At 45.5% G+C, this 70,699-nt stretch overlaps 4 protein-coding genes across 6 annotated transcripts; 2 read left to right on the forward strand and 2 right to left on the reverse strand.

Moving 5' to 3' along the window:
• Positions 1-10,277: 10,277 nt before the first annotated feature.
• Trim72 (tripartite motif containing 72) lies at positions 10,278-18,103 on the reverse strand. The gene is made up of 6 exons (XM_008823793.3): positions 17,623-18,103; positions 15,131-15,226; positions 14,818-15,048; positions 14,355-14,377; positions 13,573-13,691; positions 10,278-13,083 (listed from the first exon to the last, which is right to left on the reverse strand). Exons 1-6 carry the CDS (start codon positions 18,010-18,012, stop codon positions 12,509-12,511), a joined length of 1,434 nt encoding a protein of 477 aa, XP_008822015.1. The 5' UTR covers positions 18,013-18,103; the 3' UTR covers positions 10,278-12,508.
• On the forward strand, positions 15,888-16,889 carry Pydc1 (pyrin domain containing 1). Its single transcript, XM_008823790.3, has 2 exons — positions 15,888-16,252; positions 16,479-16,889. Exon 1 carries the CDS (start codon positions 15,943-15,945, stop codon positions 16,210-16,212), a length of 270 nt encoding a protein of 89 aa, XP_008822012.1. The 5' UTR covers positions 15,888-15,942; the 3' UTR covers positions 16,213-16,252; positions 16,479-16,889.
• Positions 18,104-29,664: 11,561 nt separating the features above from the next.
• Positions 29,665-30,978, forward strand: Pycard (PYD and CARD domain containing). 2 transcript variants are annotated; one of them, XM_008823794.3, is made up of 3 exons: positions 29,665-30,013; positions 30,350-30,397; positions 30,622-30,978. In XM_008823794.3, the coding sequence occupies exons 1-3, from the start codon at positions 29,740-29,742 to the stop codon at positions 30,876-30,878; spliced, it is 579 nt and encodes a 192-aa protein (XP_008822016.1). In that variant the 5' UTR covers positions 29,665-29,739; the 3' UTR covers positions 30,879-30,978. The 2 variants fall into 2 exon arrangements, with proteins under 2 accessions (XP_008822016.1, XP_029414914.1); XM_029559054.1 differs by lacking the exon at positions 30,350-30,397.
• A 13,750-nt stretch (positions 30,979-44,728) lies between these two features.
• Fus (FUS RNA binding protein) lies at positions 44,729-58,363 on the reverse strand. Of its 2 annotated transcripts, none has more exons than XM_008823798.3 (15): positions 58,253-58,363; positions 56,388-56,412; positions 56,090-56,244; positions 54,529-54,670; positions 54,188-54,369; positions 53,718-53,931; positions 52,115-52,149; positions 50,615-50,647; positions 49,129-49,232; positions 48,143-48,272; positions 46,431-46,532; positions 46,178-46,301; positions 45,462-45,562; positions 45,199-45,343; positions 44,729-44,939 (listed from the first exon to the last, which is right to left on the reverse strand). In XM_008823798.3, exons 1-15 carry the CDS (start codon positions 58,263-58,265, stop codon positions 44,900-44,902), a joined length of 1,545 nt encoding a protein of 514 aa, XP_008822020.1. In that variant the 5' UTR covers positions 58,266-58,363; the 3' UTR covers positions 44,729-44,899. The 2 variants fall into 2 exon arrangements, with proteins under 2 accessions (XP_008822020.1, XP_008822018.1); XM_008823796.3 differs by having other exon boundaries at positions 54,529-54,673.
• Between the last annotated feature and the right edge of the window lie 12,336 nt (positions 58,364-70,699).

Raw genomic sequence — 70,699 nt, forward strand, 5'->3', positions numbered from 1 at the left:
AGGATTTGGAGCAACAGAGCTGGAACTGACCTGGAAGCCACCTCCCCTGAAGGCTAGCTCTCATAGCTTTGGAGAGCACTACAAAAGCTGGTAAGGGAGAACATCAATCAATGGTCCAATCCTAGCTTCAAGGTCTAAAAATCACAACAATGACCAGCACAGCAAATAACACTATGCAGTAGTGACACTTTTATCTTGGGGGTAATCAACAACTACCTAATTGTAGTTAAAGCCCACTCAATGGAGGAAACTCATGTCTGATACTATAAACCTAGTCAAATACACATAGCTGGAGAGGTCATAGATCTTTGAGAAAACCCCAAGGCTCTCATATCCCTAGACAAATGTAATTTCTTACTATGTGCAAAATATGGATCCTTAAATTTACAGTAAGTAAATTATAAGTATCCCAGTCACCACCCATCGAAGTAGCTTATTTTTCAACAGACAGCGATTATTACAGAGTCACACCACTGGTTACACATAGAGATTCTCTCTGAATTGCCCAAGCCTAACTGGCACATCTAGGTGGCAATGTCTATACCTAAGTGTCACGCCATCTCCAATGAAGCCCACGTGAGATCCACCGTGGGTTGAGGCTGGAACTTCAAGGAAGGTTGCCTCTTGGAATTGGTTGTGCTGAGAAACATTCAGTGTACTTGGCATGCTTTTACTTGCTATTATCTTTCTGTCACTGTATCTTGGGCTTTCTGGGGGCCCGGAAAGCACCTGGTGTCCTTGGCACCGCTATCACCGCCTTTATTGAAATCCTTTAATCATCGTAGTTCAGATGCACCACTATTAACGAAAGATATTTTAATGAAAGCTATTTTAGACATAGTGAGAAGTAGTTAAATAGAATTAATGCTGGAAAGTCCAGGGAATAATGGATTTCTAGAAGAAAAATATAGATGGGTAAATATAAATAGAAGGTTTCTTGTTATTCATTACAATTCATGGATAAATTGGTAAAATCAAGACCACCTTGGTGTCTTTTTACAAAAATCAATAAGACCATTAAAGGGCAAATATAGACTGTATTTGAAAATTGGTAGGGTAAAAGTATGGTTTCATAGGTCCCTAACATGGGATGGCCCTTCTTGGGACCTATGGAGTTAAAAAATAACTTAGAAGCCCTATGGCCCACCACAAATAAGCAAGGAATATTATCAAATAGTTAAAAAAGTAATATCAGGCACAGCTGGTGTTGAAAGTGCTTGGTGGGTTAAGGTCATTCTGACCTGGAACTACAAAGCCGAGCAGAATCCTAAGTGTGTGAGAAAGGCTGGCAGCAAAAACCACAGTAAAGCAGGAATTTACTGTCTAGTACCAGGTTGATAAGATAGGGAAATGTGTTGGCAAAATTGTTTTACTTTCACCTCTGGAATTGTAAATCTTAGCATGACTGTTCTGCGGTTTTTGTAATCTTTGCTGTATATATCTCAAACCTTGCAACTGCAAAGATTGCCCTCAAGCTCCTTTGTGTCTGTTTGTCACTCGCCGACTCCTTGTCCACCCTCTCGACGACCCTGTTCCTGTCGGACTGAACTGCCCCGGTCTGGACTGGTCCATCACACCTAAGAGTCACAGAACATAGAACAAGGGATGAAGAGAACACTACTGCATCTTTCAATTCCCATCAATGAAGCTCCCTCATGCAACAGTGGGCCAGGAACACAAAAGGCCACAAATGGCCAAAGTGCAGAGAATAAGAGTCAGCAGAGTGTGGGTCCTTGAACAGAACTCCTGTATTGAGGTCCACCCACCCAGGGCTCGGGAACCATTGTGGAAGAGGGAGTGGAAAGATTTTAAGAGCCAGGGAGAAGGTACATGACCATACAGAAATGGTCTTACAGACTCCTGAATCTCTTCTCATACAAACCTACAGCAGTGGTATCAGCATGCACAAGACCAAACTTAGGTAGATAAAAACCCAGCACAGAACTGTGGAAAGGAACTGTAGGCCCCAATCCTTTTTTTTTTTTTTTTTTTTTTTTTTTTTTTTTTTGACACGGTCTCCCTGTAGCCCCAGCTGACCTGGAACTCACTATGTAGACCAGGTTGGCCTCATCCCTGCCTCTGCCTCCCAAGTGCTGGGACTACAGGCGTGTGCCATCTGATTACTGCTGAGTGAAGAAGAGCTGACACTAGGCCTTAATACAAATGACAGAATGTATGAACTCCAGTGGGGGGGCTATGGGAGGGTGCCAAAGGGGAAGGGGGAAGGGGTGTAAAGATGATTTTATGTATGAAATACACAAAAATTCAATTAAAAAAATTTTAAGGCAGGCTTGCTGGCACATGTCTACATAGTGAGTTCCAGGTCAGCTAGGGATATAGGAAGACCCTGTCTCAAAAAGTCAAAAAAAATATTTTTTTAAGAAAATGAGCAAGTAAGATGAATGAGCAATTTTTAGAAGATATAGCTTATCACTAAATACATACAATAAGAAATTTGATGTCATGGATACGTCAGTCATTCTGATTTGATCACTTCACATTGTACACATGTACGGAGACACTATGCTGTACTCCGTTAATATGTATAACCCTTATATGCTAATTAAAAATGAAAATACCTGCTTAGAGTTTGCAATAGTGCTCAATAGCAGGGCACTTGCTTTGCATGAGTAAGGCCCTGGTTCCTGTTGTGTGACACTATTCCTGGGGACATGTGAACAAACAACTACTCACTCCAGACAGGGAACCAACAACAGACCAAAGGATACCACCAAAGGCCAACTTGGTAAGCCAATGAGTTTTACTGGGGTTACTTACATGAGTACTGTGAGGAGTAACAGGAGCAGAAAGGCACCCGTATCAACGTGATGCAGCTCACAAAAGCTGGAAACCTGGAGCGCACTGCACAACCTGCAGGCCACCTGACAGGTTAGACAGTCTTTTCTGGGTAGCTCAGCTGGTCTGAGCCTCTTCTAGGTAGCTAGACTGATCTGAGAGTCTCTCACTAAGTTCTTAGAGCTGATATATGCTTAGGGAGGGAGGGGAGGAGCCTAGTGAATCTGGTCAGTTTCAGGGACTTCCTGAAGCTATTGAGTTGTCTACTTCCTGAGCTTTAGGACATTCCCTGTGAATGGAATGTTTCACCTCCCCTAGAATACCTTTTGCACCTCCCCTTAGAACATCCTGTGTCTTAACAAGCCTCCCTCCAAGATAGAAGATTGTATCTCACAGGACATTGCTGCATAATACTTCCATGCCCAGTACCAAAAAGAAAAATAATAATATATGCAATGGCACAGGAGTAGTAATATTAAGTAATTATTTCCTATGATGTTGGCAGAAAGAAAAAGAATTTGAGTTTGATAATTGTAATTTCTGGAGAAGACTTGGGAGAACCACATGGTACCTCCCCAGCACCAAAAAAAAAAAAAAAAAAAAAAAAATAGGCACAATGCTAAGGACAAAATGTGATTGGTCAAAGCCCTTGCTGTGTGATCTTTTCTGAGGAGATGTTAGACAAACATCATCTCACCAACAGATCAATGAAACAATTCCATTTAAGTCTAGCTGGGCAAACAAATGAGTTGAATCAGGGTTACTTACTGGAGCATGGCAACTTGCAAACAGCTACTAAAGAAAATGTCATATCTTGGGATAGGCATGGCCCTATGAGTTCTTCCCCCAACCCGTTAATTGACTATAAGTCCTTGGAAAGAGGCAGCATGAGATCCTCCTCCCCTCTTCCATGATGGAAAAAGTTAATAGGTCCAATCTTGTTCAAGTCTCCTTCCAGTAATCAGCTGCTGACAGTTGAAGAGGACAATGGTCTAGTCATGCCTGGAGGACAGTGTGTCACAACAGGATGCCCTGCATTCTGAAGATGGCAGCAGACACAGCTTTTAAGACTTCCTAGTGAGAGGGCAGGGCTAGTGCTGCAAGTTTTCATTGTCATCACCCCAGTGAAAGAGTTGTGACATTTCCCCTCCTGCCACCACAAAGGGCTCCCAACCGCAAACAAAGTGAGGAAATTACTCAAAATAAAACCCATGTGGAGACCATAGTTTCCTTTTCTGAGCCAAGGAGAACAGGATAGGGACCGTGGGGCCATCACAACTAGGTAGCCAGAGGATGTCTGCTAAGGACCCAACTCCTCTATTTCTGTGTTACTTGGCTTTAGTGTTAGGAGAAAGAATTTATTTGGCTCATGGTTTCAGAGAGCTCAGTTCATGGTCGCCTGGCCTCTTGTACTGGACAGAACATCATGGCAGAGAGCGTGTGGCAGACCAAGTTCTTTATGGCAGACAGGAAACAGAAACTGAAGAAGGGGAAAGGCCCCCACAGGCCCATGGTACTTGCGTATTTGTTCATGATAGTCTCTCTAGCCCAGGCTGGTCTTGACTTCAGTATGCAGCCAAGGATGAGCTTTGAACTTGCCTCTACCTTCCAATTTCTTGAATAAGAGGTATGTTCTACTGCACCTGGTTTATGGGATCAAACCCAAGGCCTTGTGCATGCTAGGCAAGCTCTCTATCAACTGAGGTCCATCTCCAGCCAAAGCTGCTGCTGCTGCTGCTGCTGCTGTCATTGTTAAGACAGGAATTCAACTAGCCCAGGCTGGCCTTAAACTCCCTTTGTAGCTGAGGATAACCTTAAACTTCTGATCCTTGAACCTCTATCTCCCAGGTGCTGGAATTACAGGTGTGCATATCTAGTTTTACAGTGCTGAAAATCAAGCTCAGGGGTTTGTGCATGCAAAGCAGGTATTCTACCAAGAGAGCTAGGCTCATGTGTCAAATGCTGGTGGTGTTTTGGCAGGCTCCAGGTATGAAACTTTTACAATATGGGGCCTAGCTGGCAGAAATAGGGAAGTGAAGGCAACTAAAAGGACACATGAAGGTCACACGCAACCCCAGTTCTTCGTTCTCTCAGCTTCTTGATCCACCTGTACGTGAACAGCCTCCACCACACACTCTCACTTCCATGATTTGAGCTGCTCTACAAGGCCTTGTCCATCATGAGGAACTGAGACCCTCTGAAATTGTTACCAAAGAAATCTTGGATGGTAGGCTGACAAGATGGCTTGGCAGGTAAGTGTAGTTGCAGCAAAACCTGACTTCAATTTTTGGAGAATAAAAGGAAAGATAGAAAAATAGGAGACAAGAAACCAGAGCCAGACCTGCAACAGGCAAGGAATAGATCTTCCTTTATTCAAGGAAGATACAGCGAGAGGTAGAGGCTGTCTGCAGGAACCAGGCATCTACAACTAGACAAAGAAACCAGGGGGTTTTTATACCAGGGTTGCCGGACACAACTGCACTTAGTGGGGAGTCGAGTTAGTGCCCAGACAGGTGGGTGAGTTATTTATAGCACTGAAGGAGACAGGTGGGCTCCATAAACAGTCTCTCTCTCATTTGTGGAAGATATCAACATGAACATGCTGCTGAACATGGGTGACATGCCCAATATCTTCCCAGCTAATGAGAAGGCTGAGCTCGTGGAAAAGACGCAAACAGCAGCCAGGACAGGGTACAAGAAGATCGAAGTCACCCCGTTTTCCACGTACAACTTCTTTATTGAGAGTAAGAAAGAATCTTCACATTGTGCTTGGTGAGAAGAAGCAAACTCTTCCCTTTCCCTCTGGAAGTTTTAGGGTCTTCTCAGTATCCTAAGCCCAGCCTCCTCCAGAGGTCCCAACATTGCTCCAATCAAAGCATCCACCAAGGCTCACTCTGGACTTTCTCTGACATCTTCTCTCACTCTTCTCTTCAACAACTAGAATCTCTCTACTTCTCCAAATTGAAAAAGAGCACATCTTGCTATATTACCCTGCACAGAACACATGGTGTTTTCTGTGACTGATATCCCCAATCTGTCCATAAACCTGTTAATAGTTCTCTCTGACTTACCCGATCTCCCTCCCACTGCCCCCATGCTCGCTAAGCCACTGCTGTCTCACTCAGATCTCAGCTCTGCACCACCCCAACTGCTCAGTCTCTGCTCTTGTTTACTCCACACTTTGCAGATCCATTAATCCAGGGTTCTTTTCATGTATTACAAATATGATCATATAGACATACATATTAAATAATTAAATTGTTGCTGGGTGTGGTGGTGCACATGTTTAGTCCCAGCACTCAGGAGGCAGAGGCGGGCGGATCTCTATGAGTTCCAGGCCAGCCTGGTCTACATAGTGAGTTTCAGGCCAGCTGGGTCTACAGGGAAACTGTCTCAAAAAGACAAGAAAATAAAAAAATAAAAATAAATAAAGCCCGGCATGGTGGTGCACGCCTTTAATCCCAGCACTCGGGAGGCAGAAGCAGGCGGATATCTGTGAGTTTAAGGCCAGCCTGGTCTACATAGTGAGTTCCAGGATAGCTGATAGCTGAGGGAGACCCTGTCTCAATAAATAATAAATAAATAAATAATAAAATAAATAAAATCATTAAATTGTTTTCCATTAGGATAAGGACCACAGGAACAAAATTTCTAGCCCGTGTCTTACAAGACCACCTACTACGCTATCCCCTTTTAAAAAGCAAGGCCAGGACCTAGAGAGATAGCTCAGCGGTTAAGAGCACTGGCTGTTCTTCAAAAGGACCCAGGTTCAGTTCCTAGCAGCCACATGGCAGCTAACAAACATCTGTAACTCCGATTCCAAGGGATCTGACACCCTCTTCTGACCTCCATGGGCATTACATGATACAGGTGCACTTAGAAACATGCAGGCAATACACTCATACACATAAAATAAAAGTAATTTTTTTTTAAAGCAAGGCCATATCTTTTACATCTAGAGAATACTGGGACCCCAGCATAAGGGCCACAGAACCTGGCGGAGCTTTAGTTGTTGTGAGACCCAGTGTTGTGAAGATGAATGAGGTATTTTACAAAAGTATGACACATAGAAAGCTCTCAGTACACTTTTGCTTTCAAATTTAAACATGTTTTTGGCAGGTATGGATTTGCTGTGCTATGCCAGGACAATAGAAGACACAGAAAATGTCTCAGCAGTCAGTTACTCTGGGGTCTCAGCTTTCCTAGGAGGGAGAAGTTGTCAGTCTATGTTACCATAACGAAATACCTGGCTTGGTAATGTATAAAGACCTAGGTTTACTTAGCTCAGAGTTCGGGAAGTCCAAGAACATGATACCAACATCTGCTTGGCTTCTGAAAAGGGACACAAGATGTTCCACACACAGGAGAAAAGTGGGAGGTGAAGCTGTTACCAATCAACCTGGGATTCTTTTGCTCAATTTGAGGCTGAAATCTAGAAGAGGCAAATACTAAACGAAGCTATCCTGGGCTTCTGCTGGCACATACGGGAGACAGTGGCAGGACAGAGCTCCTGGTCTGGTTTGCTCCACTAGGAGGAGGAGTACTTATCATCACCACCACAGGGGAAGTTGCAGCCTCACATCCTGTGCAGAAAGCTTTGGAAGAAGTGGGTGGCACAAATAGAGCCATCCTAGGATATACATCCTACAAAATCCTGCTTGCTTCTTATTAAAGAATGCAGCATGGTTGGTAAATCAGGCCATTCCTATCCTGTCTCCAAGCAGGTTGTGTGCTAAAACCAGCAAGATGGCTGGGGAAATGGCTCAGAGGCTAAGGTGCTTGCCACGCAATGGGAACCAATTTCAGATCTCCAGAATGCACATAAATGCTGAGTGGGCATGGCAATCTGCCGTAATCCCTGCACTCGGGAAGCAGAGAGAGGGATCCCAGAGCGAGCTGGCTAAATAAACTAGCCAAATCGGCAACCTCCAGTTCTGGGTTCAGCAAGAGCCCATCTCAGTTCATAAATCAGAGGGCAATCAAAGATGACATCTGACATCAACATCTGGTCTCTGCACAAATGCACACTCATGCATCCACACACAGCCACACATGCACCCTCACATACAAACATACATGCACAAAAGAAGCAAGAGAAAGCCAAGGAAGCAAACTCACTTTATTAGAGATACTTTCTCAATAACTAATAACTTTTTAAAAATAAAGTTGTTACATCTTAGTGTGTGTGTGCGTGTACGTGCATGTGTGTGTGCACACAAACACAAAAGCACATATTTATGCTTATGGAGTTCAGAAAATACTTTTCCAAAGTCAGTTCTTTCCTTCTACCATATGTGTCCCAGGGATTGAACTCAGATTGACAACCTTCACAAGTGCCTGTACCTGCTGAGCCATCTTACTGGCCCAGTAGTTAACCACTCATAATCATCCCACTCTGGAACCCAGAGATTATATAAGTATATGAATACATTTATGACCTATGAAACATATTATGACAATAAACATTTTACACTATTTGAATATCTTACTCCCACAGTGATTTGCTATGCAATAGTTTTCAAGCATTACTCCTTGCATCATTATTATGGATCAGTTATTTTATTTTTAATTACTTACATAAATATTTGTCAAGGCAGTAAAATGAAAAATAATTGCAAGCTTAAAAATGTAAAAACTGTGAGCTGGGCATGGTGGTACATGCCTGTAGTCCCAGCACTTGGGAAGTAGAGGCAGGCGGATCTCCATGAGTTCAAGGCCAGCCTGGTCTACATAGTGAGTTCCAGGACAGCTGGGGCTACAGGGAGACCCTGCTTCAAAAAGACAAAAAAAAAGTGAAAACTGGGGCTGAAGAGATGGCTCAATGGTTAGGATCCTTGCAGAGGATCCAGGTTTGATTCCCAGCACCTACAGGGCAGCTAACAACCATCTATAACTCCAGTTCCAGGGTAATCTGACACACTCTTCTGACCTCCATGGGCACTATATGACATGGGTGCACTTACATACATACAGGCAATACATTCATGCATACAAAATAATAAAAATATATTGAAAAAATGTAAAATCTGCTGTGCATGGTACCATGTGCCTTTAATCCCAGCACTCAGGAGGCAGAGGCAGGAGGAGCTCTGTGAGATGGAGGCCAGCCTGGTCTACATAACAAGTTCCAGGCCAGCGGGGGCAATAGGGAGACTTTGTCTCAAAAAGACCAAAAAAATGTAAAAATTGCTTATAGATTCTGAAAGGTAATAGAAAAAGTAAGGTCGTACCTACTGTTGCCTTTTGTTCATGATGTTTTTATTACAAGTATCTTCCTTTTGAACCATTTCAATAAAGCACATAAAAAGAAAAAAATGCTCATCCAGTCTGGAGGGAAGTAATTAATACCTTCTTAGAGGCGACTGTTAGGCTTCCCTACCTCCCATCATTACAGTGGAGCTGAGCCTCAACCTGAGAGTTCTGGCGGTGGGAACAAATCCCACTCTCACAGCATAGCAGGCCTGAGAGAAGAGATGCTGGTCCTTCAGAACACGGTGCTGCAGGACCCACTTCTCCATTCACATTTCACCTTCCTACTCCTGGATAGACTTTCAGTTCAAGTAGCCACCACCCCACAGGGATACCTCAATGAGACATTTCCTGCCAACTCAGCTCCCACCATGACTGACACGGATAACTTCCCTTAGTGCACATAGTTCAAGCTGCAGCAACTTTGTGCAGAAAAAAGCCCGTGACAGCCTATTTTCTCTCACACAGACATCTGTCCTAATAATGTCTATGCATGATTAATCTTAGCAACTGATCCCACAAGCGCCCATTTCCTAAGAAACTTTGGGCCCTTGCACACACACACCCATGGCTTAAGTACAGACAGTTCAGCATCACAGCTGTACATTACAAAAAGAGTGAAAAGCAACAGACTTTCTAGGGGCTCATGCAGTGAAGAAAGGGGAAGAAACTTTCAAAAGAGTGTTGGAAGATGAGTGAGGGGAACAGCCTTCCAAAGACTTCCATGATGCAGTAGGGAGTAGGGGATTCCACGGCTTCAGTAAGGCCAGTGTGTGCATGTATACAGGGTGGTGGCACAGGGGAGCCTGAAGAATGGCATAACACCTCAGAAGCTGAGCCAAAGTCAGGCTTTTCCAAGTAGACAAGGAGTTGTTGAAAGTTCTGGGTGACTACAGGTTTGTCCTTGCCTACACCCCAAAGCTGGAAATTAAACATACATGTTTTTAGGGACAAATTGATCTGTCAAGATGGAAAGGGGCCAGCAAGAAGGTTCAGCTGGTGAAGGCACTTGCCGCCAAGGGTGACAACCTGAGTTCAATACCCAAGATCTACATAGTGGAAGGAGAAGGACCAGCTCCTGCAAACTGTCTTCTGACCTGCACATGCATGTCATGGAACAAATGTGTACACACACATACACACATACACACACACACACACACACACATATGTATATATATATATATGAGTGTGTGTGTGTAATTAAAAAACACAGGACACAAAGTTGGGTGGGTAGGGAAAGGGGTGGGCCTGGGAGGAGCTGGGGAGGAGGGTGAAATATGATCAAAATACAGTGTATGAAATCATCAAAGTATTTTTTCAAAGGGGGAGAACGGAAAGGGCAATTGCCTGATAATTGTCTTTTCACATAGATTTAATGAGGAAGGAGATGACTCTCATTTGTCCCAGGCTGCAGCCAAAGATGACCTTGAATTTTTTAACCTTCCTGCCTCCATCTCCCAATGCTGAGATTACAGACATGGGCTGCCATGCCTGCTTTATGGGTGCTTGGAAAGGGATCAGACACAGGCTAGGCAAGCACTCTACCAACTGACTACATCCGTACCCTTAAAACAGTTTTTCTTAATGATACTAAGCTTTACAACCAAACAACCTTTTTGCTTTATTGTTTTCTTTGCTGCCATGAAAGGGCTTCTGAAATTGAACTTCCCTTATTCCTGAAGCCAGAGTCTAGCAATCAAGCTTGTCCCTCCCTCCCCAGCCAGATCTTTAGGCCTTTCTTCCCCTACCAACAACCTTCTTTTTGCCGAGTCCACACCAGCCTTCAAGAAAATCCTACATGGGCACCAGGTATCAGACAACCCTAGGGCCTTTCACACAGCAGCAGGCCCAGGAAGAGGAGCATAATAAAACCCCTGTAAGCCTCTCCCTGCAGAGACCTGGGGCCTCAGCGGTCACGCCAGAGTCCAAGAAATGAGCCTTTGATTTCAAATCAAAGAAAGTAGGCTGGAGAGAAGCTTTAGTGGTTAAGAGTATGTACTGTTCTTGCAGAGGACCCAAGTTTGATTCCCAGTACCCACTTCAGGCAGCTCACAAATCCAGCTCCAGGGGATCCAGTGCCTCTGACTTCCACGGGTGCCTGCACTCATGTGTACACAGACATTTAACTAAAAAAGACTGTAAAGGACAATTCTGGAAGCCCTAGGGAAAGCTTCCCGGTCTCTGACACCAGCAGGGCCTGCAAGGCATTAGTGCCGAGCTCTTTCTCTTGGTGAGAAACAGGTGATTTCCTCAGTGTTCAAAGCAGTAAACATATTCCAGAGGCAAAGAGAAATAAACAGAGTCGGTTTTCTCACTCTGCATAAGCTCTGGCAGATTTTAAATGATAGTTGAACTGAGGGAACATACTCTGGCTACGTTTCCACCAGCTCTGATAGCTGACTAAACAAGCAGGTGTGCTCTCAGTAAGATCCCACACCAAGTACTGGTGTGACCAGGAGCATCAGGCCACCAAGAAACTGGTTACAAGAGACCATCTTTACATATGTAATCCCAGCACTCTGGAGACTGAGGGAGCAGATCAAAATGATGGCACATGCCCTTAATCCTAGCACTTGGGGGAGCAAAGGCGGATGGCTCTCTGTAAGATTGAGGTCAGCCTGCTCTACATAGGGAGTTCCAGACCAGCTGGGGCTACAAGGAGGCCCTGTCTCAAACAAAACAGAACAAAAAAAGAATTTGAAGCCAATCTAGACCACAAGTGAGTTCCCGGCTAGCCTCGGCTACACAGCAAGGCCATGTCTGCAAGGAGAGACAGAGATAAAGGTAACTGAGAAAGAGAGAAGAAAAGAAAGAAACCATCTTTGACCTCTCCCTCTCTACTACCTCGGAAACAGCAAAGTTTTATCAAGCAGTGTTCTGTGCATATTTGTTTGCTTGAGACAACTTTGCTATCTATGTAGCCAAGCTGGCCTCCAACCAGCCATCCTCCTGCCTCAGCCTCCTGAGTGCCAGGATTTACAGGCATCCACCACCACTCAGCCAGGCTTGTTCTGTGCTTTAAAACGGCCGTTTGAAGCAAGCATTTAACTGAAAAGCCTTCAGTTGTGAGGAGTCTGCAGCTTTAAGAAGGGGTCCTAAGGAAGAGTGGGCTGCATCGCTGAAGGGACTATATTGCTCCACAGACATCCCAAGATCCTCACCCAACGTGACCCCTTTCCTCAGCCTCTCTCAACCTCCGCTTCTTCCTGGAACTCTTAGGCCCAAACGGATTTCCTCACTGAGCCGCCTAGATCTCCCTTCCTTATGGATCCTTTTGACGCCACCAGTCTCCAGCAGTCCCCTCTCCATCCCAGCCTGCATACCTAAAACCCTTGGATAGTCTCCAGTACCCACCCCTGAGCCTGGTCTTCAGCCCTAGCAACCCGACCCCCTCCAGGCCTGACAAAGGCGACCTAAGGCCCACCGCCTTCTCCAGGCCCCATCCCCATCCCTGCGCGGCTCAGGCGTCCTCACTGTCAGGCCCCACCAGCAGCAGTGGCTGGACATTCTTGCCCTTGTCGTGCCAGCACACGTCGAAGAAGGGGTACACCGGCCCGGGCAGGCGCTCGTGGAAAGCAAAGAGCAGCACAAGCGCGTCAGCGTCACTGGCGTCATAGAAAGAGAGGACGCCGTCACAGAAGCTGAGGTAGAGGCCCACGCGCGATGGCCGCCTCTCCGGGGTGCGCAATGCACGCGGCTCCTTGGCCTCCACGTGCGCCTCCAGGATCTTGCCCTCTCGCAGGCCGAGCAGCCACAGGCCCTGGGAGGGGACCGCGTGCAGCCGGCCACGGCGGGGCGCGTCGGCCGCCATCACGCCCAGGGCCCAGCGCGGCTTGTCGCCCACCTCCACTTCCCAGTAGTGCTCGCCTTCCGCGAGCAGCTGCTGTGCCACCACTGCCACCGCTTTGTCGAACTGGCGTATGTCCTCTCCCGCGGGTGGTGCCTTCTGCTCTGAGCACTCCACGCGGCGGCCCGAAGGAGACACCACCAGGCTTGGGTGCGCAGAGCTGGGGTCAAAAGTCAGTTCCTCCAGTGCTGCCAGAGACACAATAGTGAAACCTCCTCTCAACCAACTTAAGGACCACCCTTGTCTCCTCTCACCCTCCCTACATGTGTGAAAGGTGGACCCCCTCTCTGCTTTCTGGCCAAAGACCACTTCTCTCCAAGCTCCCAGCCACAAGCCCCCAGTCTGACCCAGGCTGGACCCTGGGGTTCCGGGAACTCTGCAGACCAGCCTCCAGTTAGCAGGAATCTTCTCTATGGCCAAGGCTCACACAACAGCCACAGCAGCACTCCTGAGGCCAGCAGAGTTCTTTGCGCATCATTCACCACTATAAACTCCATGCCAGAGGTCTTCCTCCAAGCCCAAGTTAGAGGGCTACAAGGAGGAAAGAAGTAAAAGGTGCCTCAAAAAAAAAAAAAAAATGTGCCTTCTATGGCTTTCTGGGTTGGGGTTGGCACACCTCTGTGTCTTGAACGTCCCACCAAGTCCACAGTTAAACCCAGGGCCACCCCTCTCAGTACCTGGCATCAGTGCCCGGAACATCTTCCTCCACACCTGGAATTTGAAGTCATCTGAAATGACAGGCAGCTGGATGTCCAGACGGGCCGGTGGTGGTGACTCTGACAGGATCTTCTGCAGCCTGGGGGTGGAGAGGTAATGGGGAGAGGGGGGCAAAGGAACTACCCCAAGAATAAGAGGACACCGGTTGTTGGGGTTCTGAGACCTCCCCACATCACACCCCTGCCTTAAACTCTTTCATTGGAGTTTTCATTTGGGAATAAGGGAAATTTCTAGAAATGAATGGAGGTGATGGTTATATGATGTGAATGTATTTAATGCAACTGAATAGAAAATGTACATTTTAAATTTTTTAAGCCAGGTATGATGCTGCATGCCAATAATCCCAACATCTGAGAGGCTAAGGACAGACAGATCAGTAGTTCCATCCCTAAGGCCAGCCTGGGGTCTTCCACCCGTCTATGCTTACAGTGCTATCCCCCTGGTCCTATCCATTCCTCTAGGATCCATCTCCAATGTCTCCTCCTCTGCAAAGCTTCCTCTGGCTGTCCCTTTCCCTCCCCAGCAGTCTTGAAATGATACCTGTGACCTGCCCACATCTGCCTTATAGCACCCATCTGTGAGGTTTCCAGGGGTAAGGACCAGCTCTGGTCCATTTCTGTGTTCAACACAAAGTACACAGAGATGGTTGCAAGCGGACTGGGGTGAAATGCATGTTGTGAGCAGAGGGACAGCCAGCTAGTGTGCCTGAAAGACTCAGCAAAAGAAAGTCAGCAGATCTCACCTGCTGGTCACCAGGCAGTATTTCTGGAGAAAGAGAAAACAAAAATGGAGATAAGCAGAGGGATAAAGCAGGGCGAATTCTGGGGAGTTCTGGGAATGAGGAGGACAGCCAAGCATGATGCGCATAGGGCCAGTAAGATCAGAAAGCCAGGGCTCAAGGCCTCCATAGGACATTTACTTTCCCATGAGTAGGAAAACGTGCCCCTCTTCACCCCAGAAATTCATATTCACCTGCTAGAAAACTATCCTAATAAATACAGAAGCCTGTAATGTCTGTGACATGACTGGTACCACTAGACACCCTACTTTAAACACTATTTTGAACAACGTTCAGAGGCCCAACCCAGATATGAAACCTTGGCTCGTCCCTTCACCTCTGTGGGCTTCAGGGTACCCATATGAAAACAGGATGAGGTCTCTGGAGCCTGAGCCATGGCCAAGAGGCAGTGAAGGGAAGCACTCACCATCAGGAACTCTGTCTGTGGCTTATCGGCCACCTCCTCCAGCACCTTTTCCATCTGCCGCAGTTGCTCCAGGTAAGAGTTCAGGCTTGCCAGCTCCCGCCTCAAGGCAACCCCAGCCTCACCCCGAACTCGTTCTGCTTCACGATCCAGAGAGCTTTCTAGTGCAGCCAGGAACACCCGCATCTTCCCTAACTGCTCCCCAACAGCTCCCCGGAAGTGACGCACTGTCTCCTGGAATGATGAGAAGATTCTTGCCTGGGGATCCTCAGCCTGGACCGAGAGTCCCAAGGCTCTGCCTCCCTCACCCCCTCACCTCCACCTCTACCAGCTGATGCTCCAGCACAGCCACACTCTTCTCCTTGCGCATACAAGCCTCCTGCAGCTGCAGCTTCTGTTGTGGGAGCTGTGTCTAAGGGAAAGAGTACAAGAAATTATAGGGATGCCACCCCCAAACCATAAACACCCCTAATCCTGCCATCTATAGTTTCCGCTCAATGCCAGCTCCTTTGCCAGCCTTCTTCTTAGTCCCAAATCCATTGCATATCTCCAGGCCTTGGCCATACTTTTCCTAAAGTCTAAGTGCCTTTGGTTTTCTTGGTCTATTTCCTTAACTCTTCAAGGCCTTACTTTCCCTAACCTCACCCCTCAGCAGTCAGCCCCAGCACAGGTCTTTGCAAGGACCACAAACACAAATGCAGTTTCGTGCCCCCCACCCCATACAAGTATAGCACTTGACATTCAGCAGGCTCCCAGTAATGAGTGAAGAATGCATGAAAAGAGAAATGAAGCTGGGTGCAGTAGTACATGTCTGTAACCCCAGCACTCAAAGGGCTGAGGCAGGGGGATCACAGGTTTGAGGCCAGCCTAATCCGTATAACAGCTTTCAGGCCAGCCTGGACTACATAAACTAAACATCAATCATAGTCAACCTCGTCTGACTGCTGGTATTTGCTGAGGAATACTCAACCAGGGGAAGCCACAAGACTGCACCATCGGCTCCTGGCTGACAGATCAGTCTCCTCCCAAGAAACCCTCTCTTGAGGTGTCCCCGCCCTCTGTGGGCCAGGCTGAGCCTGTCTCTCGAAACGCCCGCAGTCCCAGGTTCAGAGGTCGCAGGGCTGAGCCATGGCAAACAAGCGCGACGCCATCCTGGAGGCACTGGAGAACCTCACTAAAGAGGAGTTCAAGAAGTTCAAGCTGAAGCTGGGCCTGGTGCCGCTCCGCCAGGGCTTTCGGCGCATCCCTCGGGGGACCCTTGAGCTGGTGGATGCCATTGACCTCACCGACAGGCTGGTTGCGTTCTACTGCGAGGACTACGGCGCCGAACTCACAGCAACGGTCCTGCAGGACATGGGCATGCAGGAGCTGGCCGCACAGCTTCGGGCGGTTGCGTGAGCCCCCAACCCGGGGAATCCATTCAAGCACTCCGAGTCTGGTATGTGGGTGACTGACCCAACCTCTCTAACTTGTCAAAGTCGCAGGCATCAAACAGGCCCCAGACCTTCCGTCCTCCCCCTCCTCCTTCAGGCTTGTTTCTAGGGTCTCCCTCTTCAGACCCGAGGCTCAGGGCTGGGCTGATGCGGATCACTGCAGACTGGACCTCCGCATCTGCCCCTTGGAAGTTTCGCTTTCATTTCTCAAGTTCTGTTCTCTCTTCACAGATTACTATGATGAGCAAGGCTTGGCGTTCTGGGGTCCTCTGCAGAGGGGAGCCTGGGTTGAGCGGCTCCGGGCAGGAGGCCGCTGCCCTATGCTGGGGGACCACAGCCAGAATTGGGCTGGACTAAGCAATACAGGAGCAAGAGACACGACTGTGAGACTGGACCCTAGGAAAGTCCGGGAGGCTGGACTATCGACCGGACTGTGATCTACCCTCTCCAGAGAGCGACTGGTGAGAGCAGCAAAGCGGTGAAAGTAGATCTGCGCGGGCGGTCGCAGGAGACCCAAGCTGCAGCTTCCCGCTCCCGGGAGAACCGCCCCTAGCCTCCTCCTCCCTCCCTCCCTCCCTCGTCTCTGCACCTGTTGTTTGCTTTTCCATAGCCCAATAAATAATAACTGACGTTCCTGCACTACTTGGACACTTGTCTGCCGGTGCCTGCGTGCGTGTGAGTTCTCGCCTGCACACCACATAACTGATGTGTGCCTGCGTGTCCATTCGCCTGTGACTGGGTGTTTTTCCTGGCGCGGGTGAGGACCGTAAACCTCCGGGGTCACACAACTTCCAACTCCAACTAGAAACCAGCCTGGACTACAGTCTCGGGCTGCTGTGAGCCTAGGCCAGGCGTGCCCGCCTCCTGCAGCTGCATCTTCCCTTTGCGTTAGGGATCCTGTTCCTAACCTCAGCGGATTAGTGGGCGGCAGCCAGGCAGCTGTGCTCAGAGGGACAGCGGGGTCCCCGGACCCTGGACACGCCTCTGCCTTCTAGTTTCAAGGGATCCCCACCATGCATATTTTCTGGTCCAGCAGACCCGCCCGGTTCGTCCACTCCCAGTCCGCCCGGTACAGACCCTGCTCAGATCCGGCTCGGGTACTCCCATAGTGGCCGCGGGTCAAAGAGCACCGCACAGCGCTGCTCCCCACCTGCGCCGGCGCAGTTCCTCCCGGCTGTACTCAGCCGGGCACTGCGGGCGGCTCCGAGGGCTCGGTCGCTGGCTGCCTAGCCCCGCCCACTCTCCTTAGCATCCCCAGGCACCTTCTATCCTCCGAAGCTTATAATCCAAATCAACGCAGCCACATATCTTCCCGTGGGCCAGACCCCGCTGTTGAACAACCCCATCCCACCCCGACCCCTGCTGGGCCCCACACCTTGAGGCGCGCGTGGGCCTCCGCGGCCGGCAGCAGCCTGTGGCCGCGGTGCGAACCCAGCGAGGCACACACGCCGCACACAAGTGTGCGGTCCTGCTCGCAGTAGATGCTCAGTGGATCTAGGTGTTCCTCGCAGTGGCCTTGGGGCACTTGCGCCAGACTCTCCACGAGGCGTGCCAGCTGCAGGTTAGTGCTGAGCGCCTGCGGCCGCGTGGGTGCCTGACAGCAGGGACAGGGCACCGTGCCATCCCCCGCAGGCTCGCCGGCCACGCGGCCCAGGCAGGCACGGCAGAAACTGTGGCCACACTCAGCGGTCACTGGCGCGTCGAACAGCAGCAGGCACAGAGGGCAGGATAGCTCCTGGTGCAGAAGGCGCGGTGCAGCCGACATCGCGAGCCTGGGAGAAGAAGTCGCTCAGAGACCCAAAAGCTCCAGCTCAATCCCAAACTGAGTTATCAGCCCTTAGCTGGAGCCCCAGCCTATCCCATACTGAAAGAAACGACCTCCCATCCCATTCTGAAACTCTAGTTATGGCCGAGTGGTAAAGGGAATTTAGTATCGTCAAAGGCAGTCTATATTGCCATTCTCAATCCTGATCAACAACAGGTCAGATCTCAAATACCAGCCCCAGTTCTAAACACAAGTGCAGGTTCCAAACAGTCTTGCCCTCTGTCTTTGCTCCTGCTTTAGCCCAGGCCTTAGCCTCAACTCCTATCTTCAATTATCTAAAAGACCCTCTTCCAACTGTCCTCTCACCATGCCCAGCCCTTTCTTCCCCCATATGTCCAGGCCCACAGGACTCACAGGTTTGGTAGGAGATCTTAGGGCAAAAAAGAACCACAGAAGGACCAGCCAGAGACAGGCCTAACAGCACGGTGAGCAAAGACGTGTCCAAATACAAGCAAGAAACAGTCTCAGTGCAAGGGCAGGCGGTCAGGATCATCTGGCAGGGGATAGAAACTCCAGCGATGGACAACACACAGTGAACAGAGAACTGACCCGCCCAGATGAGTTCTATGTCCCAAGAACTATATTTAGCTTCCCTACCCATTCCCTCCTATCACTTCTGGAAACTGTTCTAAAATAGAGGACTGTACAGTCAGCAGACAAGCATCTGGTGTCCAGGCCACCTGTCCTGGCCTGTCTACTGTCCTCTCCTCTGGTCAGGAGGGAACCAGCATAGAGTCAGTGGAGAAACAGGATCTCCTACACCACAGGGAGGACCAACAATGGAGAAGGGGTTTCCCCCTTTTTCCTTATTCCCACTTCCAAACTCTCTGGATTTCTTCATCCTTGTCTACAGTTAGTTAACCCATTCATTTCCCAAGTTTGCTGCTCTTCAAATCACAGACAGTACTGTGCCCACCTGTGGGAAGGTAGGAACTTCTCAAACCCTGAAAAGTTTTCTTCTTCCAGAGTTGAGAGGAGCATGTTTTCTCCATAGTTCCCAGCACAAGCCCTGAAACAAAATGTCCCCTTTAAAATTTTTGCTCAGAGAGGAGCTGGAGAGATGGTCCAGTGGTTAAGTGCTGACTGCACTTGCAGAGGACCTGCATTTGTTTCCCAGCACCCACATGGTGGCTAACAATGTTCTTCACTCCAGTTCCAGGGGATTCAACACCCTCTTCTGGCCTCCATGGGCAGTGCACATACATGGTACACTTACATACATGCAGGCCAAACACCCATACACATAAAATTTTTTAAATTATTAAAATTTAACAAAAAATGCTCAGAGAATGAATGAATAAATTAACAGAGTCCAGAGTCTGCAGCCCACAGCTCAAACTTGCCCTGGCCACCCCAGGCCTTCCTATATGCTTATCTTTCAAGCATCAATATAAATTTCATCCAGAATAAAGATCAAAGTCCTTGTAGCCTACAATTTTTAACTAACCTGACCCCATCCATTGCTCTGACCTGATTCTCACCCCTCTTCCTCCTTGCTCGAGGACTTTGCACTTGCCACCCCTCCACCTGGAGTGCTCGTTCAACCCCAGGTATTGCATGGTGTTTTCCGTTTCTGTCTCTGATTAGTATTTAATATCAAGCTTTCAGTGAGGCCTTTTCAAACTCTGTTTTTTCTTTTTTTAATTTCAGGGTTTCATTGTGTTGCACTATAGGAACAAGGTGGTTATAACAATATTCTCTCAGTCTGCCTTAAAAATCTGAGGTACTTGCAGGGTTATTTTTTCTTTAATTGATTTAGTTGTTCTCGTTGTTTTGACATAGTCTCGCTGTGTATCCAGGCTTAAATCTGTGCTCCTTGGAACTGGAGAGATGGTGCAGTGGTTAAGAGTGCTGGCTGCTCTTGCAGAGGCCCCTGGTTTGATTCCCAGCACCCACATGGCGGCTAACAACCATCTGTAAAGCCAGTTCCAAGAGATCCAGCGCCCTCTTCTGACCTCTGCAGGCACTGCCTGACACAGGTGCACTTACACACATGCAGGTAATACATTCATACACAAAAATTTTTTTAAAGAGCTGGGTATGGTGATGCACATCTTTAATCCCAGTGCTTGGGAGGCAGAGGCACATAGATCTCTGTGAGATCAAGGCCAGCCTGGTCTACATAGCAAGTTCCAGGACAGCTGTGGCTACAGGGAGACCCCTGTCTCAAAAACAAACAAACAAATTAATTAAAGTAAGAAGCTAGGGTATGGTGACTCATACCTGGGAAGCTGAGGCAAGAGGATCAGGAGTACAAAGCCTTAACTACATGAGACCCTTTCTAGAAAAGAAATTAAAGTAAAGCTATTATAGTTTACATCTATAATCCCCACTGCTCAGGATTGATTAATTAATAGTAATAATAGCCAGGTGTGGTGGTGCATGCCTTTAATCCCAGCACTTGGGAGGCAGAGGCAGGCAGATCTTTGTGAGTTCGAGGCCAGCCTGGTCTACATAGTGAGTTCCAGGACAGCTGGGGCTACAAGGAGACCCTGTCTCAAAAAGACAAAAATAAAATTAATAGTAATAATAAAAATAATAAATTTACCATATACTAGAGACTAGCATTGACGTCCTGATCCTCCTGCCTCCATCTGCTGAGGGCTTGGATCACATACAATCACTACCATGTCCAGATTTAAATCAGGTATGTTTTTCTCATGAACACCTAGGAAATCTCTCATTCGTGAAACAAAAGCAGTTGTCTCAGTTCCTCACTTCCAAGATGACACAATAAAAGAAGAAACAACAGTCTGACCACAAAGGGTCTCATTAGGAGATGGGAGAGATGACTTGGCTAAGTTAAGAGCACTTGCTGCTCATCCAAAGGACCCAAATTCAGTTCCTAGCACCCACATCAGAAGATTAACAATTGCTTTAACTCCAGCTCCAGGGGCTCCTTTCCCCTTTTCTGGCCTGTGGGCACAGATACACACATACAGATAAATTAAAAATATTTTTAAAGGGGGCGCACAGCAACACACTCTGTTTTACAAACCGTGCCTTGTTTGTGCTCAAAGAAACGTCATTTGGAACATATAAGGGGTCACATACATCAAGAACTTTCCTGAAGTGAGGGTCTTTGATGCTTATGTGCTTCCCAAGCACTATGTAAAGCTGCATTACTGCTGCCTGAGGTGTACCATTTGCAGCAAAGTATACAGGAATGGATCTCACAAAGCCCCTGACCTCTACCACAGCCCACATAAAGAACTGTTTTCTGGGGGAAATCAAATAGAATGGAAACTATACTTTTAAAAAAATAATATTCAAGTTGAAGGGGAATAATCTCTCTCTTCATTGTAAATATATTCATATATAATTATGTACATGATAAGTGAAGAAACCTAGAAAGTTCCCCACAAGTCATAAAACCAGATGACAATTCTTGTTTGTTTTCTTGTTTTATGGGGTTTTGCTATTGTTGTTGTTGTTCTGTTTTGTTTTGGGGTTTGTGAGGTGGGAGGTTGGGAGGAAGTTGTTTTTGGTTTTTGGTATTTGGTTTTTGGTGTTTTTGGTCTTTTTGAGACAGGGTCTCTCTGTAGCCACATCTGGCCTGGAACTCACTATGGAAACCAGGCTGACGACCTCCATCTCACAGAGATTTGCCTCTGCCTCTGAGTGCTGGGATTAAAGATGTGTGCCACCACATTTGCCTGTTTTCTTGTTTGCTTTGCTGTAAACACACACACACACACACACACACACACACACACAATGTTTTTTCTCATTATAAGTGCACCATGTGCATGCAATGCCCACAGAGGCCATAAGAGAGCATCAGATCACCCTGGCACTGGAGTTACAGATGGTTGTTAGCTGCCATGTGGGTGCTAGGAACTGAACCCAGGTACTCTGCAGGAGCAGCCAGTGCTCTTAACCTCTTAACTACTGGGCCATCTCTCTAGTCCCTGTTTTTGAGTCAGGATCTCAAAAGTAGCAAAGGCTGGCATGGAACATTTAATCCCCAGTTCAACTTCTTAAGTGCTATAATTTCAGGTATGTGCCACCAGACCTGCCTAATCATATAGCATTTCCTGTTTTGTTGTGTTGTAAGGTATGTTTTGTTTTGTGTTGTGATAAGGTCAATGTAGCCCAGGCCAACCTTAAACTTGCTATGTAGTAAAGACCAGTCTTAAATTTCTGACCCTTCTGCCTCTAATTTTCTAGGGCGAAGATTGCAGGCCTGTACCACAATGCCCAGTTTATGTCATTCCAATAAAGCTAAACTAAGCCTATAAGTTCCTGTAAGCAGTTTCCTCCAGTGGACTAAGGACAGTTAATAATTAGTATAGATTATGAAGATTATAGTTGTTCCTTAAGAAATGTAAATTCCAGCACTTGGGAGGCAGAGGCAGGCAGATCTCTATTAATTCGAGGCCAGCCTGGTCTCCACAGTGAATCCAGGCCAGCTGTGGCCACAGGGAGACCCTGTCTCAAAAAAAAGAACTCCCCCCAAAAAAGAAATATAAGTTTAAGTCCCTTAATATCAGACATAATATTGTATACACAATTCTATTTAACTTTTGTTTCCCTCTTGTGGTGTTGGGGATAAAATCTAGGGTCTTACACATGCTAGGAAAGTGCTCTAACACTGAGCTACCTTCCTAGCCTGTTTGGGTTTTTTTGGTTTTTGGTTTTTGTTTTTTTTTCTTGATCCTGTGAGACAGGGTCTCAATACCTTGCCAAACTGACCTGGAATTTATGACCCTTCTGCCTCCATATTTCAAGTACTGAGATTACAGGCATTGTACTCCAGGACTGATTTGTTGTTTTGAGATACAGTCAGTTCTTGCTGCTCAGATTGTAAATCAAAATCATCTTGCCTCAGCCTCCCCAGTAGTTATGATCAGAGGTGAACCCACCTGACAACCCCCTGATTCTAAATCTCATAATCCCCCCAAACCTCCCTTCTTTTTCTGCATAACATTTACCACCAACTAGCATGAAATACATTTGACTTGTCTGTTGGTTTATTGTCTGTCTCCTGCCAGAATATAATTTTTCATGTTTGTCTCTACCTTAGAATAAAGTATGGGCACACTCTCAGTGCTCAGTTGATAATCTGTGTGTAAATGACACAGAAACTCTCCCCATCACTTGGCCTCACAGTCTCTCCCTCAGTTTGTTCAGTCTTGAACTGGTTTTGCTCAAGTCTCACTCAACAGCCATCTCTCTCGGTGTGAGTATGCTTCTTTTTTAAATTCTCAGTTTCCTCTTTGGACTCTGCCTTCTCCTGCTCAGTGCTGGGACTCGGGGTATGCTGCAGCTTTACCAGGAAATTGGAAGATCCAGGGAAGTCTTATTTCTCCTACTCTTATTATATCTAGGCCTCCAACTTCTTCACTGACCTTTCTGACAGATCAGATTTGGCCTCAGGTTTGCAACAGGAAAGGTGTGGGGACAAGGTTATATATGGAGCTGGTCTCTGAAACCACAAGCAACTTTTCTCAGGTTCAAAAACCAACCTCCAGGGACTCAGCAGTTAAGACCATCTGCTGCTCTTGCAGAGGACCTGGGTTCAGTTCCCAGAACCCACATGGCTACTCAAAACTGTAACTCCAAGTTCTATAGGATCCAACACCCTCTTCTGGTCTCCTTAAGCACTGCATGCACATGGTGTACTTACATGCAGGCAAAATGCTCATATACACAAAATAAAAATAAGTTTTAAAAAATACTAAGCTGCTGGGTATGGCGCACATGCCTTTAATCCCAGCACTTGGGATGCAGAAGAAGGTGGATCTCTGTAAGTTTGAGGCCAGCCTGGTCTACATAACAAGTTCCAGGCCAGCTGGGGCTACAGGGAGACCCTGTCTCAAAATGACAAAAAAAAAAGAGAGAGAGAAAAGAAAAGAAAAATACTGACCTCCAAAAATGTTCATCTCATCTAGAATTTCCATCATTGCCAAGTTGAGGCTGAAAATTCTAGGCTTAACCCATAGGAAGATTGTCTAGGACAGAGAGGTGACAGTCAACTTAATCCTTCTCTGAGATGGACTAAGTCAGTCCTTTGACCCATGAAAGGGACACTGATTTTCTTAAGTTTGTTACAGGGGAACTAGTGTTGCTGGTGTTGAGATCAAACTCTTACACAGTCCCTCGGGCCCACGGGGCTCAGAGAGGTTTCAATTTGTACTGAGGGAATAAGAAGGCCATGAATGAGCCATGTGCAGTGACTCACACCTATAATCTCAGCACTTGGGGGACTGAAGCAAGAGGACAGCCACAAGTTCACAGCCAACCTAGACTAGAAAATGAGATGCTATCTCAAAAAACAAAAATGTGCCATGAAGAGTGAGCAGTCCTTATGACTGAGCACATGCAAGGAGAAGCTAGAACCCCCCACAGGCTGCTCCTGAAGTAGCCCTAATGCTGACATCACTAACACACTGAGTGCTTCTGGGAAAACCATCTACCTCTCTGGGCTTCAATATTTCAGCCACAATAGAAGTGGAGTACCACAGGGCTCAAGAGGTGGCTCAGCAGTTAAGAGCACTGGCTGCTCTTGCAGAGGACCCAGGTTTAATTCCCAGAATGCACATGGTGCTAACAACCACCCATCAGTTCCAGGGGATTCGACACCCTTTTGTGGCCTCCAAGAGCACTGCATCCATGTGGCGCACTTATGCACATACAGGCAAAACACTCATATACCTAAATAAAAATTAAAAAGAGTCAGGCTTGGTGATGCACACCTTTAATCCCAGCACTTGGGAGGCAGAAGCAGGCAGATTTCTGTGAGATTGAGGCCAGTCTGGTCTACATAGCAAGTTCCAGGCCAGCTGGAGCTACAGGGAGACCTTATCTCAAAAAGACAAAAAAATAAAAATAAAAACAAAAAAGTAAAAATATTTCCATGTGCATAGGGCTGTCATGAGGATTAGAGTGGATAATACGCCAAATAAACAGAGACTACATGTAGCATTCAAGCGCCTGCCACATTCATTCAATCCTGACTCCACCATTTCCTTCCTGTGTGACATTGCACAAGCCACTTAACCTGATTTTCTCATTAATTTAAAATAAGGATTATGTAAGGATTATTAGGTTACTATGAAGATTCAAAAAGTTAGTTATTTGGTTTTGGAGGCAGGGGCTCATAGTCGTGTGTGTGTGTGTGTGTGTGTGTATGTGTGTGTGCGTGCGTGCGTGCATGCATGTGTGTGTGTGTGTGTATGTGTATGTGGTATGTATCTGAGACAAGGTCTACCTAAGGGCTTAGGTAGACTGCCCTAGTATTCTATATGTAGCTAGAGCGGACCTCAAACTCAAGAGCCTCCTTTTTAGCCTACTGAGGATTACAGGCAGATGAGAGCCACCACACCTGGCAAGAAGCTTTCGGAACAGTACCAAGCACACAGAAAATATTCAATGTTATTGATATTATTACAATTATTATCACTAATTTTTCCAATGAGCCCTCCTTTACAAGCTTGTGCGATTATTAGTTTCATCCCCAGCTCACAGATTGGAAAATTGAGGCTCAGAAACTTTATGTGCTCACACTGTTCCAAGGACTTTACAATTATTTAGGTCTTATAACAATCCTATTCCTGCTCCAGTCTTACAGGGAACCAAGACACAAGGAGGTTAAGTAACTTACCCAATATCCTGGAAATATGTAGTCTTTCTAGCCCCAAGAAAAGTACTATGGCTCCAGCAATCAGTTGTTTTAGGGAGGATGATACACGAAAGAGACATCTCACCTCCCCAACCACTCTGGCTCTGGTCCAGGGGGGCAAGGGTGAGGCTGAGCTGAAACCTGGAGGTTCTTTTCTACCAGGGGCCCAAGCTCAGTTCTCTGGGTACCTCATCTAGAAATACTGGGGAGGAGGGGTGTCAAAGAGTGCTTACCCAGGAAATTCAAGACCCACAGTCCCACCTCCCCAGGCAGCAGTCTCCAGGAACCAGCAGGCCTCTACCTCCCTGGGGGACAAAGGACAAGTCATTGCCCTTCTCAGAGCACAGACTTACCTAATAGGTTGGTAATGGGAATACATCATTGACACAGGATCCAGATCCACAGAGAGTGTATGACTTCTCTAATTCACACAGGGAGTAGACAGAGGTCTAGGAATTAAATCTGGGTGGGACTAATTAATATCCTTCTTCCCTGCTTTTCCCACTGTTCCTTATCTTCTGAACATATTTTGTATGTTCTGGAGTATTTAGCAAATCCACTTTCCTGGGCCGGACGTGGTGGTGCACACCTTTAGTCCCAGCACTCGGGAGGCAAAGGCAGGTAGATCTCTGTGAGTTCAAGGCCAGCCTGGTCTGGGGCTACAGGGAGACTCTGTTTCAAAAAAAAAGACTAATAAAAAAAAGTTCCACCTTCCTAACGGTGTTTCTAGAGTCTGAGGAAGCATATGCTTCCTGTATATGTAATCTCTCCATGAAATAGGTAAATTTTTAGGACAAGCAGGAATTTAGGGATAGTTTGTGGAACCTGGGCCTAGATTTCCCTATGGGTAGGGTTTCAGTATGTTTACCATTTACTAACAAGTGTGGCTTCCAGAGTGACTTCTGAAAACCTGTTTTCACCACTATAAGTTGGGAAAAAATATACACATCTTTTGAGGTTGCTGGGAGAATTAATGCGACTGTATGTGTTAAATGCTTAGCACAATGCCTAGAAAATAGTAAGAATCAAAAAATTGAAGCTTGGGCTGGAGAGATGGCTCAGCAGTTAAGAGCACTGACTGCTCTTACAGAGGACCCAGGTTCGATTCCCAGCACCCACATGGCAGCTATGAACCGTCCTTATCTCCAGTTCCAGGAGACTCCAACGCCCTCTTCTGACCTCTTAACTATATTAGCAACTTAATCCAAGTTACTCCATCTTGCTCAGAATAGCTATTTTAATAGTAGCCTGTTTTCCACTTATGGGAAATATTTAAAAGGAAAAAAACAGCCTTGAGTTCTAAGAGATAGCTCAACCACAAACCAGTGGAACATGATAATCTCAGACATTCTACATCTGACTGTTTGTGCTTCTGTAACTCGCTTGCTATTTTAGGTCACCTTGACACAAAGTATAAGACCACCCTGTTATTGTATGACCACCTGGTAACTGCTGATTTCAGCTTTCTTTCTATACTTGTTATGGTTAGGAAGTTGACTAATTTTAAAATTACAAAGTTGATTGCCAAGTTATATGACTGTATCACTTGTCTGTATAATGACTGGTTGTTGATTAATAGAGTCAAAGTTCTGCTATGTTGTACAAACCTGATTGGTTCACAAATGTCCTGTTTGAATGATGTTTCTGTAATCCTATAAAAACTCTGACCCAACAATGATCGCAGCTGTATATACTCTCGAGATAGACAGCCCGGCCAGTGGAAATAATAAACATTTACCTTGCTACTTTTCTTGAAGTGGTGCTGGTGATTTTTTGCGAACTCCGACCTATAACAGCCTCCTCGGCATTGCACAACATGGTGCACTCGCATACATGCAGGCAATACACTCATACACATAAAATAAAAATAATAAATAAAATATTTTAAAAACGAAAAAGTCAAAAAAATTGAAGCTTAGGAGCTAGAGAGACAGTTCAGTGGTTAAGAGCACAGACTGCTCTTACAGAAGACCCAAGTTCAATTCCCAGCACCCACATATGGTGACTAACAACCCCAGTTCCAAAGGATCTGACATCTTCTGACCTCCTCGGGCATTGCACAACACTGGTACACTTACACACATGCAGGCAGTACACTCATACACATAAAATTAAAATAATTTTTAAAAAATGTTTTGTCTTTTTGAGACAAGGTCTCCCTGTAGCCCCAGCTGTCCTGAAACTCACTATGTAGACCAGGCTGGCCTTGAACTCACAGAGATACGCCTGCCTCTGCCTCCCGAGTGCTGGGATTAAAGCCGTGTGCCACCAACACTGGCTTATTTATTTTTATTTTATGTGTATGCATGTATTGCCTACATGTAGGTAAGTGCACCTGTGTCGTGCAATGCCCGCGGAGGTGGGATCCCCTGGGACTGGAGTTATGGAGACAGTTGTTAGCTGCCACGTGGGTGCTGGGATTCGAACCCAGGTCTTCTGCCAAGAACAACCAGTGTTCTTTAACCGCTGAACCATCTCTCCAGCCCATAAAAAAATATTTTTTAAAAAATTGAATCCAAAGCCAGGCATGGTGCCACACGCCCTGTCTCAAAAAAAGACCAAAGAAAAAAAATTGAATCTTAATAACAAGACAGTAATTACAATGAGGACCCCTTTTAAATTTAGTAGTCCTTTTCAAATAAAATAGGTTTCCTCCCAGCTGTTCCCTCTTAAATTAAGAATCTGCAGCATGCTGGTAGAGCACATCATCAAGGCGTCACTTGTTCCTATTGAGATCCAGTCTAAAACTGCTGAAGTGACACTTTCAGTTCTGTGACAGCAATGGTGGCATTTCCCAGCCTACTGTCTCTTGTCTCACTGTGGCATCTTACCAAAGTGCTCTGAGATATATGTCAGGTGAACATACCAACCAGAAATTTCCATGTCTTTTTTTTTTTTTAATGTGTAGGAGTGTTTATGTAAGTGCCCAGAGAAGCTGGGCTATCACTGGATCCCCTAGAACTGGAGGTGCCAATGGTTGTTATCAGCCATGTGGGTGCTGGGAACCGAACCCCAGATCTCTGCAAGAGCAGCTCTTAACAAGTGCTCTTAACAGCTGAGTCCTCTCTGGCCCATTTCCATGTCTTAGTCTAAATATGTGTGATTAGGAGTGTCCTGGGTACAATCCCCAGCACTGCAACAACAAAAAAAATGCTAAGAGCTACAAATAAGTAGCCATGTTGAAAAGCAAGTTAGGAAGTCTGGTACAAAGCAGGCTCCAATGACTTTCAACTAGTCACTTGCTCTTCAGGTCACATCTCAGGGGCAGCTGGCAGTCCACCTTATACCTTAGGGCTTTCTCAGCTAACAGCTCCCAAGAAATTTAACTACTGAGCATTTGGTACAGTTTCAAAAGGCATTGGCCTCTCCAAACTCATCATGGCCTCCAGACTCTTTGGAAAATACCAAAATCATCCTCCAGCTAAGCTGTGAGATCTAGGACATGGGTGGACAGTGGGATGTTTACCAAGTGGCTGAGTCATTCTTTTCACAGATGAAACTATTACCAAGACACACAGCAGTTACTCTCTACCCTCTTTCCCACTTTATTTCTCCCCAGTGTGTTGGATTTTGGGGGCCTTACTGGTTCTGATTCTAAGATTCTGTGACAGGCAAGAGGATCCTAAGATCTAGGGAAATGTGGACATGAGTTCAGGCTTCTAGAATTCTACATTCTAAGTTTCTATGCCCCAGTAAACTCGGTATAATAAACAGGAGCAGGTTCCTGTTCTGTGTCTGCTGGTACAAGTCCAGAAAGGCAAATATCACCTCTGAATTCCACTGCATTTCTCAGGGTCCAACCTCCCAGGTCAGCCAGAGACCACCACCCTAGCTCCAGCACCCCCAACCCTCCAGCCCCTCAGCATCTCCCTCAGCCTAGGGGCCAAGTAAGGAAGCCTTAGTGGACAGGAACCAGAACTGTAGTTGCCTGGAGCTGGGGAAGGGTGGGGAGTCTAGAGGCCCGCCCATCCGCCTGAGCCACAGACTTCCTGGTCCGCGGGCCGAGGACAGCCAGGACTGACAGGGTTGCAAACCCCAGAGCCATGGGGAAGGCGCGGGATGCCATCCTGGATGCGCTTGAAAACCTGTCTTCGGATGAGTTCAGAAGGTTCAAGATGAAGCTGCTGTCGGTGCCACTGCGCGATGGCTACGGACGCATCCCACGGGGGGCCCTGCTGCAGATGGATGCCATAGACCTCAGTGACAAGCTCGTCAGCTACTATCTGGAGGCATATGCCGCGGAGCTCACAATGACTGTGCTTAAAGAATTGGGCCTGCAGGAAGGAGCAGAGAGTCTGCAACTGGCCATTCGCAAGGGTGAGTGTGGCAGTCCCTCAACTACCCTCAACTTCCCCATGAAACAGAGATGTATGTCTCTTAGGCTCTTCTGCTTTTTGTTCCTCCTGCACTCCAAAAAAAGCAAATGTAGCTTCCCCATGTAGCCTTGAACTTAGCCTGACCAAGGGGCCCCCAGCCCCAGAAAGACTCCAATGGGAAGAGAACTCGACGTTGCTTGGTTTTGTGTTTTGTCTTTGAGACAGGGTCTCCCTGTAGCCCCAGCTCGCCTGGAACTCGATATGCAGACCAGACTAAGGCCTCAAACTCACAGAGATCCACTTGCCTCTAATCTTTTTTTTTTTTTTTTTTTAACAGAGGTTGGATCTGTGGCAGCTGCCCCACCACAGATGGCAGGCAGAGCAGGTGAGGCTTCCCCACCCTATCTGGCCTGCCCCAGCCCTCTCCAGCCCCACCCCTACCACACACCTGTACAACTTATCTCTTGTCCTAAGGTCAGAGCCTGGCTGAGCTAACCCTATCTACCCACTACCCACACCTCTTTGGGAGGGAGCTTGGTCCCATCCTTAAAACTGCCTTCAGTAATTTCTTAAGCAGTGTTCAACACATCTGCTCACTTCCACCCTTAGTACCACACTTTGTGGACCAGCACCGGCAAGCACTCATCGCCCGGGTCACAGACATTGATGGGGTGCTGGATGCCCTGTATGGCAAGGTGCTAACTGAGGAACAGTACCAGGCAGTGCGTGCAGAGACCACCAATCCAAACAAGATGAGGAAGCTCTTCAGCTTTGCTCCAGCCTGGAACCCGACCTGTAAGGACCTGCTCCTCAAGGCCCTGAAGGACACCCAACCCTTCCTGGTGGCTGACCTGGAGCAGAGTTGAGATGTCTTCTCCAACAACAGCCCCCATATACAATTTATGAAAAAAAAAAAAAGTTTGTACTTTTATGTTCTTCCTACCCTGTCTGTACATGAAGGCATTTGCTGAGATAAGCTACATTTCCAAAGATCACATGGCTAGGGGTGGGGGAGCACTCAGTAGACCATGTACTTATGGTCTACTTACGGGTTCAATCTCCAGCACCAGAATTCCATAGGCTCTGGTTTCACTACTCCTAGTGCATAAGACTCCTCGGATGATTCCTGGTTTCTTCAATTGGGGGTTCTTCCTATGTTATTCCAAGGGACTTGCGTTAACATATCTACGGTAGGTAATTAAAACAGGGACATGTACAAAGGGGCCTGGAATTGTGATCTGCCAAAGGCATTTAGAAGCAGAGCAGTCTACTCAAGATTCTCTACATGTTCTACTTTTAAAAATATATATATATATTATTTTATGTGTACGAGTGTGTTGCCTGCATGTATGTGAGTACACTCGTGTTGTGCAATGCCAAGGAGGACAGAAGAGGGCATCAGATTTCCCTGGAACTGGAGTTAAGATGGTTCTTAGCCACCATGTGGGTTCTGGAAATCGAACTCAGGTCCTCTGCAAGAGAAGTCAGTGCTCTTAACTGCTGAGCCATCTCATCTCTCCAGCCCCTGTTCTACTTTTTGCATATGGGAAATTATACTATTTTCTTAGGACACCAAGGAGATCCAGAATTCTCAACCACTTACCAACTTCCCTGCCTTTGCCAGGCTTGGGTCAACCTCTTACCTGCTGCAGGTCCTCTAACTGGTCCTCCCTGCTTCTAGTCTAACTCTTAAGTGCCTGAGTAACCAAAACTGATCGTGAGAACAGACACTGTCTCACAACATGGCACCTAAACTCCTTCAAGCCTGGTCCTTAACCCCACCCAAACCCATCTCCTCTCACACCTCTCAACACCTACCTCCCACACATCTGGCACCATGCACTCAGCATACATGTTGGGCTCAGTTTTGGACAGCTTTGAAATCTACTTGAACCAGCATGCTCAAATGCATGCCTTCCTCCCAGCTCAGGGAGCATTTCCCAGTGTCTCTGGGACAAAACCAACCATTGCCATGATATATATTCACAAAGTGTCCCTCCAATGGGCTGAGCCTATCATGAAGAAAAAAAAATTCAATCCCTATACAAATTTTTGTTTTTACACTTTACAGGAACCTAATAATTCTCATAAAATGGAGTCATAGATAACAATTTTGCAAAAGTAGCTACAGGGCTGGGGATGTAGCCCAATTGCAGAGGGCTTCCCTAGCATGTCTGAAGCCCTAGGTTTGTTCCCTGGGTTTGATGGGGAACACCTGTAATTTCAGCACTGTGGAGGCATTCAAGGTATATAGTGGCTGTATAAAGCCAGTCTAGAATACATGGGAGGGAGGAAGGGAGGGAGGGAGGAAGGGAGAGAGGGAAGACAAAGAAAAGGAAGAGTAACTAGGCAGGAAAAATGGCTCAGAAGTTAAAAGCACTGGCTGCTCTTGCACAGGACTGGGGTTCAGTTCCCAACACTCACATGGCAGCTTCCCTCTTTAACTCCAGGTCCAGAGGATCCAATACCCTCTTCTGCCCTCCACAAGAACTGCATGCACATGGTGCACTTTACATACATGCAGGCAAAACATTCAAACACATAAATTAAAAAATATGAGTAGCTACAAAAACTAGCGCAGAAGAGGGAGATGAATCGACAGATAAAAGTGCTAGCCATACAAGCCTGCTGACCCGAGTTTGATCTCCTGAACCCAAATAAAAAGCCAGATGCAGTGATACACTTCTATAACCCCAGCACTCCAGGAGCAAGATGAGGTAAAAACAGAATTGCCCTGAAGCTTACTGGCCAGCTATCTTGCCATATGTTGTGCAGCAGCAGAAACAAGAATATATACACACACTTCCTACAGCGAGGAAGGCCAAGGACACCAGAAAGCTTTCCTCAGATTCTACACATGTACCTGTGCTTATATACATCCATTTTTGTTTTGAGATAGGGTCTTCCTGTAGTCTCAGTTCACCTAGAACTCACTATGGAGACCAAGCTGGCCTCAATTTCTTAAGAGATCTGCCTACCTGAGTTCTGGGATTAAAGGTTTTGTTTTGGGTTTTTTTTGTTGTTTTTTTTTTTTTTGTTGGCCTGGAGTTCCCTTTATAGACCAGGTTGACCTTGAACTTACAGAGATCTGACTACCTCTGTTCACCATGTAGACCAGGCTGGCCTTGAACTCACAGAGATCCACCTGCCTCTACCTCCAGAGTGCTGGGATTAAAGGCATGCACTACCATGCCCGGCCTAAAGGCTATTTTATTTTTAATTTTTTATTTTGTGTATGAGTGTTTAGCCTGCATGTAAGTTCCTGCACCACATATGTGCAATGTCCATGAAGACCAGAAGAGGGTGTCAGATCCTCTGGAACTGGAGTTAGACTTGTTGGCTGCCATTTGAGTGCTAGGAAGTGAACTCCAGTCCTCACCAAGAGTAGCCACTGCTCTTAACCACTAAGCCAGCTCTTTGGCCCCCCCCCTTTTTTTTTAATTTCTAAGATATACCCTTTAAAAAAAATGCAGTCCTGAAGCAACAGAGTTCTAAGAAACAGCCCTCCCAAGGGCTGAGGAGATGGCTAAGGAGATACAGCATTTGCTGCACAAATATGAGGACCTGAGTTTAGACCCCCTAGAACCTATGCAAAAGCCAGGCATGGTGACAGTACACATCTGTAATCCCAGCACTCAAGTGATAGAGGCACACAGATCTCTGAGTCTGAAACCAGCATGGTCTACACAGCCAGCTGCAGGACAGCCATGGCTGCATAGTGAGGCCCTGATACATGCTAGCATTTGGTTAGATGAGAGGGAGAGACAGAAGCCCTGGAAGCATCTTGGCCAGGTCACAGAACAAGAGACCCTATCAGCGTATCTTGGGGACTCCCTTTTCCCTTTGTATTTCAGGATGAGAGAACTCAGTTCTACTACCAGTCTCTGATTTTTTGGCATAGCATAGTTTAAGGGCATAAATTCTAGAGGATTAAAAATCCAAATCCCGACGGGCATGGTGGTGCACGCCTTTAATCCCAGCACTAGGGAGGCAGAGGCAGGCGGATCCTTGTGAGTTCAGGCCAGCCTGGTCCACATAGTGAGTTCAGGTCAGCTGGGAGTACAAATCCCAATTCCACCTCTGGCTAACCATGAACTAAATGGCACCTCAGCATCTCCCTCTGCAGTGGTTTTAAAACAATGTACTCCACAGGGCATGGTGGCACACACCTTTAATCCCAGCACTCAGGAGGCAGAAGCAGGTGGATCTCAGAGTTCAAAGCCAGCCTGGTCTATGTAAAGAATTCCAGGCCAGCTGGGGCTACAGGGAAACCCCGTCTCTCAGAAAGACCAGGGGGGGCGGGGGGAAGACACCTAGCAGCAACCGGCAAGTGCACATTAGTGTCAATTAGTGTCAACTCTTTCCAGTAGGATGTTTTTGCTGTCAGCACATCAAGCTTTAGAATTGTCAGGGACAGTCCTGCATTGGACAAAGTGACACAACAACTTAATGATTTTTTTTTGGGGGGGGGTCTTTTTGAAACAGGGTCTCCCTGTAACCACAGCTGGCCTAGATTCGCTATGGAGACCAGGCTGGGCTCGAACTCAGAGATCCACCTGCCTCTGCCTCCCAAGTACTGGGATTAAAGGAGTGTGCTACCATGCCCAACCTCAAAGTAATGTTCTATGCACCCAGTTAGTCCCAATCCTCAATGGAACCACACAGAAATGTCCAATTTAACAACTAATGCCAAAGACTCTTTCAATAATGCCTCATTCTCCTGACAAAACAAAATTACAAAAGAAAAACCAGGCAACTATTTGAATTTGGGGAGGGAATTTTTGAGACAAGGTCTCACTGCAGCCCAGGCTGGCAACAAACTGGTGATCCTCCCATGTCAGTCTCCCAAGTGCTGGGATTACAGATCTGTTCCATGCCCAGCTTCGAAATAATAAACATTCCTCGCTCAATCTTCAAACTTCTTAAACCTTTGAAGCAGAATAGAAGCCAACACTAGCCAAAGAAGCAAATTATAAAACACACGCAGGGCTCAAACTTTCTTCTTAGCTCCTAGATAGCATGATTTATATCTAAGTAGACAGTTATCAGTATCAACAGAGCATCTGTTAGAAACACACAGCTTAGGTTTCACCTGCACCTACTCTCCCTTTAGCCCCAGCTGTCCTGGAACTCACTATGTAGATAAGGCTGACCTCAATCTTAGAGACCATCTGCCTATGCCTCTGCCTCCAGAGTGCTGGGATTAAAGGCATGTACCATACCTGGCAACAGTTCACATTTTGAAAGATTTTATTTTTATGTGCATGTCTATGTGTGTACACATGTACATGTGTGCTAGTGTCTGTAGAGGCCAGAAGACACTGGGTACCCTGGAGCTGGAGTTAGTCAGTTGTGAGCTATCCAACATGGGTGCTGAGAATTGAACTTGGGTCCTCTACAAGAGCAGCAAGAGGTCTTAACCACTGAGCAATCTCTTCAGCCCCTACAGTCTGCACTTTAACAAGACTGCCAAGTGATTCAAAATAAGACAAATACACATATTTATACACACACACACACACACACACACACACACAGAGCAATCTTAATCCAAAAAATCAAAAATGCCCCAAAAGCTAAAACTTTGTGAGCACAAACATGGTACTAAAAAAATCAAAAATTTGCAATAGAAGATATGGCTATAATGTTAAGAGCACTGGGTGCTAGGACCCAGGTTCAGTTCCTGTGGTGGTTAGAATGTCTCCCATAGGCTCCAAGTATTTGGACATTTTTGTCCCCAGTTGGTGGTGCTGTTTTGGGAGGTCTTAGAAGGTGTGGCTATGGTGGAGGAAGTATGTCACTGGGGGCAGGTTAGGAGAGTTCTTAAGCCTTGCCAAATGTTAAGTCCCTATCTTGCTTCCTGTGCCTGCTTGGAGATGTGAGAACTTAGCTTCTGCTCCTCCTCCAGCCACCTCTGCTGCCATGCCTCCCCACCATGATGATGGACTCTTGCCCCTTTGGAACCATAAGCTAAATAAACTCTTCCTTTTATAAGTTCCTTTGGTCATGGTGTTTCTATCACAGCAACAGAAAAGTGACTAATACAGTTCCCAACACCCACATCAGGCAGCTCACAAAGGCCTTTAACTCTAGTTCCAGGGAATACAATGTCTTCTTCTGGCCTCCTTGGGCACTGCATGTACATGGTGCACTTTCACGCAGGCAAAACACTCATACACATAAAAATAAATAAATTGGGACAGGAGAGATGGCTCAGTGGTTAAGAACACTGGTCGTTCTTACAGAAGACCTGGGTTTGAATCGCAGCACCCACATGGCAGATAACAACTGTCCGTAATGCCAGTCCCAGGGATCCAACAACCTCTTCTGACCTACAAATGCATTGCACGACACTGGTGCATTTACCTACATGCAGGCAACACACACATACACATAAAATAAATAAAAAAATATTAAAATAAATAAATTGTAATCAAAAATTAAGGGGCTGGAAAGAGGGCTCAGGGGTGAACAGGGGACCCTGGTTTGGTTTCCCATATCCACATCAGGGAGCTCACAAAGGACTAACTCCAGTTCCATGGGATACAATGTCCTCTTCTGACCTCCACTGGCACCTGCACACATGTGGTACACACACTCACACACTCACACATACATAACAAAAATAAATTTTAAAAATTTTTATGTGAAAACTGCAGGCTGAGAGCCAGACATCTCAGCACTCAGGAGGAAGAGGCAGGTGGATCTCTGTGAGATCAAGGTCAGCCTTGTCTACATACTCAGTTCCAGATCAATTGAAGATAGAGGAAGACTATCTTAGAAAACAAAATTAGGCTGGGGATATATCTCAGTTGGTAGAGTACCACATAGCATACACAAAGCCCTAAGTTCCATAACCCATACCACATAAAACCAGGTATGATAGCATATGCTTGTAATCTCAGCACTCTAGAAGACAGAGGCAGGAGGATCAGTTCAGAGTCATCCTGAATTACATAGCAAGCTCAAGGCCAGCCTGGAAGATGAAACCCATCCCCACTCCCAATCGCAAAAAAAAAAAAGGTTGGGGCTGAAGAGATGGCTCAGCAGTTAAGTGCACTGACTGCTCTTGCAGAGGACCTGGGTTCAATTTCCAGCACCACATGGCAGCTACAAACCGTCCTTAACGCCAGTTCCAGGGGAATCCAAAGCCCTCTTCTGACCTCCACACTTGTAATGCTGTAATCCCAGTACTCAGCAGGCAACAGATTCCAAGTTGAAGGCCAGCTAATGCTATAGAGATATGGTCTCAAAAATAACATCTGACTTCATATTGGCAGGTCACAATCAAAATACAAGCACACTAAGAATGCATGAAATTACCTTCAAGCTATAAGGTGTATTTGAAACAAATTTTGCTTCCAATTCCAAGATATAATATTAAGTGTGAATATTCAAAGCCTAAAAATACCTGAAACTCGAAACACTTCTAGTCACAATTATTTTAGATAAGAAATGATCTGTATATTCACCTAGAAAGGATTTAGTCCAGGTCACCCGACACAGGTGTAAAGTGGGCTACCCACATGGATGGGGATTTACTTTTTACTCAGGGACACAGTAAACAAAATGGATCAGATTTCCCTCAAACTCTGGAAAATAAAAGCCAAACAAAAACAGTCTTATCAACCCAGATGACAGGTTCTTACATCACAATGGTTTTGGTAAAGCCTAAGACATTCAGAAGCAGTTACAGAATCTCCAATTGTGCACTACTGCCACCCTTCGGTGAGGTTTGTGTATGGGCAGGATGCCACCTGGAAAACACCGCTCCCTTCAAAGCATACTCTCATAACACCCTGGACCTTATTAGCCTCTTTTTAAAAGAATTAAAGGGCTGGAGAGATGGCTCAGTGGTTAAGAGCATTTGCTACTCTTCCAGAGGGCCCAGGTTCATTTCCCAGCACCCACATACAGTAGCTCACAACTGCCTCTAACTCCAGCTCCAAGGTTTTCCAATGCCCTATTCTGGCTTTTACAGGCATCAGCATACACTCACACATACACATAAATAAAAACAGATTTCAAAACAATATCTAGAGCCAGGTGTGATGGCACACACCTTTAATCCCAGCACTTGGGAGGCTGTGGCAGGTGGATCTCTGTGTGTTCAAGGCCAGCCTGGTCTACATAGCGAGTTCCAGGTGAGCTGGGGCTATAGGAAGACCCTGTCTCAAAAAAAAAAGAAAAAAGAAAACTGTCTAGGGGCTGGAGAGATGGCTCGGTGTTATGAGCACTGGCTGCTCTTGCAGAAAAATCCTAGCACCCACATGGCCACTAACAACTATCTGTAAAGTTCCAAGGAATCCAATGCACTCTTCTGTCCTCTGTGGGCACTGCACAACACGGGTACACTTATACACGGAAAACACTCATACACATAAAAAAAATTTTTTCTATGTTTTTATGTATATGTGTATATTGCCTGCATGTAGGTAAATGAACCTGTGTCATGCAATGCCTGCGGAGGACAGAAGCTGTCAAATCCCCTGGAACTGGAGTTAATGGACAGTTGTTAGCTGCCAGGTAGGTGCTGGGATTCAAACCCAGGTCTTCTGCAAAAACAGCCAGTGTTCTTAACCACTGAGCCATCTCTCCAGCCCCATAAAATATTAAAGAGATGCCTAGCTTGGCTCCCCCCAAAAAAGCACAAACATTCTCTGTCCAATAGTCCAAGCTCTTACCACTGATGCCATCAACTTGGGTGGTAATTTCCCAAAGGAGCCCTCATCACTCCTCCCTGGCAATCTAATAGCAAGCACCCAAGGCAAATACTACAACCTAAGGAGCTGTGAGAATACCACCTATTCTACTTCCTTTGTTTTGCTTTGAGACAGGATCCGTGTAGCCCTGGCTAGCCTGGAACTATGCAGACAATGCTGGCTCCAAAGAGATACACGTGCCACCGCACCTAGCAGGTACTATTTCAGAATCCAAAATCCAACTAAACTACCTAGTCTGTTACTGACTCATGAATTCTATAAACTTTACATACATACACATATGTCTCCCAAAGCTCTAAACTGCTAACAACCAAAAAACCCTTTGGTCAGATCTGCTAACAAAGTGCACGCATCTATTCTGTTTCTATGCTAGCACCTTGACAATTCTATTTGCAAAAGGAGGCAATATTTATTTCTAAGTGAAGTTGAAAACAATGGGGTAGGGGGGACAGACACAAAACCCAAGTATGGTGGTACACTTGGGAGGTTCAGAAATTCAAGGTCCTCCTTAGCCACATAGCTGAGTTCAAGGCCAGAATGAACCTTGAATGAGACTTGTCTCAAAACATACAACTGAGAAAGCAGCTCTTTAAGTAAGAAGTCCAAAGGTAATAGTGTAGACCAAGGAATGACCTCCAATAGACCCCTACAGGGGTCTAAGACTAGTAGAAAAAAATAAATTCTCACCAAGCATGGTGGTCCACACCTTCAATACCAACACTCAGGAGGCAGAGGCCAGCCTGCCTACATAGTTTCAGGCCAGTCAGAGCTTCGGGGACCCTGTCTCAAAGAGGCCCAATCAACAGAAAAAGGGAACTTGCTTCCAAGCCTGACCACCTTTTAAGCCCTACATGGTAAAAACACACGCATGACATGGTTACAAACAACGTAAAAAAAAAAAAAAAAAAAAATTTTTTTTTTAAATTAGATATGGAGCTCAGGTTAAGAGCACTGACTACTGCTATTCCAGAGGACCCGGATTCAATTCCTAACACCCACATGGCAAATAACAGTTGTCCATTAACTCCAGTTCCAGGGAATCTGATGCCCTCTTCTGCCCTCCACAGGCATTGCACAATATGGGTACACTTACATTTAGGCAAAATACTCATATAAAAACATTTTTTAATATATATATTGTTGGGGCTGGAGAGATGGCTCAGCGGTTAAGAACACTAACAGCTGCCCGTAACTCCAGTTCCAGGGGACTCCGACAGCATCTTCTTACCTCCACGGGCATTGCACGACACAGGTGCACTTACCTACACACAGGCAATACACACATACACATAAAAATAAAATTTTAAGAGTTCAAATAAGCCAGGCGTGGTAGCGCACGCCTTTAATCCCAGCACTTGGGAGGCAGAGGCAGGTGGATCTTTGTGAGTTTGAGGCCAGCCTGGTCTACATAGTGAGTTCCAGGACAGCTGGGGCTATAAGGAGACCCTGTCTCAAAAGACAAAAAAAAAAGTTTAAATAAGCTGGGCATGGTGGTGCACACCTTTAATTCCAGCACTCGGGAGGCAGAGGCAGGCAGATTTCTGAGTTCGAAGTCAGCCTGGTCTCCACAGTGAATCCAGGACAGTTGGGGCTACAGGGAGACCCTGGCTCAAAAAAACCAAAAAAATAAATAAAAATAAAAAAGATGTGGTTCAAAGTTTCATTTACGAGGAAATGGGAGGAGCCAGAGAGATGGCTCAGAGGTTAAGAGCACTGGCTGTTCTTGCAGAAAACCCAGGTTCAAATCCCAGCACCCACATGGCAGCTAACAACTGTCCGTAACTCCAGTTCCAGGGAATCCAACAGCCTCTTCTATCCTCCACGAGCATCGCTTGACACAGGTGCACTTACCTACATGCAGGCAATACACGCATACACATAAAAATATTTTTTAAAAAAGAGGAAACGGGAAACTGGTAACAGTGCACTATAATGGACTGTAAGGCTGGAGGTATAGTTCAGTGCTAGACCCTGTGCCTAGCATGCACAATTGCTAAATGGATCCTAATCAAGTACCCTACCACTGAGCTACACCCAGTCCCTGAGTAGATTCTAAATGCTCTCATCACCAAACTTCGTAAAAGATGCTAACTAGCCAATTTAGTCATCACATGTTCATATATGGAAACATCACTGTACCCCATAAGCATGTACCACTGCCAATTAAAAATAAAACTTTCAGGCTGGGCATGGTAGCTCACTAGTATCATCCCGCAAAGGATGAGGCAGGAGGACTGCCACAAGTTAAAAGGATATCTTGACCTACATACTGAGTTCCAGGTGGGACTAGACTACAAGTTAATACCTTGAAGAATTTAAAAAAAAAAAAAAGGGGGGGGGTAATGAACACCAGTAGTACCAGCACTTAGGAGGTAGGTAAAAGAAGAACCAGGAGCTGGATTTTCATCCTCAGCTACAATGTGGAGTTCAAGGTCAGCCTGAGCTACACATCAGACTGTTTCAAAAACTAAATCAATAAACCTGTTAAGTCAGGTGTGGTGTTTCAGCCCAGAAATCCTGGCACTTGGAGGGCTGAGAGAACTGCCAGGAGTTTGAGGCCAACCTAGGTTATTTGATGAATTTCAAACTACTTGGGCTACATAACAAGGCCCCATCTCAAATGATTTTTTTTTAAGGACTGTCAAATCTCAAATGCTAGACTTCAGAACTCTTGGTATATCTACCCATTACTAACTGAACTTCAGCCCCATATCCAAGATACTAAAATAGGTCTGAGGAGGTGATGGGGGTAACACATTAGCTCAAGTGGCTAACCAAGAACTACAGGCAAACACACAAAATGTATTTTTTCTCACCCACAAACCTAATTTCTCCTTAAGTTCTCCCTAATTTTGTCACAATTATCTGCTACTCCAATAAACTGTTGGCTGACAGCTGCTTTGAGTCTGGCCAATCTGAGAAACCTTGAGAATGTGCTTGGTTGCAGGAATATGTTCATGTGCCTCTCTATGCATACACGCAAGCCAATGTGTGCAAGGGTGTAAATACGAGCAACAGCTGTATGCATGCATGTTCAAGAGCAAATCTTCACCAGTGTTCCATGTGTTTATAAACATGAGCCCATTTATCGTAAATAAAAATAAAATAAAAACATATATGGAGCAGTGAGAATGGTAAAAGCACTTACTGCCACATTTGACCTCAGTTCTATCCTGGGACCCCCATGATGGAAAGAACACCCAGAAGTTGTCTTCTGACTTCCACACTTGTGCCCTAGCATGCGCACAACCACATACCCACACAGATATACACAGAGACTAATTTTTAAAAATTCTTTGAGACACGATCTATGCAGCCCTGGCTGGTCTTGAACTCACAAAGATGTGACTGCCTCTGCTAGGATTAAAGGCTTATTCCAGTCCAACACACACACACACACACACACACACAACTTTTTTTTAAGGTAAGACTATGCTTGAAGTGTACTTCAGTGGTAGAACACTCATAAGTCCTGGGTCCCAATCACAAGCACCTACAATTAAAAGGGTTAACTGTTTCTAGCATTTCAGTAAAACATCTGAAATATAAAGAACTAGGCAGGCCTGTAATTCCAGCCATTCATGTGGGAATGACAAAGACAAATCACAAATCCAAGGCCCACCTGGGATACAAAGTGACTCCACCAGTCTGGGCAACTTAGTAAGTCCGTTTCAAAGTAAACCAGAGTGCAGAGCAACTAAACTAGAGATCAAGGCCAGCTGAATCAGCTGCAGAGAAACCCTCTTTCTCCGCCCCCCAAAATAGTAAATCCGGTTGGGGATACTGGCAACAAAATGTAGGTTCAATCCCTAGGATTGAAGGGGGAAAAGTCGTCAAAGAATTAGTCTAAAATTCTTATCAGGTAAGAGACACAACAGGTTGTTACTGACCTAGTTGTTATTAGGGACAAAGAGAGAACCTAAGGTCCAAACCCCACTAGATCTCACAATCTTGTCACTAATGGTGACCTGGTACCAAAACCAGTTGTCTTTACCCATTTTCCTGGAAAACCTCTGCCTCCCTCCCCGCCATAATTCAAACTGGACCTAAGTACTAGCAATCTTAAGGACCAGTTATTCCGTCTTATAAAAAGTAACCACAACCCAACTATGAAAACCCTAGTAGTGAAGGAGCAACAGTAAATACTCATTAGGCTTCTCAAAGCAAATTAACACACCTCAAGTAACAGCAGAAGCAGAAGCAGATAACTGAGAGAAGGTTCATCATATGTGCATTGGTTACATTACAACTGGGAGAATTCAGAGGACTGAACCTACTCTTAAAGCAGTCCTACTCCCAGACAAGCAAGCAGCTGACCCTTTAACAAAGCCATGGTCTCCTGCCTAGCCAGATTTGAGGATGAAGTAACACTTCTCTCCAAGGAATAAACTTCAACATAAGATGAGGTGGTAGGTATATCAGTGGCAGAGAACACGCCTAGAGCGCACAAGGCCGAGTTCAATCTCCAAAACCGTAAGAGAAAAAAGTACAAGAAGGCACTTCCCAACTACAGGTCTCAGCACAAGGTAAGCTTCTGATGACACAGGTCTTCCAAACTTAATCAGGTGCCACAATCAAACCCTCCTTTGTGCTGAGCAACATGGTGCCTGCATGGTATCTAAGCACTGGAAAAACTGAAAAAAGATTGGTACAATTTCAAGGCCACCCTGGGGTACAATAGCTCTACCAAGGATAAATAGGAGCAAGACCATCAAAACAGCCTTCTACAGTAGGGCTATGGATCAATGAGCAGTTGTAATAGGTAAGACAGAGCTGGAGCCCCGGTACAATCAAAACCCCCAAATCATCTTTGTTTTGGGTTTGGTTTTTTTTTGGGGGGGGGGGTCTTTTTGAGACAGGGTTTCCCTGTAGCCCAGATGGCTTGGAACTCACTAGGCAGACCAGGCTGGCCTCAAACTCAAGAAATTCACCTGCCTTTGCCTCCCAAGTGCTAGGATTAAACTCATGCACAAGGCCGACAAGATCTCATGTTTTAAGTTTACCATTCCCTATTACTATGGGTCATAGGATAGACAAACACGCTGGCTATACTTTTTCTTCTGGCCTTTTTCTGGAGGGAGAAGGGAGCTTTTCCAGACATGTATCCCAGACTGGTCTTGAACTCCTGATCCTCCTCAGTCTCAACAAGATACTGGGATTACAGGTACCCAAAGAACCATGCAAGGTCTCAATATGGCCCAGAGGGCATTCAAGCTAAAAATCTTAACTTCCCAGGGCCAAGATTACCAACAAAATGTGTGCCTAATCTTCATGCCTATTTACTAAAATGTATATTCAACAGTGTCAGACACGGACAGGTCAATAACCAGCACGAATGAAATTCTCTTTAGAAGTATATGCTAAGTGATTGGGGAGTACATGGTCTTAAAATGAGTCCACCCTTGTCCCTATATCGCTCAACACTTACAAAGGAGAGCTAGATAAGGTGGCACACACCTTTAAACACTGCACTCAGAAGGCAGAAGCAGGCAGTTCTCTTTGTTAGGAAGTTCCAGGCTAACCAGGGCTACACACAGTGAGACCTCCATCTCAAGAAGTTTCCAGCCAGCTGGGCTTAATACCATAGTCCTATAATCCTAGCTGACTGAACTTAATTCAAGGCATCAAATTTCAAAATACCAATGGCCTTAAACCCTCTATATTAGGCAGAATATCTATGATCCATCTAGACCCATCCACTGTTTAGATCCTGTGTGTGTATATATATCCACACGTAAGTGCATACATACACACACATACCCCTAAGGTCCTTTCCAGTCTCTCCCCTCTCCTAGAAACCCACTCTCTCAAGATTACCACTTACCCTTTTCTCACTTTATTCTACTTCCTGCTGGGCAGGAATAAACCATTCCAATTGATCTGGCAGGAACAAACCATTCCAGGTTGATCTCCAAGAGGAACAATCCCCACATTTCTCACACATACACCAATCCTCCAAGAAAGTAAGGAAATGGGGGAGGGAAGGAACAAAATTTAACTAAAATGATGGTTTTTAATGGGAACCAGAGGTATGGTTACAATTACTGTAATCTGACACACAAAAAAAAAAAATCCATGGGCAATCAGGAATTGGAAGATTACAAAATAACAAGGATAACACTGGATATAGGAAGAAAAGCTGTTCCAGAACTTCAGGAGCCAGACTAATACGGCCTCTCCCTGCGATCCTGTCTGTGCTCACCCCTGCCAAAAAAAAAAGTATCAGTTAGATTTGAGTTACTAGCCTATCTAACCCATGCACACACCCCTCAGATATCCTTCTTGCAATCTACCAACAAATGACTTCACTAAGCAGGGCAGGATCTTAAGACTGGTTTCTCTCATCTCCCATTCTCAGTAACATACCCCTCAGCTCCATCCATTCTTTCCAAAGAAACCACTCTAAACAAAACTATTGCTTCCTGACTTCTGATCAGTTTCTCATTTTGATTCAGAGACTTACCTTGAGTCCATCTTGCCAGGGCCAAAGCCACCTCTGTCCCCACCTCCCCGGCCCCCTCGGAAGCCCCCGCGGTCCCCGCCTCGGCCTCGGTAGCCGCCCCGATCGTATCCTCCTCTGCCACGTCGATCATCTCCATAGTTACCCCCTAGGACAAAAAAAATAGGATGTATCCTGATCTTTCTAACCTTCCATCCCTCTCCCCGCCCGAATCAAAAACAAAGGGTTCATTTTGGTCCTTGATACCAGTTCTGCTTCCTTCTTACCCATATGAGAGCCTCCTGGTCCCCCTCCTGGGCCATCTGGTTTAGGGGCCTTACACTGGTTGCATTCATTTCTCCAAGAGAAGTTCATGTTCTCACATGTCCTAAGGAAATGAAAGGCAATTTATAAGGAAATGAAAGGCAATTTATAGTAAGAGTCAAAACCCAGAATTATGACTGTAGGCTTGCTACTCAGGAATAGAGAACCAGAATCCCCCACCCCCAAAACAGGGTCATTACTAAACCTAGTTCATTATCTTTCCCCACTGCAGCAGTCCTCCCTTTCCATAGTCTGCTAGTCTCAACCAATTTAAAAAACACCAAATTTTGGTTTTAAATTCACATTTAAATCTTTGCCTTACTCCATTATGCCTACAAATGAATCACCACCCTTTTTGTTCAACACATCCATGCTACCTACATACACTGCCCTACCCACTTAGTATCTCAGCTATAGGTCTATCATCTTGGTATTCAGCAGTTCCATTCAAATACATAGGATTAGAGTGCTATACAACTTTCTGGGCATTCACTCGTATCTTGGAAAGATGAACATGCCCTGGTAGGGAGGACCTCTAGACATCAACCTTGTGTAAACTCAACCAACTATCAAGGGATTCTTTCCATCAATAGTGTAGTTTTTACATTCATTATTTTAGAAAATGTCATCTTCAACATAAGCACAAAGGTCATACAAAAAAGAACTTAAGTTCACTTACGGATTAGGACACTTCCAGTCCCCAGCTCGCTGTTGTCCGCCACCACCTCCTCCTCCACTGGGGAATCCTCCACGGCCGCCACCACCACTGCCTCCTCCTCCATAGCCTCCACGGCCCATGGGTCCTAGGTACAGATGAAGTATGAATCTATTTCCCTTAGTTTGGTTGGCCTACCTGTTCCATGTAATCTCTTGTCATCTTCTGCACTGTCCCATGATCTCTTTAAATCCAGCATATTAAGTAAATCACTCACCTCCTCGCCCTCGGCCTCCACGACCATTTCCACCACCCCGATTGAAGTCTGCTCGGCGTGTAGCAAATGAGACCTTGATAGGATTCCCAGAGAATTCTTTACCTAAAGAAATAAAGAGGGGGCGGAAATCAACTGAAAGTGAAACAAGTATGAAAACCCCATACGGGAATCTATTGAGTTGTAAGCTTTAAAAAAAAAAAAATCAAAAAACAAGACAAAAGCTTTCAGAGTTGAGGATGTGGGGTCCACTGGTAGACTGGTATGAGAGGTCCTAGGTTGGATCTCTAGCACCATACAAAAAAGGGCCATCAGGGTGGCTCTGTGGTTGAAGACACGTGCGGCCAAACATCATCTGAGTTCAAATCCTGGGAGCAAGTTGTCTACTGACTTCAAAGCCCGTGCCACGGCACTCACCTACACACACAGAAATAACCTTTAAAAAAACAAAGCCCGGTGTCATGGTGCATGCCTTTAAATCCCAGCACCTGGGAGCAGCTGATGGATCTCTGTGAGACCAGCCTGTTTTAGCATACCTGTGGAAGCAGTTGGAAACCACCATGGAGTTTCTGGAACTGGGGGGACCAAACCCAGATCCTCACCACTGAACCATCTCTCTGGTTTCCCCAAAACAAAATCTAAAGGCTGCCTTCTTGAAAAGATCAATTAATGAAATATGAACAAAAACAAAAATATGAAATTACAGATAAAATAAGTGCCAGTGCGCATGAGATGTAAAGTTTCTTCCTGTGAAGTCTAAGGACCTGACCCACATGGTAGGAAACCCAAATCCTACAAGTTATCCTCTAAACTCCGGGCACGCGTGCACATACACACAAATGCCATTAAGACTCAACAAATCAAGTTGCACCAGAACAAGTTTGGATGGCCAGTCTGCGGATTCCCCAACCTCAGGGATCAAGGCACGTCGCTATGGACTGAGGATCAGTGGGAGGGCCCAGGGGGATATGGGGGAGCAGTTGACAGCATGGGTTAGATAAAGAGACACAGCCAGAGACCCTCCACCTTCTCTTTGGACCCAGGACCCTCTTGGGAACGGCTCTGAGACTGCATACCACAGGCACTCCAGAGGTGCCCGGCTAGAGGACAGGGCTGAAGAGGGTACCCATACCTCCCTTTGACCCACCTCTGGCCCTGAGGAACCCTGGGTTGAGAGGGAACACAACCCACCATGTCCTCCACCCACTGTGGAGTGGTGGTGGCAGAGCAGGCCACACAGCATCCTCAGTCCTGGCCAGCTGTGACATCCCCCTCCTTTCCTGACCCCCTTTCTGAAGGGTTCTCCAGCCCTGCCCCTCCTCCTTTCCTCAGACCCCAAGCTGGAACCTTTTCTTTCTTTTTTAGTATGTCTCTCCTATCTTCAGATCATTCTGATCATTTATATTAACAATTGTAAATTATAATTTTTTATTTTATTTTTAAAGAATTTCTGCAAAAGAAATCTATTTAATTTGAAGTTGATGATCTATCTGATGGCTGGAGATAGTAGCCTTCCTTTTTTTTTGCTGTTGACTTGTTTCATTTGGAATTTTTATTCTTTCTTTTTTTCTTCCATCCCTGTCTTGAGATTTTCTGGAGGTTTCAAAGGAGATAAATGTTTCATAGAAATAAAAAAAAAAAAAAAAGACTTAACTCTCAAAAATGGAGCCTTTTCCTACTGCTAATGGCCCTATGTCCAGCTTTCTCATACATACCGTCAAACCAGTCAATAGCTGCTTTAGCAGAAGGTGGGTCATCAAATGAGACTGTTGCCTCACCCTTCAGCTTGCCAGTTTCCCTGTCTGTGTACAAATTAATCATGGGCTGTCCGGTTTTCTTATTTGTCTGAACAAAACAAAATGAATTATCAATTTCTAGAGGTTACAATGCAGTTGTTGGCCCAGTATTTGTATATAACATACCCACAACTTTGTACTCTCTAAATAATCCCCTAGAGGCTATGAATGTAGCTAGTAGGTACAACACTGTCCTAGCAACCACAAGGGCACACAGCTCCACACAGCTCAATCTCTAGCACAGCAAGAGAACTCTAAATTACTCACAATCTCTAATACAGAATAAATGTTAAGCAGTATTATACTGTACTATTTTAAGGAATGACAGTCTAGACAAGTTCAGTACAAACTTTTTTTCTTTTTGGCCTTTTTGTTTGTTTGGTCTTTTTGAGACAGGGTCTCCCTGTAGCCACCTGCCTCTGCCTCCCAAGTGCTGGGATTAAAGGCATGCACCACCACGCCCGGCTCTTTTTGACCTTTTTGAGACAGGGTCTCCCTGTAGCCCTGCTGGCTGGAACTATGTAGACCAAGCTGACCTCAATCTCAGAGATCCGCCTGCCTCTGCCTCCCTAGTGCTAGGACTAAAGACCACCACGCCTGGCTCGATTATTCTTTTTGTGATTTCCCCTAGAAATACCAACAGCTAATATTCTTTGCTCAATAAAATGAACAGGGAACAACCAGGCATAGAGATGTGCCCTTGTAATCCCAGCACAACTGTATTTTGTTCAGCAATTTATGTGTGCATTTAAAAAGAGGAATTCAACAGATTGCTATGCAGGATTACACCTTCTGTGTCAGCCTTGACTACACAGGAAGACCCTTTTATTTCTGACAATCATTAATGTGTGAAATCTCGAAGCCTGCAATTCAGGTACAAAGCACCCATTTTACGCCACAGGTACCTTGATAATTCCAATCTGCTTGAAGTAATCAGCCACAGATTCAATTGTAACATTTTCGCCCAGGCCTTGCACAAAGATGGTGTTGTTATCTGAATTATCCTGCTCTGCTTGTTGGATACAAGACCAAAGGAAGATGTGAAGAGCAAAAGAAAAACAAAGGTTAAAAACACAAGTATACCAAGTATATAACTACTTGAAATTAAAGCTTTAAGGGGAAATTCTGAGGCTATCAGTCATGTAACTATGCCATTTTAATTAAGACTATCCTCCAAAAATTCTTTCCTATTTTAGTACTCGAATATTCATATACCAGCCATTCACAAATTTTAGGTTTACAACTTATGTTTCAAACATATTGAAAACTAATCTAAAAACCAATGCTCAGTATTTATTTGCCAAAGATCACACAAAGTATATTCCAGTTTCCCAACTTCTAAAGACTTAGTAAGAAACCTAGCCGGGGCAGGGTGGCGCATGCCTTTAATCCCAGCACTTGGGAGGCAGATGCAGGCGGATCTCTAAATTCAAGGCCAGCATGGTCTACATAGCGACAGCTGGGGCTACAGGGAGACGGTCTCAAAAAGACCAAAAAAAAAGAAAAAAAGAAACCTAGTATACCAACAGGAATATAATCAAACAAAAGACACGCTGCTGGGTGAGGTGGCACACACCTTTAGCCAGTTTGATACGTCTACATGTGTGGGTCTACGGACCACCTTTAAAAAAAATGAAGGGTACTCTGTGAGTTGAACTTTAAAAAAAATTTTTTGAGGTAGTCTCAAGTTAGCCAGGCTGGCCTGAAATGCTACATATTCGAGGATGGTATTGAACTTCTGATCCTCCTGCCTCTATTTTCTGAGTGCTGAGTGAGTTTAGGCATGTAACACCGAAAGAGGTGAAACCCTGTCTCAAAAACTACAACGACAACAACAACAACAAAAAAAAAAACAATTAAGGCTTCCTTTTCTACATCATATAATCACATTTTTTTTTGGTCTTTTTGGGGACAGGGTCTCCCTGTAGCTCCAGCTGGCCTGAAACTCGCTATGTAGACCAGGCTAGCCTTGAACTCAGAGATCCACCTGCCTCTGCCTCCAAGTACTGGGACTAAAGGCATGAGTACTGGGACCAAAGGCCCACCATGCAATCAGGGTTTCTGTCCACTGCATTTTGTTCAGCAATTTTAACTATATGCATAACAAATTTAAAAAAAAAAAAACACTACTTTTTTAAAAAAGCAGTTCTGAAGTATGGTCCCTAGACCCTGTTGCATCACCTGGGACTTATAAAAAAAATTCAGTTATCAGACTCACCCATCATCTCCGCTGGAAAGGAACTCATTTAGCAAATATTTCTGATACATACTCACTTATAGACCATTACTAAGTGCATCCCCCTCCCTTCTCTACCACTGCTTTTTCATCATTGCTCATCCAGATACAGTCTAGATACCACCTTAACCCTTTCATGAAAACAATGGACTTACCGGAATCATGACGTGATCCCTGATCCCGGGGGCCTTAGTGACATAAAAAAAAAAGAACAAAAACAAAAACAAAGAGAAGGAGCCATTAGTCAACAAGAAAAGGACATAGAAGGAAACAAATTAACACCATATTCAAATTCTTGCAAAATATCAGGTTAAGTGCTCTCAGCCTCGCTCCAAACCCTATCCTGGGGACCGCCCAGAGAAAATCCTAGGCGGGTATCAAGGCGACACAGGCCCCTTTCTTAAGATGTTACTTTGCGCCCCCATGGTGACAACTCCACACTGCCAAGAAAATGCTGCCTCCCCCAGCTAGGGCTGGGAAACGTCCACAGCACAGATGGGGGTGGGGGCGGTAATGACCCATTTAAATTAACCAACCAACTCATACATAACTTGGCCCTGTTCTCTCACCAGAGAGACATGGGCTCACCACCAGCAATGTGATGTGCATCCATCCAGTTTCTCCAAACTTTTAACACCAAAGACAACCCTTGTAGAACAATTTTTAATTTCGTCTTTAGAAACCACTCTTAACCATGTTAAGTTTCCCCAAAGCCACATGAAAATAAGAAACATACATAATAGCTATTGTATTTTTAAATCATGTCCCAGAGAACAGACCAGAAATCTTATTTCCATAATGCAGCCTCTATTTTCCAGAGACCATCTTTATCCAATGTTTATCTAAATTCGTCATATATAAACACTGTACCTATACACAATGACACCTAAGTCATGAACCCAAGCCTTTGGCTTTAAGTGTTGAGACAAATCAAGAAACCGTTTTGTTAAACAAACCAGAAAAGTTCCAGCTTACTGGGAGACTTCTCAAATTTGCCATTTTTCCATGAATTCAGTTTGTGCTGTTTAAAACCTGGTTATTTCCCACGAGCCACACATGCTCCCAAGCTTGCTTTCTTGAAGTAGTCCACACCTTCCTTCCCAGATCTATTTTCTATTTGCTTGTCTGAGTACATATGTAGAATTGCATTGACACCACTCATTATTTAAAATATATACCACCTTCACCATCCTCAGGGCAGGGCAATATTTCATGTCCCTTTCCCAGGATTAAAACACTTGGAGGTTGTTACATACACATACATACACACTAGCCTTAGACACACTGATCAAAAGGATCCTAAAGCCGAATTGGCACCACATGTTCCAGCACACTCTCCAGTTGCTCATGATGGTGGTCACTAAGTGTAGATAGATGTGGCAATACCCATCAAGAGGCCTACTAAATACTTCTATTAACTTGGATCAAACCAATTTAGTAGAAGACTGCCAAGAGCTTATTACCCCTGCCTGCCTCCAGGTTAGCACACATCTGGCAGCAGGGGCATTCTACCCCACCCCCTTCTGGAGGTGGTTACAGACACTGCAGGACACTTTAGAAATCTTTGACACTTAACACACTAAGACATCTGCAAATGAACAATCAGACAAAGCATTGCTGGGAGTTGGGAATTTTGGAAACTCTGTTTCACTTACCACCAAATTTATTGAAGCCACCACGGTCACTTCCGCTGGAGAAGACAAGTTAGAAGAAAGGACATGAAGCTTCCAACGGCTACAAAAGGGTTTTGTTTTTGGTTTTTGGTTTTTTTGTTTTAACATTTCCCAAACAAGGGTTGGTGTTTTGGGAAAAAGATACAAGTAGTTACTAAAATATATCCCTTCCTGACCACCCCTTGTCTGACCTTTGAGCTTATCACACACATGTGTGCAATTTCTCAGACACAGTTAAATTTCCTTTAAAAGGTTATATATCTATATCCTCTGGAAAAAAAAAAAAAAAAACAAAAAAACTCATTTTCCTTGGTTGGTCTTCAGACGTAGCAGATGTTTTTTTCCTCTTGTTGCAAGTGGTGAACAACCCAGTAGTTGGTTTAAAAGCTCTACCCCCAATTACCCAGAAGACATTTCACACCAGGCCCCTGGGGTAGCCCTGAACACATTTTTTGTGGTTTTTGCTTTGAAAGCAGCAAGCAGACCCAATCCCATTCCATAAAAAGTCATAACCAAAGGCAAGTTTCCCTTAGAGCAAAACAACCTTAGCTAAGCCCTATCCTAACTACTGAGCTGTTTTTGATCACCCTCCACCCCCGGGGTCACCCCTTCTACACTGTGAGAAGAGCGGAGTATTTTGCAATGTCACCTTTCATACCTGTGGCACATAAAATGCAGAGCAAGTTAACAGTCACATAACAGTTGTTTTTCTTTTTAAAGTTTTGCAATAAACACACGCACACAACAGAGTTTTCCAGATTTTTGCATGTTTTTTGAGACTGCCCCCACCCACCTCTGAATACTTACCATGTACAAACTCAAAAAAACTACTTTTAAAAAAAAGGGAACACCACTAACACTCCTCCCCATTTCAAGGGAGACAACAGGGTACTTCAAAGTTACCAACAGATTTGACCAATTGTTTTAACATCAAATCTAAGGTTTTACTTGACCAAGGAGAGATCCAGCTGGACAAGCTGATGATTTACCTAACCAAGAAAAGACGGACAGTGGCACAATTAAGTGGAATACCACTGTCAAGCATACTTTGCCCCAAAGGTCTGCACACTTCAGAAAACCCCATAAACCAAGTCACACAGAGAATCAGTCAAATGAGTGCAAATCAAGCTCATGGATTCAACTCCAGAATATGGGAAGAATAAGAAGCCAATTCCTAGAAGTTGAAGTCAAGTTAGCCATTACCAACTCCCTTGGAGGACACGTGGGAATACACAGAACAAGATTCCCTAATATTTCCCAGGAGTGGGATCAGTTTCCCTTCCAGAAAGTCCTACTTCCAAGTTTCTTGCCTAGGATGTCAATGACTCCAATCCATACATGTGAATATTTGGAAATCAATGTACCAATACTCAAATCCCTACTCAGGTATAGATAGGAATTTAGGCTCCCAAGTTCTGACAAAAACGTAACAGGAATGTACAAAGATAACAGTCACTGCCCACAAATTAAAGCCCTTACAGAACCCCAGTGAATAATACTAGTCATGCACTAGGGACAACTTTGGGGTAGATTCATGCAACACCCCCACCCACTGAAGGTACCCCCTGGCTCACAAGACACCTACCCCATGCCGCCTCTGCCTCCACGGCCACCTCCACGACCTCTGGGTTCATAGCCACCACCGCTGCGGTTATAACCACCTCCACCGCCCCTGCCACGGCCCCCACGGTCCTGCTGGCCTCCCCCGTAGCCACCACCGCTGCCACCACTCTGGTCCTGATTGCCATAACCACCAGTGCTGCCACCACTCATGGAGGACTGATCTTGGCCATAACTGCCTATAAGAAAAGAAAATACTTTGAGAAAAGGGAGGGGGGGACACATGCGTAACACTTGGGATGTGCTTAGCACATACAATTCCTGAAGGTCAATTCTTAACAGCAAATGCAGAACGATACAAAGCAGCATGACAACAGTCAACAAAATAAAAGACAACAGGAATTAGGAGACCTAGTAAACAAAAAAGGACTATTTTAGAATACAGGCCAAACCCTTATAGAAAATAAAGTGACAAAAGTAAAGCTGTTTTCTTACCTCCACCCCCTCCACCTCCACTGCTACTGTTATACTGGTTCTGCTGTCCATAGCCCTGAGGGGGATTATAGGAGCTCTGTTGCTGTCCATAGCTCTGTTGCTGTCCACCATAGCTTGACTGTTGGCCATAGCCTCCACTCTGGGGCTGCCCATAGCTGCTGCTCTGAGAGCTCCCACTGTAACTAAGTGGAAAGGAAAAAAATAAATAAACAGAATTGTAATCCCTAAATGCCCAAATACTCTCTCTCACTCTCACTCTCTGAGCTTATCCCTTGTCTTACCCAACAGCGACCCAACAATTTACCCCAACAGGGGATTACTTCATCCCCAGGCCACCTTACCTTCCTGAAGTGCTGCTAGGAGCTGGTTGTTGGCCATAGCCAGGATAGGAGGACTGTTGTCCATAAGAAGATTGGGAACTTTGGCTACTGCCATAGCCTCCAGCGGAACCATATCCCTGGGGAGTCGACTGAGTGCCATAGCCTGCTACAAAGAAAACAGTGGTAAAATCTTCAAAAAGCCAGTAGTGGTATACACCTCTAATTCCAGAGTCAGAGGTACGAGGATCTGAGTTTTCAAGCCAGCCTGATCTACATAGTGAGTTCCAGGTTAGCCAGAGCTACACAGCAAGACTCAGTCTCTCAAAAAAGAGGGGAGGTGGGGATGACAAGAGCGTTTGCTTAGCATGCACAGAGTCCTGGATTGGATCTGCTTCACCATATAAAACCAAATGTGATACATGCGCATAATCTCAGCAACTCAGGAGGTAGAGGCAAGAGGATTAGAAAATTCAGGGCCATTCTGGATACATAACCTGTTTCAGGGCAGCATGGCCCACTTGAGATACCATTTCAAGTAAAAATTTTTCGGTGTTTTTTGAAACAGGTCTTTACACAGACACACAAACATATACACATAAAAATTCTTTTTTTTTTAATTTATTTTTAATTTTTGTATGAGTGTATTGCCTACATGTGTGACCAGAAGGGGGCTTCAGAAACCCTGGAACTGGAATTGTTGGCCACCATGTGTGGGTACTGGGATCAAACCCCGTTTTCTGCAAGAATACCAGTGTTCTTAATTGCCAAGCCATCCCTCCAGCCTCCATTTGATTTTTTGATTGCATCTCATGTACCCCAGGCTGCCTCAACTCCCTGTGCAAATGAAGATAACCACCGTGATCGTTCAGCCTCCACTTCCCAAGTGCTAAGACTACAGGAGTGCTTCACATCCTCTTCAACTTCACTCCAACTTTATTCTTTGGTACAGTTCCAATTTCATTCTTCCTGTCCCAAATCCAGTCTTTCGTACCACTGATCATAACCCAAAAGACCCTGTGCTGGTATGTATACAGTATGACAACCCGTATTATTAGCACTTACGGGTCTGAAGGCAAACTCCATCTCTTTTTGAACTACATGATCTATCCACCTGACTTCAAAAATTTTCAAGCAAATCATTTCCCCCCATCATCCTAAAACTGGTTCTCTTTAGGGAACATGTGCTCTCTAATGCAAAGAAGGAAAATGGTCAAAAAAAATTCAACATAAGCGGGTGTGGGGGCACACGCCTTTAAGCCCAGCACTTAGGAGGCAGAAGGATCTCTGTGAGTTCAAGGCCAGCCTGGTCTACACAGTGAGTTCCAGGACATCTGGGGCTACAGGGAGACCCTGTCTCAAAATGATCAGAGAAAAAAAAAAAAAAATCAACATAAACAGAAAAGTTCAAAGAAAATAAAAGGAGAAGATACAATCAATAAATATTTTGTTTGGAAAGATGGACTACAAAGTTTTAACAATTACAGATGGAGAGGAAATGGAAACTTCTGTACTGTTCAGGTTTAAGAAAAGCCAACATTCAGAAAAAGAAGATGAAATTAAGGTGATCAACTAAGGGACTCACTGTTCTGGGTCTGTCCATAAGAAGAACCATAGCTGCTCTGGCCATACCCTGAAGTGTCAGTTGACTGGCCATATCCACTGTAACTCTGCTGTCCATAGGGCTGATTGCTCTGTTGGGAGTAACCCTGCCCAGGCTGGGTAGGGTAGGCCCCATAGCTAGGAGAGGGGGAAACAGGGCAATCAGTAAGTTACTTTAGACAGCAAGGACAAAAAATAAGAAACAACAACAAAAAAGTAACTAAAATTACTATTACCTCCCTTTCCCCCTCTACAAACTCCATCCTAGAAATGCCACTCACCTTTGAGTTGCTTGTTGGGTATAGTCTGTAAAAGGAAAAAAGAAAAAAAGTCATGTTAATTTTAGTGAAGAATGGCAAAGAAATTAAGTACTAGGCCCTCCAGATCAAATAAATCTACATATATTCATTGCAAAAAAAAAAAGCACAAAAATTCCCTGTACTACTTCAGTTGAGATGGATGGGCAGTACTATAATTTTAGTATAGTAAGGAAGAGAGCACAAATTCCTGGAGACCTGTAAGTCTTCGGTTTGTTTGGTTCTGCCCTGCTGGGAGAGAAGCCAGGGCTTGGATAATGCTGAGCTAGGCACCTCAGCACGCCTTTAATCCCAGCACCTGGGAGGCAGAGGAAGGCAGATCTCCATGGGATCAAGACCAGCCTGGTCTACATAGTGACTTCCAGGCCAGATGGGACTAGTGAGTGAGACACAGTCTCAAAAAAAGATACCACTGAGCCCAACTGATTACTGGAAAAAACCAAGAGTTCTTTCTGTGGGTAATTCCAATCTCTGCAAACTCAATTCATGTTAGGGACTGTCACTGCAGGGCAGCCTTAAACTTAAGATCTTCCTGTGCCAGCCTCTCCAGGCCTGCAACAACACACACTGGTTGCTTACACATTTCATTTTCACACCAGCCAAGATTTAGAACTTGCGAAGTCATAGAGCTATTAGAGTTCAAGTCCAAGGAAGCTATTCAAATGTGTCACTCAATACCAGATCCAAACAAGAAATGTCTTTTAAAACGTCATTTTTCACCTTCTGACCAACCTAGGACACCTTAAGGCAAGGCCAAGCAACCAAGGCAACAACGCCCTTTGACCCCAAAAGGGAGACAGTCCTGGCCTTGAGGCCAGACCCGTGGCTCCCGATGATTTTCTTATTTTTTTGAGACAGGGTCTCCCTGTAGTGGGGCTGACCTGGAATTCACTATGTAGACCAGGTTGACCTTAACTTACAGATTCGCCTGCCTCTGCCTTCTGAATGCTGGGATTAAAGGCCTGTGCCACCTCCCCGGCCGACTCTACTTCATCTCATCGACCTCGCCCGGTTCAGCGAGCGAGAAGCAGAAAGCACTTCTAGCATTTTGCAGGAAAGGGCCAGTAGCAGATTCGACTCAGTGCACAAGGCAAAATGACAGCGAGCGGGCGTGGCTTCGGAAGGCCATTCCTCAGACTTCCTACCTCAAAAAAGCTAAATTCAGAGGCGGGAAACCCTCCGGCCGGGTCCCGGGCAGAGGTCAACCTTCCCGCGGTCGCTCCCTCAGCCCTGCGGCGGGCCCGAGCCGGAGCCGGAGCTGAGCCTCCGCCCCCGGCCGCGTGGCAACGCAGGCGGGAACAGGCCGGCCCCGCCCCTCCCGAGGGACCCGCAGAGCAGGGGCGAGGCCACACCGGACAAACACCAGGGCTTCCGCGGAGGGTCTCGCGACAAAACCCCAAACCAACACGAGGCAGGCGAGGAGAAACCGCGCCGAGGGGGCGGCGCCAAAGGGGCGCGTGCGCGCAGCGAGTGCCCGGATGCAGCACTGCGACAAAGCGGGCCTCGACACGGCGCGGGAGGGGGGTGGGGACGGCCGCGGAGCCCCGCACTTCCCGGCGCGCCGCACCGCCCCAGCCCCAGGGAGCGTCCCTGTCCAAACCCGCTTTGGCAAGTGGGCTGTGGAAAGAAAGCCCTCAGGACACGCTGGAAAGGCGCCACAGGCGCGAGACAAAATGGCGACGCCGCCCTCCCCTTTCCTCCCTCCCCCTGCTTCCCGCCAGGTCAAGGCGCGATCCCACACGGAACCGCCACCCCCGGCCCCTGAAAAATCAAAAGTCTGGCCGAAGGAACGAGGCCCCGCCGCAGCGCTGTCTCGCGCCCTCACATACCGTTTGAAGCCATGTCCGCGCACGCGCACACAGACTCGGCAACAAAATTCCAAGACGCCGGAGCGCGGCCGCCTCGAGGAGTGAGTGGCCCCGCCTCCTGCGTCGAGCTTAAATATGCCTCCCGCCCACGCCCCCCTCCCCACGGGATGGACCAACTCGGACGACCGGAGGGGGAGCATGGCCCGAGAAAGTAGAGTCAGAGAGCCCAAGGAAAACAAGTCAACCGCAGACTCATTGATTGATGTGTGTGTATATTGTCGCTTTCCGATCGAAGGTGCCGCTCGGCCTCACGACCTGTCTCGTCCCACCTTGACCCCCCCTAAAGGCACAATGGTACGTCCAGACCACCCTCTCGGGGCGGGGCGGGGCGAGGGCCCCCGCGCTGGAGAGCGGAACTGTAGTCAAGGCCGGGAGTCCGGTGGGTGAACCGAAATTCCGGCTCTTGAGGTGTTTGCCCACGGCACTTTCACCGCGGGGCCGCCCAGCCCACTGCCTTCACACCTCCGCGGCCCGGGCCAGAATCGGACGGCCACCGGCGTTCCCCGGACTCAGCTCTGTCCCTAGTCTGAGTTTCCTGCCTTTCCTAGAGCTTTCCGAGGTTTTATATTGTGACGTGTGACCTGAAACCAATGGGCTTTAGCCGAGGGCCTTGGGCCCTTCTAATTCACTAACACGGTTGTATTTCCCTGGAGTGGTTTCAAAACGCACGATTTCCGTCATAATTTTTTAAACTGGGCTCTCCATGTGACCCAGGCTGACCTCGGATTTGTGATCGCTTTCCTCCGACATCCTGCGTTCTGTGGGGTTACGGCCCACCTTTCCCCATAAAACTCTTGTGAAGAAATAAATGTATCTGCCTGTTATAGATGAAATCTGGGCGTGTAACCAATGGTAGAGCGCCTGTCTAGAGTGTGCCGGGCCCTGGGGTGGGGTGGGGTGGGGGGCTGCATTTTAGAGATGGGAAAAGTGAGACCCTAAGACCCTAAGAATATAATTATGAGGCAGTTAAAGGTCCTACCTTCTGACGCAAATCTAAGTCTGTGAGGCTGCAAAATGCTTCTTTTCTTGACTATGTGAATGAGGCTTTTCATTTTTTGTCAGCGCAAGGGCAAAAAATGAAATTCAAATTAACTTACAGCTTGCCAGAAGAAAGCAATGATAAAAATAAAAACACAAAATAGATCATTCCTGGTACAAATGCCATGTGGATTGACCTTCCCAACTTAACCTTTGGCCTGGTTTCCAGATACTCCTTTGTAGATTGGACACTTTTTCTTAGAGAAAGTTCCGCCCTAGACCTACCCACAGCTTCTACTAAGCCCCTGTCAGTCCTGAGGGAAAAAGCAGGGTGTCTGGAGTGTGGGCAAAGGGAAGCCCAGTTCTTGTTCATTAAGTCAAAAACTATTTACTAAGCACCTGCTACACACTGTTCAGGGCATCTCAGATCAATCCATGTCCAAGCAGATGAAACTAACAATAACAAAGCTAGCACTTAATAGTATTTGTTAACATGTTTATTTATATATTAGGTAATACTCAGTAATAGTTAACCCAAAATATCAAGGACTTCTGAGTGTTTTGAGTGAGCTTTACCATTTACAGATGAAGAAATAGGCTTAGAAAAGTTAAAAAGTGGCCAACTATGGTGATGTACACCTGTCATACCATCACTCAGGAGGCTGAAACAGGAGGATCATCAAGGCCAACCTGAGCTACACAGACCCTGACTCAAAAAACAAAAGTGTTGCTCACACCTGTAATCTCAGCACTTGGGAAACTGAGGGAGGAAAATTACCACTTGTTCAAGAGCAACCTAGGCTACGGAGTAACACCCCAACTGAAGGAAAAAAGCCAGACAGATTTCTGTGAGTTTGGGGTCAGCCTGGCCTACATAGTGAGTTGCAGACTATCTACATACAGACACCTGTCTCCAGAAAAAGAAAGGAAGAAAAGATGGAAGGATCAATCAAGAACTGTGTCCAGGGCACCAGAGAAAGTGGTAAAGCTAGGTTGCCAACCCCGGCAGCCTGGCTCTGAGTTCCTGCTCTTAACTATCCACTTCAGCAAATACCCAGTTAAGGAATGCATAACACGTACTTAACATTGAACAGCCACAAGAGGGGACAGAAAAGGACCCAGTGTCTGAACCACAAGACCTTATAACCAGGGGGCTAAGTGTGAGACACAGCAGACTTCATATGAAGTGTACTTTAGTTAAAAGCAGTAAGTGCTGCGGGGTGTGGACGCACAAGCCTTTAATCACTGCACTTGGGAGGCAGAGGCAGGCAGATTCCTATGTGTTCAGGCCAGCTGGGACTACTGGGAGACCCTGTCTCAAAAAGACCCCAAAGAAAAAAATAAGAGAAGGGGAAGAAGGAAGAGAAGGGGGGAAAGAGAAAAGGAAGAAGGGAGGAAGGAAAAGAAAGATTTAGAAACTAAGCTCAATGTTACAATGTAACCCCAGCTACTGGACTTGGACAGGAAGATGGCAAGCTGGATACTAGCCTAGGCTAACTACTAAGAAAGATCATGTCTCAAAATATGAAAATAAAAAAGCCAGGCGTGGTAACACACATATAATCCTAACATTAGGAAGGCGGAAATAAACCTGAGCTACGAGAGACCCTGTCTTCAAAAGGGGAGGTAAGAAGGGTGCTCAGTAAAATGCCTGCCTAGCCTGTACACTTTTGGTTTTAATACCCAGAACCCATAGAACAAGGCATAGTAACGTACACTGTGATACCAGCACTAGGGAGATGGAGGCAGGGGCATCAGAAATTAAAGGTTATCCTCAGCTGCATAGGTGCCTAGTTCAGGCCACCCTGGTATACATGAGACAGAAGGAAGGAAGGTAGATAGCTGGGCATGGTGGTGCATGCTTAGAATCCCAGCACTGGAGAGGCTGAGGTCAGAGGTCTGTTTCAAATTCTGCATTAACCAGAACTACATAGCAAGATCTTTACCAAAAAAAAACAAGAGAAAAGAAGGACCAATGGCTTAATAAGAGGGACCAAGATATTGGCATGGTGGCCAACAAGAATAATGCTATCACTTGGGAGGCTGAGGCAGAAAATTGCTGTGAGTTCAAAGCAAACCTGAGCTACAGAGTGAGACGCTAGTTTAAAAACAGGTATTGGACTGGAGAGATTGCTCAGTGGTTAAGAAAGCTCTGGCTGTTCTTGAAGAAGACCCAGGTTTGAATTCCAGCACCCACAGCACACAAGGCTAAGACCTTCTCTAACTCCAGTTCCAGGGAATCCAATGTCATCTTCTGTCCTCCATGGGCACTACACAACACAGGTACACTTATACACATACAGGTATAACACACTCATACACAGAAAATAAAAATAATAAATGTTTAAATAAAGTTTTTTAAATGTTTTTTTAAAATTATACATGAAGAATACATGCTCTTCATGGTCTCATTATTCATTTAAAATATATAGCTTTGGCCAGGCATTTTGGCGCACGCCTTTAATCCCAGCACTTGGGAGGCAGAGGCAGGCGGATCTCTGTGAGTTCCAGGTCAGCTGGGGCTACAGGGACACCCTGTCTCATAAAGTCAAAATAAAAAAAAAAGAAAGAAAGAAAAGAAATAATAAATAATTGCTTTATTATTTCCTTGGGCAGTGCCCAGCCTCTCAAGCACTGGGATTAAAGACATGCACCACCATGCCTGGTCTAGGAGAACTATCTTAGGCAGTGCTATCCACTTAATGTAATTTTAAACTCTCTAGGCACTACATTTCAGTTTTGGTTTGTTTTGTTTTGTCCTTTAGCAGCATTGGAGATCAAGCTAGAGCCTTCTGAATGTGTCCTACCACTGAGATATAGCACCCCGCACCTCCTCCACCCTAGGAACTACATTTTGAAAACTAAAATGAGTGAAAGTAAGATATTTTGCACCATACATATATTTAAAATCCTCAAAATCTGTGGGTCAAGGAGATACGTGTGGCCAGGCTGCATGCAAGAATTCACAGAAAGGAGGGTAAGGGAAAGGTGTGCATTGTAATAATTTTATAATTTATAATTTTACTCTAAGGCTTTTAGCTGAGTAGAAATCAGATAACTGACCAGTGAGATGGCTCAGCAGGTAAAGGCACATCAAGCCTGAGGACCTGAGTTGGGTTCCTGGGACCCATATGGTGGAAAGAGACAAAAAACTGATTTCCCAGACTTGTCCTCTAACCTCCACTCACATACATGCTGGGCCATGTGTGTGTACCACCTCCCACATACACTAAATAAATAATAAATAAAATGTTGAGGGAGGGAGGGAGGAAGGAAGGGAAGAAGAAAGAGAAAAAGAAAGAAAGAAAGAGAGAAAGAAAAGAAAGAGAAAGAAAGAAAGAAGGAAGGAAAGAAAGAAAGAAAGAAAGAAAGAAAGAAAGAAAGAAAGAAAAAGAAAGAAAGAAGAGAAAGAAAGAGAGAGAAAGAAATAGATAAATCAGAGAATTCAGGCTTGGGCTATGGCAGTGTTGGCACAGTCCTCACTGCACCTGAGTTTGGATCCCCACCACTGTAAAAGCTGGTGGAGCGCTTCTGTAACCTCAGCACTGTGCAGGTAGGGGGAGTGGCAGAGACCTCAAAGCTCACTGGCTTGCCAGCCTAGCCAATAAGTGAACACCAGGTTCAGTGAGAGAACCTCTTTCAAAAAATAAGGTACATAGAGTCTGCAGAGCTGGCTCAGCAGTTAAGAGCACTGGCTGCTCTTGCAGAGGACCTGGGTTTGGTTCCCAGGACAGCTAACAACTGTCCCTAACTCCAGTTCCAGGGGGTCTGAAGCCCAATTCTGGTCTCTGCAGGCATTACACACATGGGTACACATATACATGTAGGCAAGACATTCATACACATAAAGTAAAAATAAATAAATGCAAAAAAATTATTTTAAAAATACAAGGCAGAGATTCTCAGTGGTTAACCACTTAAAGGCATGGCTCAGTGAACCTGAGTCCTCTGCAAGAGCAGCTAGTACTCTAGATGACTCAGTTGGTACAGTGATGGCTTGGTGGTTCACAAAGCTTCCTGCTCTTCCTGAGGACCTGAGTTCAGTTCCCAGTACCCACATCAGGCAACTCACAACTGCCTGTAACTCTAGCTCCAGGAGGTTTGACACCCTCTTCTGACCTCTGAGAGCACAGTACTCACATGCACATAGTCACATAGAGACACACACATATCCCCATAATTAAAAATAATAAAAACAGAGCTGGAGGTGGTGGTGCACGCCTTTAATCCCAGCACTTGGGAAGCAGAGGGAGGGGGAATCTATGTGAGTTTGACATTAGCCTGGTCTACAAAGTCATTCCAGGCCAGTCATTGTTACATAGACCCTGTTGCAAATAACAATAACTTTTTTTTTTAACTTTTAAAAAAATTTATTGAGAGTCGGGCATGGTGGCACATGCCTATAGTCCCAGAACTTAGGAGGCAGAGGCAGGCGGATCTCTGTGACTTCAAGGCCAGCCTGGTCTACATAGTGAGTTCCAGGACAGCTGGGTACAGGGAGACCCTGTCTCAAAAAGACAAAAAAAATTGAGAATTCCATATGTGCATATAAGGTGTTTTGATCAAATCCATGCTCACTCCCTCCCTTCCAGCCCCTCCCATCTCCATCACTTTTTCCTGAACAACTTCATGTGCTCTTTTTTTTTTTTTTCTTGGTCTTTTTGAGACAGGGTCTCCCTGTAGCCACAGCTGTTCTGGAACTCACTATGTAGACCAGGCTGGCCTTGAACTCACAGAGATCTGCCTGTCTCTGCCTCCCAAGTGCTGGGATTAAAGGTGTGTGCCACCACGCCTGGCATCTTTCTTTTTTTTTTATGGGGATTTTTGCTATGCTAACATTTCCCCCTCTGCAGGGGTAACCCTAAAATCTTTAGGAATTAAATAAGAGCTCCCAAATACTTTTAACATTTTTGGCCTTTGGAACAGAGTTGCTAAGAGGCCCAAGGACATTTTGATTTTTAGCCAAGAAACTCACTACTTTTCTTTGGGGTCTTTTTATCCTGACTGCCTAGCCAATTCCTACCTCCTATTCTTACCAAACCATCCCCTGAAAAGGTTACCCAAATTGCCAATAGGGAATTGGGACACAGACAACTATGGCTTCTTCCATGCTGAACAGGGACTCAGGGTAAGGCAATTGGGGTACCCCTTCAGTGGGTCTATGTAAAAGACTCCCAAATTACATAACTCTTAACTGTGAAAAGGAAAGAAAATCCTTGACTGGTGCCTAGATATTATTATTATTTAAAAACTAGTGCTTTTTAAAAAATATGGTGGAGGGGCTGGAGAGTTGACTCAACAGTTAAGAGTGTATATGTCTCTTGCAGAAGACCTGAGTTTTGTTCCCAGTACCCATGCTGGATTGCTCACAACCAGAGGGATCCAACATCTCATTCCTCTGAGGACAGCCACATTCATGTGCACATACACAGACATATTCTCATAGACAAAATTAGAAATAAGATAAATCTTTGGGACTGAAGAGATGGCTCAGCAGTTAAGAGCAGTATTCTTGCAGAAGACCATAGTTTGGTTCCCAACATCTACATGGTGACTCACAACTGTTAGTAACTCTGGTTCCAAGGGATCTGATGCCTTTTACTGGCCACCATTGGCACCAGGCACACATGTGGTACACATACATATATGCAGGCAAAATACTCATATGCATATAATGAAATAACCAGATGTGATGGCACATGCCTTTAATTCCAGCACTCAGGAGGCAGAGGCAGGCAGATTTCTGTGAGATCAAGCCCAACCTGGTCTACATGGTGAGTTCAGATCACCTGGGACCACAGGGAGACCCTGTCTCAAATAATAAAAATAATACAATAATAAATTGTTAGAAATAAATAAAAATAAGAGCGCAAAGAGGAAGAAAACTGCTGTTAGCCTCTGGCCTCCACGTGCATCACACACAGAGCTCAGAGAACTTTGCAACTGTTTCCTTTCTCTGGTAAAAGATTCATATGAAATAACTTTGAAATTTATCTTAAGAAAGAAAAAGACAGGCCAGCGAAATGGCTCAGGAAGTCAGTGCTGCGAAGCTGAGGACTTGAGTCTTGAGTTCATCCTCTGCACCCACATGGGAAAAGGAGAGAACCAACTCTGGCAAATTTTCCTCTGACTTCCACAGTCAGGCCGTGGCACATGTACACACACACACACACACACACACACACACACACAAAAATGTAGTTTTTAAAACTTTAAAAGGGGCTGGAGATGGCTCAGCGGGTAGGAATATTGGCTGTTTTTGCAGAAGACCCGGGTTCGAATCCCAGCACCCACGTGGCAGCTAACAACTGTCCATAACTCCAGTTCCAGGGGATCCGACAGCTTCTTCTGTCTTCCACGGGCATTGCACGACACAGGTGCACTTACATACATGCAGGCAATACACACATACACATAAAAATAATAAAATATTTTTTAAAAAAACTTTAAAAGAAGAGAAAATTCAGGAACATCCTAGGCTACAGGGTGAGTTCAAAGCTAGCATGGACTACAGCAAAAAAGAAGAAAAAAGCAAGCCAGGCATGGTGGTGCACAGCAACCCAGCCTGAGTTAGACTGTAAAAAAAAAAAAGAAGAAGAAGAAGAAGAAGAAGAAGAAGAAGAAGAAGAGGAGGAGGAGGAGGAGGAGGAGGAGGAGGAGGAGGAGGAGGAAGAAGGAGAAGGAGAAGAAGAAGGAGAAGGAGAAGAAGAAAAGGAAAAAGGGAAAAGAAGTCTGTGAAAACTGGGGTACACTAAAACAGGAAACCTGCTTCCTGCTCAAGGGATTTCTTTACATAACAACTCTGTACTGGGATAGGAAGATGCATTTTTTATTATTTTTATTTTATGTGTATGAGTGTTATGCCTGTATGTAGGTAAGTTGACCCGTGTCTGCAATGCCTTCGGAGGTCAGAAGAGGCTCTCGGATCCCCTGGGACTGGAGTTACAGACAGTTGTTAGCTGCCATATGGGTGCTGGGATTCGAACCCAGGTCTTCTGCAAGAACAGTCAGTGTTCTTAACCACTGAGCCATCTCTCCAGCCCCAAGGAAGATATTTTTATTGGTAAAGTTGGCTTTATTTTTTCTGTTGTTGTTCTCATATTTTATTTATTTTTATTTTATGTATAGGAGTGTATTGCCTGCATGTATGGTAGTGCACCTGTGTCGTGCAATGCCCAAGAAGGTCACAGAGGGCGTCAGGTCCCCTGGAACAGACAGGATTTTAGCTGCCATATGGATGCTGGGAACCAAACCTGGGTCCTCTGAAAGACCAACCAGTGCTCTCAACCACTGTGCCATCTCTCCAGCCCCACTCGGCTGTAATTGAAGATGTCTCTTATCTGTGGTGGGAGAAGCATGCCATTATGTCACCTAAAAACCTCAACCCCTTGAAAGGTGCAGGGAGGCAAATCAGGAGTTCAAGGTCACCTTCACCTATGTCATGAGTTTAAAATCAACTTGGATTACATGAGAACTGTCTCATGTAAAGATAGAAAAGTATAGGAAAACCTAGCCCAGTGTGATGGCACACACCTTTAATCCCAGCACACGAGTTCTCAGCCAGCCTAGTTTAAATATTTTATTTGTATTTTTTTTATTTTATGTGTATGTGTGTATTCCCTGCATATAGCTAAGTGCACCCATGTCGTGCAATGCCCATGGAAGACAGAAGAGACTGTCAGATCCCCTGGAACTGGAGTTATGGACCGTTGTTAGCTGCCACGTGGGTGCTGGGATTTGAACCCGGGTCTTCTGCAAGAACAATCAGTGTTCTTAACTGCTGAGCCATCTCTCCAGCCCTTCAACCAGCCTAGTTTAACATAGTGAGTTCTAGGCCAGCTAGGGCCACATAGTGAAACCCTGTCTCAAAAAGAAAACAAAAGAAGCTGGGTGTGGTGGCGCACACCTTTAACCCAGCATTTGGGAGGCAGAGGCAGGTGGATCTCTGTGAGTTCGAGGCCAGCCTGGTCTGCAGAGTGAGTTCCAGGACAACTGGGACTACAGGGAGACCCTGTCTCAAAAAGACCAAAAAAGAAAGAAGGAAGGGAAGGAAGGAAGGAAGGAAGGAAGGAAGGAAAAGAAAGAAAGAAAGAAAACAGCCACTATACAAAGCAAAATCAGAGATACATATATAGTTTATTTTAGCCCATGAAGGGAAGTAATGTGGCTTTTTGCACAACAAAATTGTTAACTGGTATTTTTTCTGTAGCTGACATTAGATAGAGCTCTATAGGACCGCCCCCAAATAGTGTGGGAATATCCTGAAAATCATATCAAAATATATCTAAATGTGGAAAAATTATGGAATTGTAATTTGCCAGGGGTTTTGTAGTTCAGAAGTCATGTTGCCATTGAAACTATTTAAATAATCTTTAGCCTGACTTGGTGGTGCATACCCATTAGCACAGCACTTAGGAGAGGCAGGAGGATCACATCAAATTCAAATCCAGCCTGGGCACACAGCAAAACCTTATCTCAAAACAACAGAAACAGGGGGGCTAAAGAGATAACTCGGTAGTTAAGAACACCGGCTGCTCTTTCAGAGGACCTGCATTCACTAGTGCAGCCTACACACATGCGAGCAAAACATTCATACACACTGAAATAAATTCAAACGAAAAAATTTTAAAATAGCTTAAGTAAATGCTTAAAAAAAAAAAGGGTGTGCTGGGCACGGTGGCGCACACCTTTAATCTCTCCCCTTGGGAGGCAGAGGCAGGTGGAGCTTTGTAAGTTCAAGGCCAGCCTGATCTACATAGTGAGTTCCAGGCAGCAGGGGCTATAGGGAGACCCTGTCTCAACTAGACAAAAAAAAAAAAAAAAAAAAAAAAACAAAACCAAACTAGACTGAACTCTGTCTGAGAATTTTCTGGGTAACTTTTCAGTGCTGGGGATGAAACAGTGGGCCTTGCATCTGTTAGGCAAGCGCTCTATCAGTGAGCTGTCTCTAGACCTCCCTTATGTAGTCTTTACTGTTTTACATTTATTCATTTATTGCATGTGTATGTCAGAGGCATCAATTCTCTCCTTCCATTATGTGGGTCTCAGGGATGGAACTCAGGTCATCAATCTTGGCAACAAATGCCTTTAACAACTGAACTGTGTAGCCTTGAAGTCATTTCTGTAACAGTTTTCAATAGTTAGTATATAAGGAACATACTGAACACTTAACTATACCAAAAGGCCACTTAGAATTACAACATATTGGGGATGGAGAGATGGCTCAGCGGTTAAGAGCACTGACTGCTCTTGCAGAGGACCCGGGTTTGATTCCCAGCACCCACATGGCGGCTAAGAACCATCCTAAGTCCACTTCTAGGGGGATCTGATGCCCTCTTCTGACCTCAGCATTGCAAGACACAGGTACACTCACATTCATGCAGGCAATATACTTGTACACATAAAATAAAAATAATTTTTAAAAAAAGCTTAACGAAAAAAATTACAGTGTATTAGGAAAGCTTCAAGTCCTAGGAAAACTTTGCTTTGCCTCTGCCTTAGCTATTCAATTATTTCTAAAACAAAAAGAAGTGTAGACCCTACTTTACCTAATAATTCTCTATAATTCATTTTTTGCATTGCCTCTAGTCTCTTTTTACTTTTGGTTTTTGTTTCTCTGTTTTGTTTTGATTGTTTTCCGAAACACTTTATTTCACACAAAAAAATATGCCAGGGGACTGGAGAGTTGGCTCAGCAGTTAGGAGCACTGACTGCTCTTGCAGAAGACCTGGTTTCAATTCCCAGCACCCACATGACAGCTAACAACTATCCATAACTTCAGTTCCAGGGGAATTTGATGCTCTCTTCTGACTTCCATGGGCATTGCAAGACATGGGTGCACTCACATACATGCAGGCAATACACTCATACATATAAAAAATAATAAAATTTTTTAAATTTATTTTTATTTTTTAAATAATTTAAAATTTAAAATAACTTAAAATTTTAAAAATTTATTTTTATTTTTATGTGTATGAGTGCATGGTCTGCATGTATGTGAGTGCAGCCATGTCCTGCAATGCCACGGTGGTCAGAGGAGGGTGTCAGATTCCCTGAAATTGGAGTTAAGGACGGTTCGTAGTCACCATGTGAGTGCTGGGAATTGAACCCGGTTCCTCTGCAAGAGCAGTCAGTGCTCTTGACCGCTGAGCCATCTCTCCAGCCCCATAAATAAAATAGTTTTTAAAAAATGATGCCAGAGGGCAAATGGGCACAGGCCTACAGACACAGCATGTTCTGGTGTTAAAAACCTCCATTGTTCTGAATGAAAGTGGAGAACACTTACAAGGAATGGTAAAATAAAATACATTTATATAACTTCTCTTTCTATACAGAGAAAGGAAGTTTTTCTGTTAACAGATTCTATAATTTCACAAATGTGATGATTTAAAAATAGGGTCCAACAGCAGGGGTTCCAGTCAGTGTTGGGAACCCTATGACCCTGTGCTGGACAGCATCAGTTGTCAACTTGACACACCTGTGTAGAGGGAGCCATAATTAGGGACTTGCCTCCATTGTACCTGCCTGTGGCCATGTCTGCGGAACATTTTCTTGATTTTTGAGTGATGTGTGAGGGCTCAGCCCACTGTGGGTAGTGCCACTCCTGGCAGGTTGCTGACTATTTTATAAGAAAGCAGGCTGAGCATGGGCCAGGGATGCAAGCCAGTAAGCAATGTTCCTCCACGGTCTATGCTCCAGGTTCCTACCCTGAGTTCCTGTCTTGGCTTCCTTCCCTTGATGATGGACTGTGCTTGTAAGCCAAATAAACCCTCTCCTCCCCACATTAGTTTTGATCGGAGTGTTTTGTCAAAGCAATTGAAAGCAAAGTAGAACAGACCAGAAAGGGCTCATGTGCTGGCTGGGGACCTGACTGGAACCTGCACATTGCAAGGGCTTCTTCTGATTGCATAGGTTACAGAAAGAGTGGAAGGGGAAAGAGTGCAGGAAGAGAAGAGGAAAGCATAGCAGCCACCCTGCTTCAGTGAATGCACACGCCAGCAAGTCTCTTATGAATTAGATGAGCAAGCCGAAAGCTCACAATGGGGTGGGCCAGGATATTTCTCTATGGGTAAGATGGAAATCTCAAGAAGGCACTGTCTTTATGGGACATGAACTTTGTTTTGTTTTGTTTTGTGACAGGGTCTCCCTATACCCCCAGCTGGCCTGGAACTCCTTTGTAGACCAGGCTGACCTCAGTCTTTCAGAGATTTGCCTGCCTCTGCCTACTGAATGCTGGGATTAAAGGCATGTGCCACCATGCCTAGCCTATGAACTCTTTTTGTGTGTGTGTGATAGGTATCCCAGGCTAGCCTCAAGCTTAAGGATAACCTTGAACACCTTATCTTTCTGCCTCAAACTCCTGAGAGCTAGAATTACAGGCATTACACAGCAGAATTACACACCTGGTTTTAAGGGGTACAAAGGATGGAA

The sequence above is a fragment of the Nannospalax galili genome, unplaced genomic scaffold, assembly GCF_000622305.1.
Source record: "Nannospalax galili isolate Female #2095 unplaced genomic scaffold, S.galili_v1.0 scaffold788, whole genome shotgun sequence".
Taxonomy (NCBI): domain Eukaryota; kingdom Metazoa; phylum Chordata; class Mammalia; order Rodentia; family Spalacidae; genus Nannospalax; species Nannospalax galili.

What these genes read in the sequence shown, in the direction of transcription:
- Pycard (XM_008823794.3), top strand. Translation starts at nt 29,740, where the DNA reads ATGGGGAAGGCGCGGGATGCCATCCTGGATGCGCTTGAAAACCTGTCT. An exon ending in GCAACTGGCCATTCGCAAGG is followed by an intron (nt 30,014 to 30,349) that starts GTGAGTGTGGCA and finishes TTTTTTTAACAG; the next exon opens with AGGTTGGATCTGTGGCAGCT. An exon ending in ACAGATGGCAGGCAGAGCAG is followed by an intron (nt 30,398 to 30,621) that starts GTGAGGCTTCCC and finishes TTCCACCCTTAG; the next exon opens with TACCACACTTTGTGGACCAG.
- Pydc1 (XM_008823790.3), top strand. Translation starts at nt 15,943, where the DNA reads ATGGCAAACAAGCGCGACGCCATCCTGGAGGCACTGGAGAACCTCACT.
- Trim72 (XM_008823793.3), bottom strand. Translation starts at nt 18,012, where the DNA reads ATGTCGGCTGCACCGCGCCTTCTGCACCAGGAGCTATCCTGCCCTCTG. An exon ending in AGGCCCACGCGCGCCTCAAG is followed by an intron (nt 15,227 to 17,622) that starts GTGTGGGGCCCA and finishes TCTTTCCCTTAG; the next exon opens with ACACAGCTCCCACAACAGAA. An exon ending in CACAGACAGAGTTCCTGATG is followed by an intron (nt 14,378 to 14,817) that starts GTGAGTGCTTCC and finishes CTCTTTCTCCAG; the next exon opens with AAATACTGCCTGGTGACCAG.
- Fus (XM_008823796.3), bottom strand. An exon ending in GGAGGCAGAGGCGGCATGGG is followed by an intron (nt 52,150 to 53,717) that starts GTAGGTGTCTTG and finishes TGTCTTCTCCAG; the next exon opens with CGGAAGTGACCGTGGTGGCT. An exon ending in GACTGGAAGTGTCCTAATCC is followed by an intron (nt 45,563 to 46,177) that starts GTAAGTGAACTT and finishes TCATTTCCTTAG; the next exon opens with GACATGTGAGAACATGAACT.